Source organism: Bolinopsis microptera, chromosome 11 (assembly GCF_026151205.1).
Source record: "Bolinopsis microptera isolate Bmic1 chromosome 11, MBARI_Bmic_1.0, whole genome shotgun sequence".
NCBI classification, from domain to species: Eukaryota; Metazoa; Ctenophora; class Tentaculata; order Lobata; family Bolinopsidae; genus Bolinopsis; species Bolinopsis microptera.
This window is the reverse complement of record NC_087082.1, coordinates 190124-242074: the sequence shown is the minus strand read 5'-3', so window position 1 is coordinate 242074 and position 51951 is coordinate 190124. Positions and strand designations below refer to the sequence as shown.

At 35.0% G+C, this 51951-nt stretch overlaps 4 protein-coding genes across 4 annotated transcripts in view; all 4 read right to left on the bottom strand.

Annotated features, from left to right (window-relative positions):
- The window catches only part of LOC134822840 (uncharacterized), a 7260-nt gene extending 6989 nt beyond the window's left edge, over window positions 1-271 (bottom strand). Inside the window, exon 1 of the mRNA XM_063834108.1 lies at window positions 1-271. This exon is cut by the window's left edge and continues 105 nt beyond it. Coding sequence (XP_063690178.1) covers window positions 1-182 — 182 coding nt within the window. The 5' untranslated portion in view covers window positions 183-271.
- A 323-nt stretch (window positions 272-594) lies between these two features.
- Window positions 595-7448, bottom strand: LOC134822841 (probable oligoribonuclease). The gene is made up of 8 exons (XM_063834109.1): window positions 7336-7448; window positions 7063-7192; window positions 6389-6527; window positions 5483-5630; window positions 4156-4282; window positions 1722-1775; window positions 1487-1596; window positions 595-1325 (listed from the first exon to the last, which is right to left on the bottom strand). Exons 1-8 carry the CDS (start codon window positions 7418-7420, stop codon window positions 1153-1155), a joined length of 966 nt encoding a protein of 321 aa, XP_063690179.1. The 5' UTR covers window positions 7421-7448; the 3' UTR covers window positions 595-1152.
- Window positions 7449-11254: 3806 nt separating this feature from the next.
- On the bottom strand, window positions 11255-15040 carry LOC134823254 (uncharacterized). Its single transcript, XM_063834650.1, has 4 exons — window positions 14750-15040; window positions 13685-13926; window positions 13500-13572; window positions 11255-11745 (listed from the first exon to the last, which is right to left on the bottom strand). The coding sequence occupies exons 1-4, from the start codon at window positions 15037-15039 to the stop codon at window positions 11430-11432; spliced, it is 921 nt and encodes a 306-aa protein (XP_063690720.1). The 5' UTR covers window position 15040; the 3' UTR covers window positions 11255-11429.
- Window positions 15041-15639: 599 nt separating this feature from the next.
- Window positions 15640-49033, bottom strand: LOC134822558 (RNA-binding protein lark-like). Its single transcript, XM_063833669.1, has 7 exons — window positions 48735-49033; window positions 48025-48336; window positions 46618-46725; window positions 18524-18651; window positions 17507-17579; window positions 16596-16904; window positions 15640-16448 (listed from the first exon to the last, which is right to left on the bottom strand). The coding sequence occupies exons 1-7, from the start codon at window positions 49025-49027 to the stop codon at window positions 16106-16108; spliced, it is 1566 nt and encodes a 521-aa protein (XP_063689739.1). The 5' UTR covers window positions 49028-49033; the 3' UTR covers window positions 15640-16105.
- Window positions 49034-51951: the final 2918 nt, after the last annotated feature.

Sequence of the window (51951 nt, the reverse complement as noted above, 5' to 3'; positions counted from 1 at the left end):
GCAACCCAGATATCCTTGACATCGCCGTACGGTGCAAACACCTGCTCTAACTCCCACTTCTCCACCACTTTATCGCCGTAAAGTCCCCCCACAAAGAGACGGGGTGACTGGTTGAGTGCGGGGGTAGTGTATACACTACCCTCCTTCAGTGCGGGGGCGCCCTGGTTCAGTGTCTCGGACATACTTGGGAGCAAGGGCGTGTGACAAAACACTCAAAAGTAACATAGGTACTGTTTAAACTGTGATGTTCCTCACTTCAAACTCAAAGGTTCACCAACCAAAGCGCGATTTTCTAAAATTTGCGAAGCGATGCAGTAGTAGAGATATACCAGGTGTCGAAGCTCGCATCAAAATTTGCGCAAACGAGGCACAAAAATCTGCGCTAGTACAGCTCGATTTAAATTTTGTGCGAGTAGAATAAAATAGCCAGCAGCTCATAACAGTAAAATCAGTGATTCTTATTTTCAAATTGTTTTATTCATTTTATGTCTCAATTATTTAACCATTTGAACATTTTCAGTCGCAAATCCGGAGTTTGTGAACCTTGAAAAGCTTATCCATCATCTAAGACTGGCAAAAAATAACAACGATGAATAATTCAAATTATAAGACTATTTGTATTCCGAATCTTAAAGAATATTAAAAGAACAATTTAGAATAAAATCAATAGTATTATTAGATAAACATTTTAAAACCTTAAAGGTGGAACAAGAATCTAATAAACAATTGTTTGTATCATAGTGCACTATAAGGTGGAACTCTAATAATAAACAATTGTTTGTATCATAGTGCACTATAAGGGACTATAAACAACAGATCAAGTTCACTCATCAGTCAAAAATCCTGATTATAACTGTTACAAAATGACAAGTTAAAGCAAAAGAAGTCCGTGTCAGACAGTACGATTACGTTAACATGGATTGGTTACATCAGGTAACCATGGCTACATATGGTAATCATGGCTACATATGGTAATCATGGCTACATATGGTAACCATGGCTACATATGGTAATCATGGCTACATCAGGTAATCATGGCTACATCAGGTAACCATGGCTACATATGGTAATCATGGCTACATATGGTAACCATGGCTACATATGGTAACCATGGCTACATATGGTAACCATGGTTACATCTGGTAATCATGGCTACATCTGGTTACCAAAAAGAGTGATATTTTTACCATTAACGCTGACACTGACGGGCGGTTGTAGAACAGTCTTCTTCTGCTCTTCCTCGCCGGTTGCTTCTGATTCGCTCTTCGATCTGATCTTGCGAGCCTGGAGAGCTTCACAGCGGGTCATCAAAATCTCCAGAGCATCTAGGATGGAGGTAAGCCTTTCAGCTCTACTTTAACTATATTATTGAAGCTTTTTTATATTATTCGACAGTACCAAAGCACAAGGATGGCCACGAGAAGCGCCAGCGAGCTAAGAGCGAAGGGTTTACCTTTAGGTGACGGCATCTCTATATCTTCCTTACCTTTGGGTGGCGGCATTTCTATATCTTCCGTGTACTGAACTTTGGATTTGAACACCGTTTCCCGGTAGTGCTTTAATTCTTCGATACTTGATCTAATATCGTCAAGGGCTCTGAATGGGGTAACTTTAAAATTGTAACTTATTTGAATTTAATTTTCGGTCATTAGGAAAAACAAGTGAACAACATAGGACAAAATGAAAATTAACGAAGAGCGGTGTGACTTGTTAAAACATACCTGTGTGAGACAGGCTGGTTACTGTAATACTTCGCAAAGTTAGGATACCACCTCCTGAAACAAAACATAGTAAATGCCTTTATAAATAAACTAACGCAAATGGGTCGTAACAATCACCCAGTTTTTATAGTAAACGGATCACCATTTTCAGTGTTTGGTGAGAAAAGGGTGTTCATCTCAAGCAATTTAGTACTATGTTTACAATGCACTACTTAAGGGTACGTTAAGAAGATTCTAGATCAACCACATCTTCTCCGATCATTCCACTGAATCGACTGAGGAGTTTGGGGGGGGGGGGGGGGGGGGGGGGGGGGGGGGGGGGCGGAGTTAGTACTTTGTGTAGAAGTCTAGCAGGTCTCTTCACGCCGCGCAAATTCTTGTATTTTATATCACAGTGCTGGCAAGCATGACCGTGGCTTTTATACATGATATATATATATATATATAATTGTGGGTGGCGTCGTCTGCTGACAGTGCTCAATCGGCAGGCCGAGAGCTAGATACAAATTGAAACGACCGGTTGAGTCAGACAAATGTTTCAATCATGATACAAAACCATGATATCATCAGTGACAACCAAACAAACCATGATATCATCAGTTGTCTACTTTTCCAGTGACAGCTTTTTTCAGGTCGATTTCGACACTAATTGTAAATTTAATGAAAGGTTTACTTAAAAATATGATCCAAATAAAGCACAAGGGGCCGACAGTATCCATGGACAAATTTTAAAGAACTGTTCAGTGAGCCTGTCTAAGCCTCTTATAAAACAGGGTGTATTTCAGCAGATTGGAAGATGGCAAACGTTGTTCCAGTTCATAAAAAAGGCTCTAAAACTGAAGTTAACAACTATAGGCCAATTTCTCTGACAAGTATTATTATGAAAATTTACGAAAAAGTAATCCGGGATGAATTGCTCAATCGATGTGAAAATCTTATCAATCCACGTCAACATGGGTTAGTGAGTAGAAAATCCTGTACAACTCAGCTAGTAAATTTCTGTGACAGCTTAGCCCTATCTCTCAATGACAATGTTCGCACTGACATAATTTACTTTGATTTCCAAAAAGCTTTTGATTCTGTAAACCACGACATAATTCTGTTGAAGCTCAAAGAACAATATAACATTGATGCATCTCTACTGAGATTCTTCAAGTGCTACCTTGAAAACAGATACCAAAGGGTTTTCATTGGAAATAAAATGTCTACTCCCTGTCAGGTAAGATCAGGTGTTCCCCAGGGCTCAATTTAATTGAACGTTTTCGTAATATCTTTAAATTGACTATATCTAAATATCAAATTAATAAAATATGTTTAATAAATTGTGTTTATAATTTTGGTACATTGTTATTATATTTATATTTTAGGCTGTAACCTTATTAGTCCAATGGAATAAACCTAGCATGCCTTGGTTGCAGCATCGCTTCATTTATAGGTGCATATAGGGCCTGATGTAATTGCTAATACCAGTTTACTGGTCAACTGGTGTTTCGGTGTCCCTAATTTTGTTTACACTCGGTCACTTGTCAAGGCATGTAAGGTCATTCGGCGAATTTTCTTTGAAATAAAATGCATCTGTGTAACAATTTGAAAGTTTATTGATTTCAAAAAACAAAACTTTTGGACGGGGTTCACACTGCATCCGGGGTGCACACTGCTTCCGGGGTGCACACTGCATCCGGGGTGCACACTGCATCCGGGGTGCACACTGCATCCGGGGTGCACACTGCATCCGGGGTGCACACTGCATCCGGGGTGCACACTGCATCCGGGGTGCACACTGCACACGGGGTGCACACTGCATCCCCACGTGGGCGGTCATGAAGAGAAAGCTCGTTACGTGGTTAATAGTATTCTGTGAATGTCTATTTTATCGCATCATCCCAACCTAAGCTACAAATGAATTCAACATGTCGATTGTCGCTCCAAGAATTTTTGCACACTGTTACTACGCAACTTCTTTTAGGAGTACAGTTACAACACAACTATATGCCCCCCCCCCCCCCCCCCTTACAACACAACTCCTATTTCTCGACAAATTTGCACGTGCGCGTGAGTGGTTTACTCATATCAGATTGCCCTGGATGAATAGAATAAAACCAAATAGCAAAGAACCAACCAAAGGTAAGGCAACTAACCAAGCGATGTTGCGGACAGTGGACACGTCTATAAAGGTAAGGCAACTAACCAAGCGATGTTGCGGACAGTGGACACGTCTATAAAGGTAAGGCAACTAACCAAGCGATGTTGCGGACAGTGGACACGTCTATAAAGGTAAGGCAACTAACCAAGCGATGTTGCGGACAGTGGACACGTCTATAAAGGTAAGGCAACTAACCAAGCGATGTTGCGGACAGTGGACACGTCTATAAAGGTAAACTAACCAAGCGATGTTGCGGACAGTGGACACGTCTATAAAGGTAAGGCAACTAACCAAGCGATGTTGCGGACAGTGGACACGTCTATAATCCTGTAGTGAAGACATTCTAAGAATTTGGGCATTTCCTTTTCGATAAACTTGCGGTCAGTGTGGATAGAGTTACCGGCCAGCTCGCACCGACCTGAAAACGGTGTGTTACATTAATATTATTAGTAGGATTGACTCCACTATATCACTAGGAGAGCTAGTAGTGACTCCACTATGTCACTAGGAGAGCTAGTAGTGACTCCACTATATCACTAGGAGAGCTAGTAGTGACTCCACTATATCACTAGGAGAGCTAGTAGTGACTCCACTATATCACTAGGAGAGCTAGTAGTGACTCCACTATATCACTAGGAGAGCTAGTAGTGACTCCACTATATATCACTAGGAGAGCTAGTAGTGACTCCACTATATCACTAGGACAGCTAGTAGTGACTCCACTATATCACTAGGAGAGCTAGTAGTGACTCCACTATATCACTAGGAGAGCTAGTAGTGACTCCACTATATCACTAGGAGAGCTAGTAGTGACTCCACTATGTCACTAGGAGAGCTAGTAGTGACTCCACTATATCACTAGGAGAGCTAGTAGTGACTCCACTATATCACTAGGAGAGCTAGTAGTGACTCCACTATATCACTAGGAGAGCTAGTAGTGACTCCACTATATCAAATCTGACAATACCTTATTTTTACATTAATTGTTAAATTAATTTGGGCACTAAATTGGGGGGGGGGGGGGGGGGGGGGGGGGAGTCATGAGTATTTTTGAATATGAGAATTTGACCATTTTCGCCGGGAATACTCAACAATTATTTTTGAATCTGAGAAATTCGGGATGGATTTCTCATTTTCTCAAAAATTGTCCACTCAAAAATCATTTTTGAATCTGAAAAATTCAGCATGGATTTCTCATTTTTTTCAAAAATTGTCCACTCAAAAATAGTGATATACCAAATCATTCTTCATATCAGTGCAATGTGGTCCAAAAATACTCAAAATCAATTTTTGAGAATGAGTTTTCGCCTCTCCTGGAAACTTTTCTCAAAAATACTCAAAAATAATTTTAGAGAATGAGAATTTGGCATTTTCGTCGGGACTCTCAAAAATAGTCATGACCAAACCCCCCCCCCCCCCCCCCCCCCCCCCCCCCCCTTAACATCTCACCAAACAGTAACTACAGACCGTATATGGCCCCCCCCCCCCCCCCCCTTACAAACAGTAACTACAGACCGTATATGCCCCCCCCCCCCCCCCCCCCCCCCCCCCCCCCCCCCCTTAACATCATCACCAAACAGTAACTACAGACCGTATATGGCCTTTTTGGTAGACTTGCCTTTGGGACAGTACTGCAATATAAAGTCGATCATCTGCTGCTCGACCTGCGCACAAGACAGCTTGCTGTCACGACACTGTTGAGTGAGACCCGTCTTACCGTGCTGTATTGTGCACCACTCGCCCATTCCTTCTAATGCTTCTTCCGACTGAGGAGACACTTACTCATACAACTACTTCCAACAACGAAACATAATAAATTCGACTAGTGTCCAAATTTGAAATTTAAAAAAATATTGACGAAGGAACAAATTAGATGCAATCGGTTTAAAGATAATAATAGCCTACAAAAGGAAACAGAATAATAATAATAAATCTAAATTCAATATAACACCGCTTTTAAGATAAAACTTATACTCAGCAGTGTTTAAACTAGTCATCCAAGAAAATAACATGAATACTAAGTTAAGATGATATTAACGATGATGTTATTGGATTTTTGTTGTTGTTGTAAATTGTCTTTTCTAATAAAAATAATGATATTAGAGGTTCTAGAGGTGTATCATTTAAAATGGTTTAAAACCAGTCAAATATCCAATTTGGATGATTTAGAGTTTAATTCTTTCGAATCGACAGCTAATTGATTATTTTTTCAGTCGTATCGACTGTTTGCTCGTTTTCAGATAATATTATTTTTATTATGTTAATTGTAATGCTATTTTGTATATATATATGACGTATATTTAAAATCGGTTTAAAGATGCTTCTTAGGTCTTACATTTTAAGCAAAATTTCTTTTCTTGCAAAATCGTTCTAAAACTAATTTTTTTACAATTTTGCAAAAAATTTTCTTCGAAAAATGTCAAAATTTTCCATATCAAACGAGGAGAAAGTAGACATCGTCAAGCTTTTCTAATTTCTATGTCAACGGAAGCAGTTGGACGGCTGCCAGGAAGACCTCACCTACTTGGTGTATGACGAGATTTGGTCCTTCCGCAATGATATTGAGATTCCTATCCGTCACTATACAAGCCATCTCCATTATACGGTCCTTCTCAACGTCCAGACCAGTCATCTCTAGATCAACCCAAATAATGTTGCTGCTTCTGAAAATATAGAAATACTAGTGTAAACCGTGCCTTCACTATCGCAGTTGAATTGCAAAAGTATAAACGGTGCAATAGCATGAACTCGCCCAGTCGAAACCGGCCGCATTAAAGTCAATTTAATTCTGAGCGCCCAACACGTATCCAATAGTAATACTCTCGCGGCTCCTTGCTCCACTGCCAAATTACCTAATTATATACCAGAACTGTAATTAGGGGAGCTGTAAATGGGGAGAGAGAGAGAGAGAGAGATAGAGAGAGAGAGAGTGTGTGTGAGACATTTTAGTACCACATTTGGGGTTAGAAAAGCTTCGCTTATTGGCTTCGTCAGAGTTTTGTCTAACTATACCGAAAAGAACCAGTCCATAACTCTAACCGTTTTCTTGATTAAGCCGCTCGGGAATTACATGCGCACACACAGACGGACATTTTGGGATTATGAGTATACATGTATAGTAGTATACATGGCATAGATGTAGAACAGTCATGTAGGGATCATTCTCGATTAAAAATAATAAATCTCTTTCCAAATTACCTGATAACAACATTTTTGGGAAATGCAACTTCAAGAGCTTGCTCAACTAGACTTTCCCTGCCACACTTCCTCCTTTTGGCCGGCGGAGTCGGGACTGTCACAGGAAGTTCCACTTGATCTGTCACTTCACCTGGGCACACAGCATCAGCTAATCCTCCTTGACAGGTGAGTAATAGTACTAAAGTAGTAGAATAGTAAATAACGTTACGCCACTGTAACGGTGGTGCTAGTTTAATCACACTCTATAATCTAAAATCTATAATCTTTTCTCACCATCTTCTAGGTTTTCAGAAAGTACTGTACTATCAACTTTCGCCCCAGGGTTAGTCCCGTCCTCGTTATCGTTAATAGCTGTCATTCATTCAACTAACTAAGGTTTAATAATGACAGTTGATCGTTGCAATTAAACAAATTTCGGTAAGTGAAAGATTGGTGGACCAATGGTGGTAACATACTATTATGTAGAAAATATACCCCTCCCAGCTATACTATACTGGAGTAATATCTTAAATAATAATCTCAGAACGGGTTACACTAGTATTATATAATATTATATGTAGAAAAGGAGCTTTGTTTTGGCTTATAAAAAGAGCGCGCAACTGGCCAGAAATAAGGTCTACATTGCGCCAAAAAGGGAACTTTTGACAGATCGGAAATGCTAGTAATAGTTGCAGAAGACGTTTCCTCGAAATGTGTCTGCGATTTTGTATGCGATTTTGCGCGCCGCACATATGTTACAATATTTATCATTGTAGAATTTACGACGGAGGGCCTTCAGAAGTCAAAATAAACTGCTCGTATATTTATAGACACTATGATATGAATAACTAAGTAACACCTTCTCCGTAATGTCACCTACAGCCTACTAATTCATATCCATCGAACCAGAACACATCCCTGGGCCTGAAAATGTCAAAAATAGGTTTAAGTGTAACAGTTGGCATGACAACTAAAATCCAAACAATTCAAAACAGAACTGATTAAAAAGCAGCTCTGCATTTATATAGGTTGACCTGAGAACACTGGCAATGGCTGTCATGTGCAGACAAGTTGCCAGTCGATATTAATCAGCAATCAGCATACTAGTCTCCTGACTAAAATGTGCTAAAATTATGAAATATTTTGTCAGATCAGAATGTAAAGAATTTTATGTAGACTCAAAGAGTAAAAGATATTTCTGAATTAGTGGCCATTTTATTTACTACTTAGTTTGTTTGCAACACTACTACACTACTACACTACTACACTACTACACTACTACACTACTACACTACTACACTACTACATTATTAAACTACCACACTACTACACTACTACACTACTACACTACCACACTACTACACTACCACACTACTACACTACTACACTACCACACTACCACACTACCACACTACTACACTACTACACTACTACACTACCACACTACCACACTACTACACTACCACACTACTATACTACTACACTACCACACTACTACACTACTACACTACCACACTACTACACTACTACACTACTACACTACTACACTACTACACTACCACACTATTACACTATTACACTACCACACTACTACACTACTACACTACTATACTACTACACTACCACACTACTACACTACTACACTACCACACTACTACACTACTACACTACTACACTACTACACTACCACACTATTACACTATTACACTACTACACTATTACACTATTACACTATTAAACTACCACACTACCACACTACCACACTACTACACTACTACACTACTACACTACTACACTACTACACTACTACACTACTACACTACTACACTACTACACTACTACACTACTACACTACTACACTACTACACTACTACACTACCACACTATTACACTATTACACTACCACACTACTACACTACTACACTACTACACTACTACACTACTACACTACTACACTAATACACTACTACACTACTACACACTGTATATTATACACTGGTCAGGAAGAGTCCTCCTATTATTATTATTTCTCTTAGCTGAGATTAAAAAGACAATTATTCAAGGGCCATTCATGGAGAACGAATTGAAGGGTACTATACAGAGGTTAACAAGACAATTAGTCAAGGGGCAGTCTTGCAGAACGAATTGAAGGGTATAGAGGTTAAGGGGGCATGAAATTTTTCTCAAAATTGATTTTATAGTTGTTTCTGATAGAGGGGAGTGATATCTATCAGCTGCTTTTGGTCCCATGGAAAAATATTATTCCTAGCCGAAGTTATCGCCGGTCAAAGGTCAGCGCTCATGCGTAATTGTATTGCGCGAGTGATTTTCAATCGCGTCTTGAAAATCGAGTCTAAAAATCTATCTTCTCCTACATTTTTTGAGCAATCACCTTGAAACTTTCAGGATATTATGTTCTAAGGACCATTTCGAAGATTCTGTTCGATCATAATTTTAAGATAGACCTTAGAACTTTAGAAAATTTTGAAATTCGATTTTGAAAATCTTGGACCTCATTTTTTGACGATTTTTCCAGGTTCAAGATTTTCAAAATCCTAACTTCGGCTAGAGACAATATTTTTCCATGGGACCAGAAGCAGCTGATAGATATCACTCCTCTCTATCAGAAACAACTATAAAATCAATTTCGAGAGAAATTTCATAAAGACCCCCCTGCCCCCTTAACAAGACAATTAGTCAAGGAACAGTCTTGCAGAAGGAATTGGTTTTTTGGCAGTTTATCTTTAAATACGTATAATTGTAGTGTATGGTAGTGTACTCTGTGTTGATGTATAGTAGTGTATAGTAGTGTATGGTAGTGTATAGTAGTGTATGGTAGTGTACTCTGTGTTGATGTATAGTAGTGTATAGTAGTGTATGGTAGTGTATAGTAGTGTATGGTAGTGTACTCTGTGTTGATGTATAGTCGTGTATAGTAGTGTATAGTAGTGTACTCTGTGTTGATGTATAGTAGTGTATGGTAGTGTACTCTGTGTTGATGTATAACTCCAGTTGTTGGGCTGCACATAAGGCTGTCTTGGAGAAGTTGGATGTTGTACACAGGCGTCATTTAAGATCAATATTGAATTATAAGTACCCGGGGGTAATTTCTAATATCAATCTGTATAAAAGCTGCAACAGTGAACCACTGTCAGCTGTATATACATACTATACGTATATATATATATATAGTATATACACGTATAATTGTCAGTAAATGTGAGTTCCAGTGACCCTACACCGAGAGAGTCAGTATTAAGCTACCACACTACTACACCGAGAGAGTCAGTATTAAGAGCTGACAGTGGAAGGGATTCTGTCGAGCAGATTCTGCTAGACTACATGTGTTACCATGGCAACATGTAACATGTGTTACCATGGCAACATGAAACATGTGTTACCATGGCAACATGTAACATGTGTTACCATGGCAACATGTAACATGTGTTACCATGGCAACATGAAACATGTGTTACCATGGCAACATGTAACATGTGTTACCATGGCAACATGTAACATGTGTTACCATGGCAACATGTAACATGTGTTACCATGGCAACATGTAACATGTGTTACCATGGCAACATGTAACATGTGTTACCATGGCAACATGTAACATGTGTTACCATGGCAACATGTAACATGTGTTACCATGGCAACATGTAACATGTGTTACCATGGCAACATGTAACATGTGTTACCATGGCAACATGTAACATGTGTTACCATGGCAACATGTAACATGTGTTACCATGGCAACATGTAACATGTGTTACCATGGCAACATGTAACATGTGTTACCATGGCAACATGTAACATGTGTTACCATGGCAACATGTAACATGTGTTACCATGGCAACATGTAACATGTGTTACCATGGCAACATGTAACATGTGTTACCATGGCAACATGTAACATGTGTTACCATGGCAACATGTAACATGTGTTACCATGGCAACATGTAACATGTGTTACCATGGCAACATGTAACATGTGTTACCATGGCAACATGTTGTGCATGTGTATTCTTTCCCCGAACTTGAACTCCGCGGTAAAACGAGGTTATATTGTTTACATTATAATATTATATGAATAATAAATAATAATATAACTATGACTTTATATGGGAGACAAAATTCAGGCCTATAAATTGGTACGCTCGTATCTTCTAAATAAATAATTATAAAATTGAAATACAAGAATACAGTATCATTGCACAATTTTTATAAACTTCAAGTCTGGAAAAATAGAGAAACTAAATCCTTGATAAAAAGATGAAATCACAAATACATTTGATATGAAGAGAAGATGAAGAAGAAAGCGCACTGTGTCCCGGTCAACACCGGCTCAATAATAAAATTATCAGCTAAAACTCTCAAAACGTAATTTAGTAGTAAGTAGCTCCGTAGGGGTCATGTGCTGGATAGGGAGCCCCCCCTGCCCCCCCGCTGTAGGGAGCACGGGTCTCCGGCCGCCTTGGTCTGGGAGGTGGCGCAGCGTAATCTCGCGCATAGTAAGGGTCACGTGCGTAAGGTTCGGGCGGATAATATGGAGCAGGTGGCGGTGCCTCCCTTGCGTAATACGGGTCTCGTGCATACGGGCTGGCGTAATACGGGTCACGTGCATATGGGTCACGTGCATACGGGTCACGTGCAGGAGGTCTCCGTCGTCCGTAAGGGTTGTGTGCGGGGTACGGGGCCTGCCTGCAAGGTCCTAGCTTTATAATTCCATCATTTCCTTCATCAATAATCAAATACAGTGAAACTTACATCTCCAGAACAGGTGAAGTCCTTTAAATTTAAATGATTAGAGTCTACAATGTCGACTTAACATGTTGGGGGGGGGGGGGGGTGACAACCTCATAAATATATAAATTATAATGTACATAAATACCTATACCTATTTTGGAAGAGCAGAAGATTGTGAGCAACATTGATTTCTTTAAATTTTAGGATAAAATTTCATGACAAGATTTTTACTATTCAAAATTTTCGATTAAACAAATTTTTTCGGAAATATTTGTAATTATTGTTCAAATGGTCAGAAACTTCTATATAAGCAACCTTTTGATAGTCTGAACTGTTCATAATCTTTTGATCAAATTAAAAACCCTATACAACCCAAGTTTAAGGTACACAAAGGCAACAAATCAAATTTTTCCCAGCCCCAAACAATTGGTTTTAAAACTTGATATCAACCCCCTCATGCAGTAAAAACACTTTAAAACACTACGAATATAATTGAATATTATATGATGTTAAAAGTGGGAAAATACTGAAAAAACAACAAAACCTTTAAATAATCATAAATTTACATAAATACCTATACCTATTTTGAAATCGGAGGGAATAATAGGTGTTTACGAGGTTGCCCCCCCCCCCCCCTCTTCCCATGTTGTGTATAACAATAAAGATCTCCGTTAATTAACAGTACAGTTATTATTATGTTAATATAACTACAATTAATAGTTCTGGTGGCCCAGAAGTAACTACCCACACGCAACCCTTTAATAACTCACGAAATTCGTATCAGAATTGCTTAAAAATTTCAGAGAATATAGATATGGGTCAAACTTTCCTGAAAATTTCCTGAAAATTTCGTAAAGTTTCATCAATTACATCTTTTTCTTCATTGTCACCATGAACTCATGAAGTGAGAACGTTTTGAGTTAAGAACTCCACAATTTCCAGAAACACTTGGTTTGATAATTAAAGTGCTTTCTCAAACTTTCAAGTTGGTTGTTTACAACTAAGCCGAGTTATGACTTTATGACCCTTTTAAGATATTGCAGATACGTGATCTCGGCACTTAATCACATATCAGTGATTTTGTCACCCAATCAGTGATCTCATCGAGAGTTATTCACTAGGGCACTAGCGGGCAACAATAAGACTCATTAGGCGGTACCGAGCATGTTGGGGGATCACGATCTGATCACTTTAAGTGAATACTGATTGTGACTTGCCTTAAAATCAAAGAAATTTGCGTTATAGCGCTTCAGTTGCTGTCCTATGAGCAGTTTCCAACCAATCAGGGCATTGATTGAGTGAAGAAATCACATATTAAGTGCCGGGATCATGTATCCGTCAGATCTTAAAATGGTCATAACTCGGCTTAGTTGTAAACAACCACCTTGGAATTTTGAGAATTTAGCACTTTAATTATCAAACCAAGTGTATCTGGAAATTGTGGAGTTCTTAACTCGAATCTTTCTCACTTTATGGTGACAATCAAGAAAATGAGGGAGTGGCGTGCCACACCCTCTGTAATCGATGAAATTTTACGAAATTTTCAGGAAATCTAAGTTTGACCCATATCTATATTCTCTAAAATTTGTAAGTAATTCTGATACGAATAACGTGAGTTATTTAAGGGTTGCGTGTGGGTAGTTACTTCTGGGCCACCCTCTATAATATATTATATAATATACTATTATTGACTGTAACACCATACTAACCTGACTGGTGGAGCCGAATGATAACCATGGTTACCACCTCGTGGTACAGTTCTTTTATCCCTCATTTCATTAACTGAAAATTACTTATTACAATGAGAGTTGTTATTGGAGTTATATTGGAGACACGAGGGGTTATCTTAATTAATATAACTTTTTACTTTAATAAAACACAAAATTCCACTAACCCCTGTTCCTGCGCCCCTCCCTTCTCCCTTTAGTAATCTGAACCCTAACACTCCCACCGAACAGTTCTGTATCATTAGTCTCCTCTACTGCCTTGTTAGCCGCTCCTTCCGTGTCAAACTCTACAAAAGCAAAGCCCGGAGGATTATGTGCTATCCACACGTCCGTAACATTTCCAAACTTCTCATACACGCTGCGGACATCCTCCTTTTCTACTGCGTTCTTAATATTTCCAATAAACAGTCTGAGAAGTTACATAATGAGGTGAAGTGGAGTAACATTAAGAAGTGAGGTGGAGTAACATTATGAGGTGAGGTGGAGTAACATTATGAGGTGAGGTGGAGTAACATTATGAGGTGAGGTGGAGTAACATTAAGAAGTGAGGTGGAGTAACATTATGAGGTGAAGTGGAGTAACATTATGAGGTGAGGTGGAGTAACATTATGAGGTGAGGTGGAGTAACATTATGAGGTGAGGTGGAGTAACATTATGAGGTGAGGTGGAGTAACATTATGAGGTGAGGTGGAGTAACATTATGAGGTGAGGTGGAGTAACATTATGATGTGAGGTGGAGTAACATTATGAGGTGAGGTGGAGTAACATTATGAGGTGAGGTGGAGTAACATTATGAGGTGAGGTGGAGTAACATTATGAGGTGAGGTGGAGTAACATTATGAGGTGAGGTGGAGTAACATTATGAGGTGAGGTGGAGTAACATTATGAGGTGAGGTGGAGTAACATTATGAGGTGAGGTGGAGTAACATTATGAAGTGAGGTGGAGTAACATTATGTGGTGAGGTGGAGTAACATTATGAGGTGAGGTGGAGTAACATTATGAAGTTATGAGGTGAGGTGGAGTAACATTATGAGGCTCTCGCAAGTCGCAATACAATTACTCATAAGCACTAACCTATGACCGGCGATAATTTCGACTAGGAACAGTATTTTATATGGGATCAAAAGCATCTGATAGATTTCACCCCCCTCTTTAAGAAACAACTGAAAAGTCGATTTTGAGAAAATGTTCACATGAAGACCCCCTTCCCCCTTAATATGGTTTATCGAACCTTGGTTTGCCCGAATCTTGCACTTCGTGTTCCTTTTTCAAATCATCCTTTTTTTTGGTGAATTCGACTCTAATTTCACTTCCAAAACAATCTTTCTTGTGTTTAGTCTCTAGTGCAGCGGCAGCTGCTTCCACAGTTGCAAATTCTAAAAATGCGAATCCTGGAGGATCGTACGCTATCCACATGTCGGTTATTTCTCCAAATTCTTTAAATTCTTCCATGAGCTCCTCTTTCTCAACATTCCTCTTGAGCCCTCCAATGAAGAGACGAGGAGAGGGGCTGCCTGACATCTCTGCTAATGCAGGGTTTTTATAGGTTATATTATATTTTCTAGTGATTCCATATTGTATTGCGACAAGGGAAAATGCTCTTTTCAGGTAAAGGAAAGTAGATCCCGTCCCGTCCCGTACCGTTCCGTACCGTTCCGTACCGTCCCGTACCGTCCCGTCCGGGGGGAGGGGGGGGGGGGGGGGGGGCGGGGGGTACCAACGGACATTAATGTGCATTAATGTGCATTAATGGGCATTAATGTGCATTAATGGGCATTAATGGCAATGGCAGTCTGAGCAAAATTTTAAAATACTAAAATACTGCCATTAATGCCCATACTTTTTTCCCATTTTTGCCCATTTTTCTATTAAATGTGGGCATTAATGTGCATTAATGGGCATTAATGTGCATTAATGGGCATTAATGTGCATCAATGGGCATTAATGGGCATTAATGACAATGGCAGTCTGAGCAAAATTTTAAAATACTGCCATTAGTGTCCGTCGGTACCCCCGTCCCGTCCTGTCCTTTTTGGATTCTGAGACAAGCGGACATAGACTGATAGACGGACGTTTCACCCCCCCCCCCCCCCCCCCCCCTATATATATAACAAATAATTTGAGATCATGAATACGATGTTGTCACATTGAAACGTTGAATAATTCCTTTCCTGATAAGAGCCTTTTCCTTGTCGCACCAAACGGGATCAATAGAAATTTACCCAAGAAAACATAAATTTCAATATAAAAAATGTCTGATTCCACAATGACAAAAAATACATAGAAGTTATTATGATATCTAAAATAATATTAATTGTTAAAGATAAATCCGATAGACAGCTTACAGCTGAGCTGATGCAGTAAACAATTTAGAAAATTTAACCAACACATTTCTGAAGAAAATAGAGATTTTAACTACTACTATACTGAAAATATCGGCCATGTAAACGAATCAGTTACTAAGTCCAGAATTTTTGATCCGCAGTAACAAATTTATGATGTCAGGTCCTAACACTGACTAAGTCAAGGAGTCGGTACCTTATAAAATTAGAAATTTTGAAGGCAAAAACGGCGATAAATTGAATTGTCAGTAATATTCTTCAGAGTACGGAATCTGAGTAGAAGAAGCGGTAGGTGGAAGAGGGCCGCGCGCCCGAACGCCCCTTCCCCGTCTCCTTACAGGTACAGGGTGCTCTGTTGACCGCATGTTTAGTGGATCCGGCCGATAATATGGTTGGTCGTAATAATAAGGGTCCTGAGGTGCCGCAGCTGGCTCTGCCGCATAATATGGGTCCGCGTATTCCTGCCCAGCGGCGTAGTACGGATCGTCGTAATACGGATCCTGGTGGTAAGTGTACCGGCGTACGGGTCGATGCGGAGCCGCAGGTCGCGCAGCTCTGCCGCGTAACGATCGGAATGGTGGCGGCCTCCTGTGAGGTAAGGTCCAGTAAAATATTTCGCAATTTCATCCATCAGGCAAAAATCGTAATGCATCTGTAAATTTATTGTGGTAAGGTGATCGATTTTGATTTTCACCGTAGAAAATATTTAAGATAACAGCAACAAAATGCTCTTACCTGGCAGCAACAGGCCCCGTACGCGCATAGGGGTGAGATTGTGCAGAGTGGTAGGGTCTCTTGGGGGGATACTCGTCCTCTCCTTTTCTCTTAGAATTAGTGAGGTCTACTTTCAGTTTCCCTCCAAACACCTCCCTATCATGCACCCCCTTTATTGCTTTCTGAGCAGACTCCATGTCTTTAAACTGTACAAAAGCAAACCCAGGAGGATTGTACGCCACCCAGATGTCTACTATTTCACCGTAGGGTTCGAATATCGGCTTCAGATCTGTTTTCTCGATTTCTTCTTTGATATTTCCCACAAATAGCCTGAGTATTAAAATATTCTAGAGTTCAATGTAATAGTGGGGGCAGGGGCCAGGGGGTGACATGTAATAGTAGGCTAGGGGTGACATGTAATAGTAGGGGGTGACATGTAATAGTAGGGGGTGACATGTAATTGTAGGGGGTGACATGTAATAGTAGGGGGTGACACACATTCTCAAATAGAATATATATGATATTTAATTCACATAATTTACATTTTGTTGCCTTAAAGCATCGTGTCCAGATAAACATTATAATATATAAAAATTATACATGACTATGTTTTCACGTGTGTTTTCACGACAATGCAAGTATCCTTTCGCAGCAGCAATGTGCGCCACCATGGTTTGAGACCACTGACCGTGGTTTGGGACCGTGGTTTGGGATCATGGTTTGGGACCGTGGTTTGGGACCGTGGTTTGAGACCGTGGTTTGAGACCGCCGCCACGGTATTTTGTGAAATTGAACCACCGTTTTAAAACTGATTATGACGTATGCAATAAATTAGTCCATTAGAGACACTTATGAGGAGGTTTCAATCAATTTTAGGCATTTTAACCACCGCCTCTAGAATTGTACATGACGCACAGTAATGAATCACAGACCTGGGTTCAGTTGAAGGACGTCCAGATCTTCCTCCTCTAGAACCACGTCTGGAGTCGTCTCGTCCACCAGACTCTGGATTCAGAAGTGATAAGCACAGCGTTACCATGACTACATTGAGTACATAAGCACTGCAACCATGGTAACTAACCATGCAATGGTGAACAGCTTACGTTTGTCCCTTGCACGCTTGCTGACTGCTTACAAAGTTACAATAGATATTATAATTATAATTCGAAAGATTATCTATGTCTGTCTGTCTGTCTGTCTGTCTGTCTGTCTGTCTGTCTGTCTGTCTGTCTGTCTGTCTGTCTGTCTGTCTGTCTGTCTGTCTGTCTGTCTGTCTGTCTGTCTGTCTGTCTGTCTGTCTGTACGACCGTCCACGTGCAAATTTGACGAGAAATAGGAAGCTGCATAGTAACCATGGTAACGGTGTTCAAAAGCTCACGTGCATGTGCAAAGATTTGCGAGCGATATTTTTATCGATTTTGTTGTGGTAATTACGTTGTGTTTGGTGCAAGCAACATTTCAATCGGCTGCATCTTCGGTTGTGACGGATAAAAACAGACTACCAAAGAATACTATTACCTTCCTCCCTGTGACCACGGGCTTTCTAGTCAGTATATAATATAAACACAGCAAGCAAAGGTGTATATTTCAGATAGACACCGCGGAGCGATTTCTTTCTCATAGACAAGTTGAGAGGGGGGGGGGGGGGGGGCAAGTTACCTGGTTACCTCCGGTTATCCGGTTATCTGGTTATCTGGTTACCTGGTTACCTGGTTATCTGGTTATCTGGTTATCTGGTTACCTGGTTATCTGGTTATCTGGTTACCCGGTTACCTAGTTATCTGGTTATCTGGTTATCTGGTTATCTGGTTATCTGGTTATCTGGTTATCTGGTTACCCGGTTACCTGGTTATCTGGTTATCTGGTTACCTCCGGTTATCTGGTTACCTGGTTACCTGGTTACCTGGTTACCTGGTTAACTGGTTACCCGGTTACCTGGTTAAACTCACTTTGTTCAGGTTTCTTTCTGGCTGTTATCTCGACCTTGAGAGAATCACTGAAATCTTGGGTTGTCCCGTTTATCTCTTCCACCGCTTTTTTAGCAGCCACTTCTTCCTCGTACTCCAAGAAACAATACCTGGGTGTGACGTGTAAAAGTATATTATCAGTAGTATAATAAATTAGTATAGCTGTAGCACGTTCTTAATAATATAATCAGTACTAGTATAATATTAGTATAGCTTTACTCTGTAGTCTGTATGATGTACTAGTATAATATTAGTATAGCTTTACTCTGTAGTCTGTATGATGTATTAGTATAGCTTTACTCTGTAGTCTGTATGATGTACTAGTATAGCTTTACTCTGTAGTCTGTATGATGTACTAGTATAGCTTTACTCTGTAGTCTGTATGATGTACTAGTATAGCTTTACTCTGTAGTCTGTATGATGTACTAGTATAGCTTTACTCTGTAGTCTGTATGATGTACTAGTATAGCTTTACTCTGTAGTCTGTATGATGTACTAGTATAGCTTTACTCTGTAGTCTGTATGATGTACTAGTATAGCTTTACTCTGTAGTCTGTATGATGTACTAGTTATAATATTAGTTTAGCTTTACTCTGTAGTCTGTATGATGTACTAGTATAATATTAGTATAGCTTTACTCTGTAGTCTGTATGATGTACTAGTATAATATTAGTATAGCTTTACTCTGTAGTCTGTATGATGTATTAGTATAGCTTTACTCTGTAGTCTGTATGATGTACTAGTATAGCTTTACTCTGTAGTCTGTATGATGTACTAGTATAGCTTTACTCTGTAGTCTGTATGATGTACTAGTATAATATTAGTTTAGCTTTACTCTGTAGTCTGTATGATGTACTAGTATAGCTTTACTCTGTAGTCTGTATGATGTACTAGTATAGCTTTACTCTGTAGTCTGTATGATGTACTAGTATAGCTTTACTCTGTAGTCTGTATGATGTACTAGTATAGCTTTACTCTGTAGTCTGTATGATGTACTAGTATAATATTAGTATAGCTTTACTCTGTAGTCTGTATGATGTACTAGTATAATATTAGTATAGCTTTACTCTGTAGTCTGTATGATGTACTAGTATAATATTAGTATAGCTTTACTCTGTAGTCTGTATGATGTACTAGTATAATATTAGTTTAGCTTTACTCTGTAGTCTGTATGATGTACTAGTTATAATATTAGTATAGCTTTACTCTGTAGTCTGTATGATGTATTAGTTATAATATTAGTATAGCTTTACTCTGTAGTCTGTATGATGTACTAGTATAATATTAGTATAGCTTTACTCTGTAGTCTGTATGATGTACTAGTATAATATTAGTTTAGCTTTACTCTGTAGTCTGTATGATGTACTAGTATAATATTAGTTTAGCTTTACTCTGTAGTCTGTATGATGTACTAGTATAATATTAGTTTAGCTTTACTCTGTAGTCTGTATGATGTACTAGTATAATATTAGTTTAGCTTTACTCTGTAGTCTGTATGATGTACTAGTATAATATTAGTTTAGCTTTACTCTGTAGTCTGTATGATGTATTAGTTATAATATTAGTTTAGCTTTACTCTGTAGTCTGTATGATGTACTAGTATAATATTAGTATAGCTTTACTCTGTAGTCTGTATGATGTACTAGTATAATATTAGTATAGCTTTACTCTGTAGTCTGTATGATGTACTAGTATAATATTAGTTTAGCTTTACTCTGTAGTCTGTATGATGTACTAGTATAATATTAGTTTAGCTTTACTCTGTAGTCTGTATGATGTACTAGTATAATATTAGTATAGCTTTACTCTGTAGTCTGTATGATGTACTAGTTATAATATTAGTTTAGCTTTACTCTGTAGTCTGTATGATGTACTAGTATAGCTTTACTCTGTAGTCTGTATGATGTACTAGTATAGCTTTACTCTGTAGTCTGTATGATGTACTAGTATAGCTTTACTCTGTAGTCTGTATGATGTACTAGTATAGCTTTACTCTGTAGTCTGTATGATGTACTAGTATAGCTTTACTCTGTAGTCTGTATGATGTACTAGTATAGCTTTACTCTGTAGTCTGTATGATGTACTAGTATAGCTTTACTCTGTAGTCTGTATGATGTACTAGTATAGCTTTACTCTGTAGTCTGTATGATGTACTAGTATAGCTTTACTCTGTAGTCTGTATGATGTACTAGTATAGCTTTACTCTGTAGTCTGTATGATGTACTAGTATAGCTTTACTCTGTAGTCTGTATGATGTACTAGTTATAATATTAGTTTAGCTTTACTCTGTAGTCTGTATGATGTACTAGTATAATATTAGTATAGCTTTACTCTGTAGTCTGTATGATGTACTAGTATAATATTAGTATAGCTTTACTCTGTAGTCTGTATGATGTACTAGTATAGCTTTACTCTGTAGTCTGTATGATGTATTAGTTATAATATTAGTATAGCTTTACTCTGTAGTCTGTATGATGTACTAGTATAATATTAGTATAGCTTTACTCTGTAGTCTGTATGATGTACTAGTATAATATTAGTTTAGCTTTACTCTGTAGTCTGTATGATGTACTAGTATAATATTAGTATAGCTTTACTCTGTAGTCTGTATGATGTACTAGTATAATATTAGTATAGCTTTACTCTGTAGTCTGTATGATGTACTAGTATAATATTAGTTTAGCTTTACTCTGTAGTCTGTATGATGTACTAGTATAATATTAGTATAGCTTTACTCTGTAGTCTGTATGATGTACTAGTATAATATTAGTATAGCTTTACTCTGTAGTCTGTATGATGTACTAGTATAATATTAGTATAGCTTTACTCTGTAGTCTGTATGATGTACTAGTATAATATTAGTATAGCTTTACTCTGTAGTCTGTATGATGTACTAGTATAATATTAGTATAGCTTTACTCTGTAGTCTGTATGATGTACTAGTATAATATTAGTATAGCTTTACTCTGTAGTCTGTATGATGTACTAGTATAATATTAGTATAGCTTTACTCTGTAGTCTGTATGATGTACTAGTATAATATTAGTTTAGCTTTACTCTGTAGTCTGTATGATGTACTAGTATAATATTAGTATAGCTTTACTCTGTAGTCTGTATGATGTACTAGTATAATATTAGTATAGCTTTACTCTGTAGTCTGTATGATGTACTAGTATAATATTAGTATAGCTTTACTCTGTAGTCTGTATGATGTACTAGTATAATATTAGTATAGCTTTACTCTGTAGTCTGTATGATGTACTAGTATAATATTAGTTTAGCTTTACTCTGTAGTCTGTATGATGTACTAGTATAATATTAGTATAGCTTTACTCTGTAGTCTGTATGATGTACTAGTATAATATTAGTATAGCTTTACTCTGTAGTCTGTATGATGTACTAGTATAATATTAGTATAGCTTTACTCTGTAGTCTGTATGATGTACTAGTATAATATTAGTTTAGCTTTACTCTGTAGTCTGTATGATGTACTAGTATAATATTAGTATAGCTTTACTCTGTAGTCTGTATGATGTACTAGTATAATATTAGTATAGCTTTACTCTGTAGTCTGTATGATGTACTAGTATAATATTAGTATAGCTTTACTCTGTAGTCTGTATGATGTACTAGTATAATATTAGTATAGCTTTACTCTGTAGTCTGTATGATGTACTAGTATAATATTAGTATAGCTTTACTCTGTAGTCTGTATGATGTACTAGTATAATATTAGTATAGCTTTACTCTGTAGTCTGTATGATGTACTAGTATAATATTAGTATAGCTTTACTCTGTAGTCTGTATGATGTACTAGTATAATATTAGTTTAGCTTTACTCTGTAGTCTGTATGATGTACTAGTATAATATTAGTTTAGCTTTACTCTGTAGTCTGTATGATGTACTAGTATAATATTAGTATAGCTTTACTCTGTAGTCTGTATGATGTACTAGTATAATATTAGTTTAGCTTTACTCTGTAGTCTGTATGATGTACTAGTATAATATTAGTATAGCTTTACTCTGTAGTCTGTATGATGTACTAGTATAATATTAGTATAGCTTTACTCTGTAGTCTGTATGATGATGTATGCTGATGTATAGTAATATTAGTATAGCTTTACTCTGTAGTCTGTATGATGTATTAGTATAATATTAGTATAGCTTTACTCTGTAGTCTGTATGATGTACTAGTATAATATTAGTATAGCTTTACTCTGTAGTCTGTATGATGTACTAGTATAATATTAGTATAGCTTTACTCTGTAGTCTGTATGATGTACTAGTATAATATTAGTTTAGCTTTACTCTGTAGTCTGTATGATGTATTAGTTATAATATTAGTTTAGCTTTACTCTGTAGTCTGTATGATGTACTAGTTATAATATTAGTTTAGCTTTACTCTGTAGTCTGTATGATGTACTAGTATAATATTAGTTTAGCTTTACTCTGTAGTCTGTATGATGTACTAGTATAATATTAGTTTAGCTTTACTCTGTAGTCTGTATGATGTATTAGTTATAATATTAGTATAGCTTTACTCTGTAGTCTGTATGATGTACTAGTTATAATATTAGTATAGCTTTACTCTGTAGTCTGTATGATGTACTAGTATAATATTAGTATAGCTTTACTCTGTAGTCTGTATGATGTACTAGTATAATATTAGTATAGCTTTACTCTGTAGTCTGTATGATGTACTAGTATAATATTAGTATAGCTTTACTCTGTAGTCTGTATGATGTACTAGTTATAATATTAGTATAGCTTTACTCTGTAGTCTGTATGATGTACTAGTATAATATTAGTATAGCTTTACTCTGTAGTCTGTATGATGTACTAGTTATAATATTAGTATAGCTTTACTCTGTAGTCTGTATGATGTACTAGTATAATATTAGTTTAGCTTTACTCTGTAGTCTGTATGATGTACTAGTATAATATTAGTATAGCTTTACTCTGTAGTCTGTATGATGTACTAGTTATAATATTAGTATAGCTTTACTCTGTAGTCTGTATGATGTACTAGTATAATATTAGTATAGCTTTACTCTGTAGTCTGTATGATGTACTAGTTATAATATTAGTATAGCTTTACTCTGTAGTCTGTATGATGTACTAGTTATAATATTAGTATAGCTTTACTCTGTAGTCTGTATGATGTACTAGTATAATATTAGTATAGCTTTACTCTGTAGTCTGTATGATGTACTAGTTATAATATTAGTATAGCTTTACTCTGTAGTCTGTATGATGTACTAGTATAATATTAGTATAGCTTTACTCTGTAGTCTGTATGATGTACTAGTATAATATTAGTATAGCTTTACTCTGTAGTCTGTATGATGTACTAGTATAATATTAGTATAGCTTTACTCTGTAGTCTGTATGATGTACTAGTATAATATTAGTATAGCTTTACTCTGTAGTCTGTATGATGTACTAGTATAATATTAGTATAGCTTTACTCTGTAGTCTGTATGATGTACTAGTATAATATTAGTTTAGCTTTACTCTGTAGTCTGTATGATGTACTAGTATAATATTAGTTTAGCTTTACTCTGTAGTCTGTATGATGTACTAGTATAATATTAGTATAGCTTTACTCTGTAGTCTGTATGATGTACTAGTATAATATTAGTTTAGCTTTACTCTGTAGTCTGTATGATGTACTAGTATAATATTAGTTTAGCTTTACTCTGTAGTCTGTATGATGTACTAGTATAATATTAGTATAGCTTTACTCTGTAGTCTGTATGATGTACTAGTATAATATTAGTATAGCTTTACTCTGTAGTCTGTATGATGTACTAGTATAATATTAGTTTAGCTTTACTCTGTAGTCTGTATGATGTACTAGTATAATATTAGTATAGCTTTACTCTGTAGTCTGTATGATGTACTAGTATAATATTAGTATAGCTTTACTCTGTAGTCTGTATGATGTACTAGTATAATATTAGTATAGCTTTACTCTGTAGTCTGTATGATGTACTAGTTATAATATTAGTTTAGCTTTACTCTGTAGTCTGTATGATGTACTAGTATAATATTAGTATAGCTTTACTCTGTAGTCTGTATGATGTACTAGTATAATATTAGTTTAGCTTTACTCTGTAGTCTGTATGATGTACTAGTATAATATTAGTATAGCTTTACTCTGTAGTCTGTATGATGTACTAGTATAATATTAGTATAGCTTTACTCTGTAGTCTGTATGATGTACTAGTATAATATTAGTATAGCTTTACTCTGTAGTCTGTATGATGTACTAGTATAATATTAGTATAGCTTTACTCTGTAGTCTGTATGATGTACTAGTATAATATTAGTATAGCTTTACTCTGTAGTCTGTATGATGTACTAGTTATAATATTAGTATAGCTTTACTCTGTAGTCTGTATGATGTACTAGTATAATATTAGTATAGCTTTACTCTGTAGTCTGTATGATGTACTAGTATAATATTAGTTTAGCTTTACTCTGTAGTCTGTATGATGTACTAGTATAATATTAGTTTAGCTTTACTCTGTAGTCTGTATGATGTACTAGTATAATATTAGTATAGCTTTACTCTGTAGTCTGTATGATGTACTAGTATAATATTAGTATAGCTTTACTCTGTAGTCTGTATGATGTACTAGTATAATATTAGTATAGCTTTACTCTGTAGTCTGTATGATGTACTAGTATAATATTAGTTTAGCTTTACTCTGTAGTCTGTATGATGTACTAGTTATAATATTAGTTTAGCTTTACTCTGTAGTCTGTATGATGTACTAGTATAATATTAGTTTAGCTTTACTCTGTAGTCTGTATGATGTACTAGTTATAATATTAGTATAGCTTTACTCTGTAGTCTGTATGATGTACTAGTATAGCTTTACTCTGTAGTCTGTATGATGTACTAGTATAGCTTTACTCTGTAGTCTGTATGATGTACTAGTATAATATTAGTTTAGCTTTGCTCTGTAGTCTGTATGATGTACTAGTATAATATTAGTATAGCTTTACTCTGTAGTCTGTATGATGTACTAGTATAATATTAGTTTAGCTTTACTCTGTAGTCTGTATGATGTACTAGTATAATATTAGTTTAGCTTTACTCTGTAGTCTGTATGATGTACTAGTTATAATATTAGTATAGCTTTACTCTGTAGTCTGTATGATGTACTAGTATAATATTAGTATAGCTTTACTCTGTAGTCTGTATGATGTACTAGTTATAATATTAGTATAGCTTTACTCTGTAGTCTGTATGATGTACTAGTATAATATTAGTATAGCTTTACTCTGTAGTCTGTATGATGTACTAGTATAATATTAGTTTAGCTTTACTCTGTAGTCTGTATGATGTACTAGTATAATATTAGTATAGCTTTACTCTGTAGTCTGTATGATGTACTAGTTATAATATTAGTTTAGCTTTACTCTGTAGTCTGTATGATGTACTAGTATAATATTAGTTTAGCTTTACTCTGTAGTCTGTATGATGTACTAGTATAATATTAGTATAGCTTTACTCTGTAGTCTGTATGATGTACTAGTTATAATATTAGTATAGCTTTACTCTGTAGTCTGTATGATGTACTAGTATAATATTAGTATAGCTTTACTCTGTAGTCTGTATGATGTACTAGTATAATATTAGTATAGCTTTACTCTGTAGTCTGTATGATGTACTAGTATAATATTAGTATAGCTTTACTCTGTAGTCTGTATGATGTACTAGTTATAATATTAGTTTAGCTTTACTCTGTAGTCTGTATGATGTACTAGTATAATATTAGTTTAGCTTTACTCTGTAGTCTGTATGATGTACTAGTATAATATTAGTTTAGCTTTACTCTGTAGTCTGTATGATGTATTAGTTATAATATTAGTATAGCTTTACTCTGTAGTCTGTATGATGTACTAGTATAATATTAGTATAGCTTTACTCTGTAGTCTGTATGATGTATTAGTATAATATTAGTATAGCTTTACTCTGTAGTCTGTATGATGTACTAGTATAATATTAGTATAGCTTTACTCTGTAGTCTGTATGATGTACTAGTATAATATTAGTTTAGCTTTACTCTGTAGTCTGTATGATGTACTAGTATAATATTAGTATAGCTTTACTCTGTAGTCTGTATGATGTACTAGTATAATATTAGTATAGCTTTACTCTGTAGTCTGTATGATGTACTAGTATAATATTAGTATAGCTTTACTCTGTAGTCTGTATGATGTACTAGTTATAATATTAGTTTAGCTTTACTCTGTAGTCTGTATGATGTACTAGTATAATATTAGTATAGCTTTACTCTGTAGTCTGTATGATGTACTAGTATAGCTTTACTCTGTAGTCTGTATGATGTACTAGTTTAGCTTTACTCTGTAGTCTGTATGATGTACTAGTATAATATTAGTATAGCTTTACTCTGTAGTCTGTATGATGTACTAGTATAATATTAGTATAGCTTTACTCTGTAGTCTGTATGATGTACTAGTATAATATTAGTTTAGCTTTACTCTGTAGTCTGTATGATGTACTAGTATAATATTAGTATAGCTTTACTCTGTAGTCTGTATGATGTACTAGTATAATATTAGTATAGCTTTACTCTGTAGTCTGTATGTATTTTTTTTTTTTTTTTTTGCAATTTTTAATACGTTTGTTTAAATTCGCTAATGGATTAAAACTGATAAGAAGACCGACTGTGCGACGCGAATTATTCCTTGCTGACTGACCATGGATACCACTACAAACACTCCAACTTCTTCTCAACGGACTCTCGGGCTGCCAGGTAGCGGCACGCCCACCGCTACCGCAGACTCTAAGGGCTACCTGGCAGACCCCCTTTACACAGGTACGGTAGATAGGGGCACTCAAACTACCATGAAGTCATTTAGTCCACAACTCTGCCTTGACCTTGTTGATCAGCTCTCGGAAGATCAAATGACACTTGAACTCGAAAGAACTTGTAATGAGAAGTTCATCAAAGCTCGAGGCAAAATACGTAAAAGTAACGCGCTTACTGAACATTTTAAACAAGTAGTCATAGAAGACAGTACCGACTTAACACACGATCTCAACAAATTAACCTCTAATTTTGCGAGGCACGTGTCGGAAGCAAACAAACAACTGGAGCAGCTGAAGGAGAACGTAGTCCGTGCCCAGACGCTCGTTAAAGACCTACAACAGCCAGCAGCTCCTGCAGCCCGTGACGTCCCCCTCCTGCCGACTCCTGCCATCCTACCTACACCATCCTCAACAACTCGCAGTACTAGTAACCTGGAGCCTGAAGGTATCATGCCTTATACACTTTATGCAGAAAATTTATTTAAACAGTTTCAAGCTGCGCATTTGGACAACAACACAACATATGACCGCAATTTTGGAAATAGGAAAGTTGCCCACTATGGGAACATGCCTTATGAGTATGCTGGAGGCCGCCATGTGGCACGTGAAATCAGCACCAACACTTATCTGGCGAATATTGTTGATCATTTGAACTCCCTATTCCCTGACCAGGCCAAACCGTTCAACAGTTTCCTCGTGACCAAATATGATAACCATATCTCACACATCCCGCCACACAGTGATAACGAGCCATCAATAGACCCAGAAAGCACCATTCTAACCATCACGCTGGGTGCCCCTCGCCCCGTAGTGTTCAGAATAAAACCACCTGGTAGCTATAAGCGGTTCTCCCTGACCCCAGAACATGGGTCAATGTACACGATGACTCGGGCTAGCCAGGATGTGTTTGACCACAGTGTACCCCGGGTCAAGGAACAAGATTTCTCTGGCACTAGAATTAGCATTACCTGCAGGGTCCTCCGCCATGCATCAGCACCATACCAGAGGGGTAATTCTAGTCATGCTCGGCCTAAAAGGGTGTTGATTCTTTCAGATTCGAAGAATAAGTCGTTTGATTGTTCCACATTGCATGAGCCAGTTGTTGCCTTCAGAGAGGATCTCTTTCATCTGCGGGATCTACACCAGCACTGCAGATCCATTGAGCAGGCTGATGTTGTTCTCCTCTCTGCGGGAATCAACGACCTCAGAAAACACCGCGTTCACCCCTCGACTCTACACAACTTTGTTGAACGCTCAGTGAATCAATATAAAAACACTAAGTTCATTTTTGATTCAATTTCACCTCTCAACATGAGCGCCGACAGATTCAACAACATGAACAAATCTATCGACCAGCTGAACATGACATTGTTCGAACTTTCAGTTCATACTTCTAACTTCAAACTGTTTGATAACTTGAAATTTGGCACCTCACACCTGGCACGAGATGGCCTTCACTTTAATTTGTCTGGTCAATCCGTGCTATCTGAGTGTTGGGTTCACTGCATTCTACTTTCTCTAGGACTAAAGAGAGGATATCTGCCCCTGCGGCGCCAGTATAGAAATTTATTATGTCAGTTTTCTTTTCGTGTTAAGTGATTAATCTTTATGATAGAATTGCTGCACTACTTAACAATTTCACTCAAGAACAGAACAGGACCGACTAAACAAGCATGTAGCTGACAGAACAAACTGCGGAAATGGTCACCTTATAAATCCACCATAATAACCTGTAAACTAAATTCGGACAAATTTCAGCCTAAGTTATACCTAAATAATATCACGTATAATTTTAATTCATCATGAGCCTCAATATTAGTCCAGCATCTATGTCCATCACTCTTCGAATGAGCTGATTGGCTGATCACATCTTATCTAATCTAAGACGAGTTATCTCCGTTTCTCAGAATATTGCTTATTTTCTCAATTTAAATAGATGAAAATGAATTCTACAGTTACGTGATTATATCACATAACTGATTATGATAGTATAACTAATCACGGACGGGCGTTGATCACGCAAACAAACTGGACACGGACAATAATACAAGTACAAATTACACACCGTAAAGGGAATTATTGCTCCACAGTCGGTCGATTTATTGTTAGATTTCACATGATTGAGTTAGAAACATATAGAAAACGTATTGGCTACTTTAATAATAGCCACTCAAACAAGAAGAGAACAAAGAATTCAGTAATACACTCCACACCGTTCAAAACTCATTCAAACCACATCACATATGTCTTGCTTTTATGTACTATTATTTCGTCCTTGTTATGTTACTCTGTTTTACCACCTGTATTTTGGAAAACCCACCTACAAACAAAGCTAAACTGATACAGCTTATTAAATCTCCACTCCTACTAAATATTAACAGTCTTGGTAATTTACTTTGCAATTTCTACCTTGTTATCTTTGGTATTGCAATTAGACGTACAATGAGTAGCTTATCTATTAGAGGTAAAACACTACATACGTTGTTTGTTAAATACAATTCCAAACGAGGCTTAATCCCATATCTACAAAATATAACTGCATCACTTTACCTTTGGATACTACTCATAAACTTTCTCCTTATCTTTATTTGTAACCCTAGCATGAAAAATCCAGGACCCCCGGGAAACTGCTCAGTTTTTTATTGTAACGTTCAGGGCTTGATCCCTTTTGGTGAACTTGGAGATGCAAATCCCACTCTCCACTCTACAAAAATTCACGAACTAAACCATTTTATTTATATCAATAAACCAGATATTGTAGTTTATAATGAAACATGGTTAAAGGACAATATCCATGATAGTGAAATCATCTCGACAGCTGATTACAAAGTATTTAGACTTGACCGTTCTAGCTTTACTCATCCCCCGGACCCCCAGAATAGTCGGAAATTCAGAGTAAATGGGGGTGGTGTCCTTATTGCCATAAAACATTGTCTTGACATAGAATCTAAAATCATTCCTGTCAAATGTAGAGCCGAGATTTTGAGTATTGAGCTTTCTGACAAGTTAGGAAGAAAATCCATATTAAGCTCGTTCTACAGAGTTGGCACACTTGGCAATGATAACCATGATAGAGTCAAGCAATACCTACATAACATCCGTAGGCGTAGAAGAGTACAGAGCATTACCTTGGTTGGTGATTTGAATATGCCCCAGGTCAGATGGGATGAGGGCTCCTCCTCTGTTCCTATTGAACAAGCATTCATTGATACGTTTAATGATTTATCTTTACAGCAGCTGGTAACAGACCCTACACATTACAGGGGAAATGTTCTAGATGTAGTTTTGACGGATAAGCCAGAAATTATATCAGAATTAATTGTTGACAGTAAACATGGTATTTGTGGGTCGGATCACTATGCGATAAGATTTGACATAAGACTTAACGCTAGAAAGAAAAAGTCTACCAAACGAAAAATTTATAGCTTCAAAGGGCCAATTGGACCAATTTAAATAATGCACTGAATTCTGAAAACTGGGAACATCTACTTAGTGGTAAACCAGTCGAAGAGGCCTGGTCAGTTTTCAATACTATTTTCACTTCTCATTGTAATTCACATATTCCTAAGATATCTGTCTCCGATGAATTTCAAACCCCCATGGTTTGACTCAGATGTCTTTGATTTATGTAGAAAAAAGGAGCGACTACATGACGAATGGAAACAGTCTTCTAATCCAAAAAAATATTTAAAATTTTCCAAAGCTAGGAGGGATTTTAAAAATCTCGTTGATGCAAAATTGGACGCAAACTTTGAAGATGATGATAACAGAAATCTCATTAACAAAAAGTTCTGGTCTTTTGTGAAATCTAAATCAAACTCTAATCGCATTCCTGAAACAGTCAGCTACAATGGTTGCCTACGGTCCGATCCGCAAGGACAGTGTGAGTTATTCAATAAATATTTTAACGAACAGTTTACAGAGGGTAGTGATTATGATATAGATATCGACTTTTCCAGTGACCGTGATTTTCAGGTCAATTTCGACACTTGTAAAATCAAAGGTTTACTTGAAAATATTGATCCAAGTAAAGCGCAAGGGGCCGACAATATCCATGGAAGAATTTAAAGTACTGTTCAGTGAGCCTGTCTAAGCCTCTTGCTATCCTTTTTGAAGCTTCTTATAAAACTGGATGTATTCCAGCAGATTGGAAAATGGCAAACGTTGTTCCAGTTCATAAAAAAGGCTCTAAAATTGAAGTTAACAACTATAGGCCAATTTCTCTGACAAGCATTATTATGAAAGTTTACGAAAAAGTAATCCGGGATGAATTGCTCAATCGATGTGAACATCTTATTGATCAACGTCAACATGGTTTTATGAGTAGGAAATCATGTACAACTCAGCTAGTAAATTTCTGTGACAGCTTAGCCCTATCTCTCAATGACAATGTTCGCACTGACATAATATACTTTGATTTCCAAAAAGCTTTTGATTCTGTCAACCACGACATAATTCTGTTGAAGCTCAAAGAACAATACAACATTGATGCATCTCTACTGAGATTCTTCAAGTGCTACCTTGAAAACAGATACCAAAGGGTTGTCATTGGAAATAAAATGTCTGCTCCCTGTCAGGTTAGATCAGGTGTCCCCCAGGGCTCAATTTTAGGGCCTACTTTATTTATACTTTTTCTTAATGACATTACAGAGGATTTGTCACCGGAAACAAATATAACCATGTATGCTGATGATACAAAAATATGGCGTAGAATCACGTCCCAGGATGACCATTGGCTGCTCCAGCGGGATATTAACAGTCTTCAAAATTGGGCTCATCATAATAAGATGGTGTTTCACCCTTCAAAAAGTCACGTTCTTTCTATTACCCGAGCATATTCTATGAATCGTAGTGTTAATTTTGTGTACTCAATGAATGAACGGCTATCGAATACACAGACATTGAAAAAGATCTTGGAGTACATATCAATAGTAAGTTAGATTGGTCACATCACTGTGATATGATATACTCTAAGGCTAGTCAGAGGTTAGGCCTTCTAAAAAGAACATGTTACTTCACCAAGAACACTAAAAAACGTCGGGCCTTCTACCTATCTCAGGTTAGAAGTCATTTCGAACACTGCACAATTGTCTGGCGGCCTCATTCAGAAACCTCGGTGGAGAGAAACTTGAATCGATACAAAAAAGAGGTATCAAGTGGATCCTTAATGATATTTACTTGAGCCTAAGGGACAAAAAAAGGTATTTCATAGCGTGTAAGGAACTAAATATCCTTCCACTCTCGGTAAGGTTTGATTACAAGGATATATTATATTTTCATAATATTTTTTATGACATGTCAGTTGTGACATTTCCACCTTACTTACGACGTTTCATGGGAAGTAGGTTAAGGCGATCACATCTAGACGATCTCAGTATGATTAGTGACATTTCTCCTCAAGTTCACAAAACCTTACGTCAAAGCCAGACCAGATGTTCAGGCATATCTAAGTCTTACTTTTACAGAGCACACATTCTTTGGAATAAACTCCCTTATGAATTAAGGGAAATCTCAAGGCCATCCGTGTTTAAAACCCATTTAATTAAGTACCTCTGGACAGTTCTAAACGACCATATAACATCCTCTGACAGTTAAACAACTTACCTTAATGTAACTATATTGTCTAAATATAAATGATATGAAGTATAATTAATAAAATATGTTAAATAAAGTGTGTTTATAATTATGATTTATGGTACATTGTTATTTATTATATTTATATTTTAGGCTGTAACCTTATTAGTTCAATGGAATAAACCTAGCATGCCTTGGTTGCAGCATCGCTTCACTTATAGGTGCATTTAAGGGCCCGATGTAATTGCTATGATCAGTTTACTGGTCAACTGGTGTTTCGGTGTCCCTTATTTTGTTTTACACTCGGTCACTTGTCAAGGCATGTAAGGTCATTCGGCGATATTTTCTTTGAAATAAAATGATGTATTTGTGTAACAATTTGAAAGTTTATTGATAAAAAAAATGTACTAGTATAATATTAGTATAGCTTTACTCTGTAGTCTGTATGATGTACTAGTATAATATTAGTTTAGCTTTACTCTGTAGTCTGTATGATGTACTAGTTAATATAGTATAGCTTTACTCTGTAGTCTGTATGATGTACTAGTATAATATTAGTATAGCTTTACTCTGTAGTCTGTATGATGTACTAGTATAATATTAGTTTAGCTTTACTCTGTAGTCTGTATGATGTACTAGTATAATATTAGTATAGCTTTACTCTGTAGTCTGTATGATGTACTTGTATAATATTAGTATAGCTTACTCTGTAGTCTGTATGATGTACTAGTATTATAATAGTTCAGCTTTACTCTTTAGTCTGTAGTGTATGATAATATTAGTATAGTTTTTCTGTGTCTGTTGTGATGATAATTTAGTATGCTTTTTCCTTTTGTTGTATGTGTAAGTTTAATTTAGTATAGCTTTACTCTGTGTTGTTGATGTTAGTATATATTGTTTAGCTTTTTCTCTGTGTCTGTATGATGTATGTTAATATTTGTTTAGCTTTACTCTGTAGTCTGTTTTTGTACAGTTAATATTGGGTTTGCTTACTCTGTAGTCTGTATGATGATAGTATAATATTGTTAGCTTTATCTGTGTTGTATTTTATAGATAATATTAGTAAGCTTTACTCTGTAGTTGTATGTGTACTAGAAAATTTTTTGTATGCTTTTCCTGTGTCTGATGATGTTGTTAAAATTGTATAGCTTACTTGTAGTCTGAAAGATTACTGTTAATTTTTAGTTTAGTTTTCCTGTATTGTATGGTATTATAATTGTATAGTTTACTCTGTAGTTTTTGATGTACAGTTAAATATTAGTATAGCTTTACTCTGTAGTCTGTATGATGTACTAGTATAATATTAGTATAGCTTTACTCTGTAGTCTGTATGATGTACTAGTATAATATTAGTTTAGCTTTACTCTGTAGTCTGTATGATGTACTAGTATAATATTAGTATAGCTTTACTCTGTAGTCTGTATGATGTACTAGTATAATATTAGTATAGCTTTACTCTGTAGTCTGTATGATGTACTAGTATAATATTAGTATAGCTTTACTCTGTAGTCTGTATGATGTACTAGTATAATATTAGTATAGCTTTACTCTGTAGTCTGTATGATGTACTAGTATAATATTAGTATAGCTTTACTCTGTAGTCTGTATGATGTACTAGTATAATATTAGTATAGCTTTACTCTGTAGTCTGTATGATGTACTAGTATAATATTAGTATAGCTTTACTCTGTAGTCTGTAAGATGTACTAGTATAATATTAGTTTAGCTTTACTCTGTAGTCTGTATGATGTACTAGTATAATATTAGTTTAGCTTTACTCTGTAGTCTGTATGATGTACTAGTTATAATATTAGTATAGCTTTACTCTGTAGTCTGTATGATGTACTAGTTATAATATTAGTTTAGCTTTACTCTGTAGTCTGTATGATGTACTAGTATAAATTAGTATAGCTTTACTCTGTAGTCTGTATGATGTACTAGTATAATATTAGTATAGCTTTACTCTGTAGTCTGTATGATGTATGATGTATGATGTATGATGTACTAGTATAATATTAGTATAGCTTTACTCTGTAGTCTGTATGATGTATTAGTATAATATTAGTATAGCTTTACTCTGTAGTCTGTATGATGTACTAGTATAATATTAGTATAGCTTTACTCTGTAGTCTGTATGATGTACTAGTATAATATTAGTATAGCTTTACTCTGTATGATGTATGATGTACTAGTATAATATTAGTTTAGCTTTACTCTGTAGTCTGTATGATGTATTAGTTATAATATTAGTTTAGCTTTACTCTGTAGTCTGTATGATGTACTAGTTATAATATTAGTTTAGCTTTACTCTGTAGTCTGTATGATGTACTAGTATAATATTAGTTTAGCTTTACTCTGTAGTCTGTATGATGTACTAGTATAATATTAGTTTAGCTTTACTCTGTAGTCTGTATGATGTATTAGTTATAATATTAGTATAGCTTTACTCTGTAGTCTGTATGATGTACTAGTTATAATATTAGTATAGCTTTACTCTGTAGTCTGTATGATGTACTAGTATAATATTAGTATAGCTTTACTCTGTAGTCTGTATGATGTACTAGTTATAATATTAGTATAGCTTTACTCTGTAGTCTGTATGATGTACTAGTATAATATTAGTATAGCTTTACTCTGTAGTCTGTATGATGTACTAGATAATATTAGTATAGCTTTACTCTGTAGTCTGTATGATGTACTAGTATAATATTAGTATAGCTTTACTCTGTAGTCTGTATGATGTATTAGTTATAATATTAGTATAGCTTTACTCTGTAGTCTGTATGATGTCTATTAGTATCGCTTACTATAGTATATGTAAATATTAGTATAGCTTTACTCTGTAGTCTGTATGATGTACTAGTATAATATTAGTATAGCTTTACTCTGTAGTCAGTATGATGTACTAGTATAATATTAGTTTAGCTTTACTCTGTAGTCTGTATGATGTACTAGTATAATATTAGTATAGCTTTACTCTGTAGTCTGTATGATGTACTAGTATAATATTAGTTTAGCTTTACTCTGTAGTCTGTATGATGTACTAGTATAATAATAGTATAGCTTTACTCTGTAGTCTGTATGATGTACTAGTATAATATTAGTATAGCTTTACTCTGTAGTCTGTATGATGTACTAGTATAATATAGTATAGCTTTACTCTGTAGTCTGTATGATGTACTAGTATAATACTAGTATAGCTTTACTCTGTAGTCTGTATGATGTACTAGTATAATATTAGTATAGCTTTACTCTGTAGTCTGTATGATGTACTAGTATAATATTAGTATAGCTTTACTCTGTAGTCTGTATGATGTACTAGTATAAATATTTGTATAGCTTTACTCTGTAGTCTGTATGATGTACTAGTATAATATTAGTATAGCTTTACTCTGTAGTCTGTATGATGTACTAGTATAATATTAGTATAGCTTTACTCTGTAGTCTGTATGATGGACTAGTATAAATTAGTATAGCTTTACTCTGTAGTCTGTATGATGTACTAGTATAATATTAGTATAAGCTTTACTCTGTAGTCTGTATGATGTATAGTATAATATTAGTTTAGCTTTACTCTGTAGTCTGTATGATGTACTAGTATAATATTAGTATAGCTTTACTCAGTAGTCTGTATGATGTACTAGTATAATATTAGTATAGCTTTACTCTGTAGTCTGTATGAATGTACTAGTATAATATTAGTATAGCTTTACTCTGTAGTCTGTATGATGTACTAGTATAATATTAGTTTAGCTTTACTCTGTAGTCTGTCTGATGTACTAGTATAATATTGTATAGCTTTACTCTGTAGTCTGTATGATGTACTAGTATAATATTAGTATCGCTTTACTCTGTAGTCTGTATGATGTACTAGTATTAATATTAGTATAGCTTTACTCTGTAGTCTGTATGATGTACTAGTATAATATTAGTTTAGCTTTACTCTGTAGTCTGTATGATGTACTAGTATAATATTAGTATAGCTTTACTCTGTAGTCTGTATGATGTACTAGTATAATATTTGTATAGCTTTACTCTGTAGTCTGTATGATGTACTAGTATAATATTAGTATAGCTTTACTCTGTAGTCTGTATGATGTACTAGTATAATATTAGTATAGCTTTTACTCTGTAGTCTGTATGATGTATTAGTTATAATATTAGTATCGCTCTTACTCTGTATGATGTATGATGTACTAGTTATAATATTAGTTTAGCTTTATCTGTAGTCTGTATGATGTACTAGTATAATATTAGTATAGCTTTACTCTGTAGTCTGTATGATGTACTAGTCATAATATTAGTTTAGCTTTACTCTGTATGATGTACTAGTATAGCTTTACTCTGTAGTCTGTATGATGTATTAGTATAATATTAGTATAGCTTTACTCTGTAGTCTGTATGATGTACTAGTATAATATTAGTTTAGCTTTACTCTGTATGATGTATGATGTACTAGTTATAATATTAGTTTAGCTTTACTCTGTAGTCTGTATGATGTACTAGTATAATACTAGTATAGCTTTACTCTGTAGTCTGTATGATGTACTAGTATAATATTAGTTTAGCTTTACTCTGTAGTCTGTATGATGTACTAGTATAATATTAGTTTAGCTTTACTCTGTATCAGTCTGTATGATGTACTAGATATAATATTAGTATAGCTTTACTCTGTAGTCTGTATGACTGTACTAGTTATAAATTAGTTTAGCTTTACTCTGTAGTCTGTATGATGTACTAGTATAATATTAGTATAGCTTTACTCTGTAGTCTGTATGATGTACTAGTATATATTAGTATAGCTTTACTCTGTAGTCTGTATGATGTATGATGTACTAGTTATAATATTAGTATAGCTTTACTCTGTAGTCTGTATGATGTACTAGTATAATATTAGTATAGCTTTACTCTGTAGTCTGTATGATGTATTAGTTAATATTAGTATAGCTTTACTCTGTAGTTCGTAATGATGTACCTAGTATAATATTAGTATAGCTCTTTCTCTGTAGTCTGTATGATGTACTAGTATAATATTAGTTATAGCTTTACTCTGTATGATGTATGATGTACTAGTATAAATTAGTTTAGCTTTACTCTGTAGTCTGTATGATGTATTAGTTATAATATTAGTTTAGCTTTACTCTGTAGTCTGTATGATGTACTAGTTATAATATTAGTTTAGCTTTACTCTGTAGTCTGTATGATGTACTAGTATAATATTAGTTAGCTTCTACTCTGTAGTCTGTATGATGTACTAGTATAATATTAGTTTAGCTTTACTCTGTAGTCTGTATGATGTATTAGTTATAATATTAGTATAGCTTTACTCTGTAAGTCTGTATGATGTACTAGTAATATTAGTATAGCTTTACTCTGTAGTCTGTATGATGTACTAGTATAGCTTTACTCTGTAGTCTGTATGATGTACTAGTATAGCCCTTTACTCTGTAGTCTGTATGATGTACTTCGTATAATATTAGTATAGCTTTACTCTGTAGTCTGTATGACTGTACTAGTTATTAATATTCGTATAGCTTTACTCTGTAGTCTGTATGATGTACTAGTATAATATTAGTATAGCTTTACTCCTGTAGTCTGTATGATGTATTAGTTATAATATTAGTATAGCTTTACTCTGTAGTCTGTATGATGTACCTAGTATAATATTAGTATAGCTTTACTCTGTAGTCTGTATGATGTATAGTTATAATATTAGTTTTGCTTTTTTCGTAGTCTGTATGATTTTACTAGTTTAATTTGTTTAGTTACCTTTTTGTCTGTATGATGTATGTATAATTTGTATAGCTTTACTCTGTAGTCTGTTGATGTACTGATAAAATTTTGTATAGCTTTACTTGTATCTGTAGATGTACTAGTATAATATTAGTTTAGTTTCTTGTGTCGTATGATGTATTAGTATAATATTAGTTGCTTTATTGTAGTCTGTATGATGTACTAGTTATAATATTAGTTTAGTTTTCTCGTAGTCTGTATGATTATAGTTTTAATATTAGTTTTGCTTTCTCTGTGTCTGATGATGTATAGTTTTAAAATTAGTTAGTTTTCTTGTAGTTGTTGATGTATAGTATTATTTGTATAGTTTACTCGTAGTCTGTTGATGTACTAGTTTATTTGATAGCTTACTCTGTGTTGATGTGTATAGTTTAGTTTACTCTGTAGTCGTAGTGTACTAGTAAATATTAGTATAGCTTTACTCTGTAGTCTGTATGATGTACTAGTATAATATTAGTTTAGCTTTTACTCTGTAGTCTGTATGATGTATTAGTATAATATTAGTATAGCTTTACTCTGTAGTCTGTATGATGTACTAGTATAATATTAGTATAGCTTTACTCTGTAGTCTGTATGATGTACTAGTTAGCTTTACTCTGTAGTCTGTATGATGTACTAGTATAGCTTTACTCTGTAGTCTGTATGATGTACTAGTATAATATTAGTATAGCTTTACTCTGTAGTCTGTATGATGTACTAGTTATAATATTAGTATAGCTTTACTCTGTAGTCTGTATGATGTACTAGTATAATATTAGTATAGCTTTACTCTGTAGTCTGTATGATGTATTAGTTATAATATTAGTATAGCTTTACTCTGTAGTCTGTATGATGTACTAGTATAATATTAGTATAGCTTTACTCTGTAGTCTGTATGATGTACTAGTTATAATATTAGTTTAGCTTTACTCTGTAGTCTGTATGATGTACTAGTTATAATATTAGTTTAGCTTTACTCTGTAGTCTGTATGATGTACTAGTATAATATTAGTATAGCTTTACTCTGTAGTCGGTATGATGTACTAGTATAATATTAGTATAGCTTACTCTGTAGTCTGTATGATGTACTAGTATAATATTAGTTTAGCTTACTCTGTAGTCTGTATGATGTATTAGGTATAATATTAGTATAGCTTTACTCTGTAGTCTGTATGATGTACTAGTTATAATATTAGTTTAGCTTTACTCTGTAGTCTGTATGATGTACTAGTTATAATATTAGTTTAGCTTTACTCTGTAGTCTGTATGATGTACTAGTTATAATATTAGTTTAGCTTTACTCTGTAGTCTGTATGATGTATAGTATAATATTAGTATAGCTTTACTCTGTAGTCTGTATGATGTACTAGTATAATATTAGTATAGCTTTACTCTGTAGTCTGTATGATGTACTAGTTTAGCTTTACTCTGTAGTCTGTATGATGTACTAGTATAATATTAGTTTAGCTTTACTCTGTAGTCTGTATGATGTACTAGTATAATATTAGTATAGCTTTACTCTGTAGTCTGTATGATGTACTAGTATAATATTAGTTTAGCTTTACTCTGTAGTCTGTATGAGTACTAGTATAATATTAGTATAGCTTTTCCTCTGTAGTCTGTATGATGTATTAGTTATAATATTAGTATAGCTTTACTCTGTAGTCTGTATGATGTACTAGTATAATATTAGTATAGCTTTACTCTGTAGTCTGTATGATGTACTAGTATAATATTAGTATAGCTTTACTCTGTAGTCTGTATGATGTACTAGTTATAATATTAGTATAGCTTTACTCTGTATGATGTATGATGTACTAGTATAATATTAGTTTAGCTTTACTCTGTAGTCTGTATGATGTACTAGTATAATATTAGTATAGCTTTACTCTGTAGTCTGTATGATGTACTAGTATAATATTAGTTAGCTTTACTCTGTAGTCTGTATGATGTACTAGTATAATATTAGTATAGCTTTACTCTGTAGTCTGTATGATGTACTAGTATAATATTAGTTTAGCTTTACTCTGTAGTCTGTATGATGTACTAGTATAATATTAGTATAGCTTTACTCTGTAGTCTGTATGATGTACTAGTATAATATTAGTATAGCTTTACTCTGTAGTCTGTATGATGTACTAGTATAAATTTAGTATAGCTTTACTCTGTAGTCTGTATGATGTACTAGTATAATATTAGTATAGCTTTACTCTGTAGTCTGTATGACTGTATTAGTATAATATTAGTATAGCTTTACTCTGTAGTCTGTATGATGTACTAGTATAATATTAGTATAGCTTTACTCTGTAGTCTGTATGATGTACTTGTATATATTAGTATAGCTTTACTCTGTAGTCTGTATGATGTACTAGTATAATATTAGTTTAGCTTTACTCTGTAGTCTGTATGATGTACTAGTATAATATTAGTTTAGCTTTACTCTGTAGTCTGTATGATGTACTAGTATAATATTAGTTTAGCTTTACTCTGTAGTCTGTATGATGTATTAGTTATAATATTAGTTTAGCTTTACTCTGTAGTCTGTATGATGTACTAGTATAATATTAGTTTAGCTTTACTCTGTAGTCTGTATGAATGTACTAGTATAGCTTTACTCTGTAGTCTGTATGATGTACCTAGTATAGCTTTTACTCTGTACTGTATGATGTACTAGTATAGCTTTACTCTGTAGTCTGTATGATGTACTAGTTATAATATTAGTATAGCTATACCTCTGTAGTCTGTATGATGTACTAGTATAATTTAGATTTGCTTTACTCTGTAGTCTGTATGATGTAATAGTATAATATTAGTTTAGCTTTACTCTGTAGTCTGTATGAGTATTAGTCTATAATAATAGTATAAGCTTTCTCTGTAGTCTGTATGATTGTACTTGTATAATATTAGTAGAGCTTTACTCTGTAGTCTGTATGATGTATAAGTTATAATATTAGTATAGCTTTACTCTGTAGTCTGTATGATGTATTAGTTATAATATTAGTATAGCTTTACTCTGTAGTCTGTATGATGTACTAGTATAATATTAGTATAGCTTTACTCTGTAGTCTGTATGATGTACTAGTTATAATATTAGTATAGCTTTACTCTGTAGTCTGTATGATGTATTAGTTATAATATTAGTTTAGCTTTACTCTGTAGTCTGTATGACTGTACTAGTATAATATTAGTATAGCTTTACACTGTAGTCTGTATGATGTATTAGTTATAAAATTTGTATGCTTTTTTTGTAGTTGTAGATGTATAGTTAAAATTAGTATAGCTTTACTCTGTAGTCTGTATGTGTACTGTTTAAAAATTTGTAAGCTTTTTCTCTGTATTGTATGATGTATTGTTTTAATATTAGTTGCTTTACCTGTAGTCTGTATATGTACTGTATTTTAGTTTTAGCTTTATTGTAGTTGTATGGTCTGTTATATATTTTGTATAGCTTTTTCTCTGTTTATGTTGATGTCTAGTTAATATTAGTTTAGTTTCTTGTGTCTGTATGATGTATTTAATATTGTATAGCTTTATTGTGTCTGTTGATGTATTAGTTATAAAATTTTGTATGCTTTATTGTGTTGTTGAGTATAGTATATATTGTTTAGCTTTTTGTGTCTGTATGATGTACTGTATTTATTGTTAGCTTTACTCTGTAGTTGTATGTGTATAGTATAAAATTGTTTTTGCTTTCTCGTGTCTGTTGTTTTACTAGTATAGTTTACTCTGTAGTCTGTATGATGTAATAGTATAATATTAGTATAGCTTTACTCTGTAGTCTGTATGATGTACTAGTATAAATTAGTATAGCTTTACTCTGTAGTCTGTATGATGTACTAGTATAATATTAGTATAGCTTTACTCTGTAGTCTGTATGATGTACTTGTATAATATTAGTTTAGCTTTACTCTGTAGTCTGTATGATGTACTAGTATAATATTAGTATAAGCTTTACTCTGTAGTCTTATGATGTACTAGTATAATATTAGTATAGCTTTACTCTGTAGTCTGTATGATGTACTAGTATAATATTAGTTTAGCTTTACTCTGTAGTCTGTATGATGTACTAGTATAGCTTTACTCTGTAGTCTGTATGATGTACTAGTATAGCTTTACTCTGTAGTCTGTATGATGTATTAGTATAATATTAGTTTAGCTTTACTCTGTAGTCTGTATGATGTATTAGTATAATATTAGTATAGCTTTACTCTGTAGTCTGTATGATGTACTAGTATAATATTAGTATAGCTTTACTCTGTAGTCTGTATGATGTATTAGTTATAATATTAGTATAGCTTTACTCTGTAGTCTGTATGATGTAATAGTATAATATTAGTTTAGCTTTACTCTGTAGTCTGTATGATGTACTAGTATAATATTAGTATAGCTTTACTCTGTAGTCTGTATGATGTACTAGTATAATATTAGTATAGCTTTACTCTGTAGTCTGTATGTTGTACTAGTATAATATTAGTATAGCTTTACTCTGTAGTCTGTATGATGTACTAGTATAATACTAGTATAGCTTTTCTCTGTAGTCTGTATGATGTACTAGTATAATATTAGTATAGCTTTACTCTGTAGTCTGTATGATGACTAGTATAATATTAGTATAGCTTTCTCTGTAGTCTGTATGATGTACTAGTAATATTAGTATAGCTTATACTCTGTAGTCTGTATGATGTACTAGTTATAATATTAGTATAGCTTTACTCTGTAGTCTGTATGATGTACTAGTATAATATTAGTATAGCTTTACTCTGTAGTCTGTATGATGTACTAGTATAATATTAGTTTAGCTTTACTCTGTAGTCTGTATGATGTACCTAGTATAATATTAGTATAGCTTTACTCTGTAGTCTGTATGATGTACTAGTATAATATTAGTATAGCTTTACTCTGTAGTCTGTATGATGTACTAGTATAGCTTTACTCTGTAGTCTGTATGATGTACTAGTATAGCTTTACTCTGTAGTCTGTATGATGTACTAGTATAGCTTTACTCTGTAGTCTGTATGATGTACTAGTATAGCTTTACTCTGTAGTCTGTATGATGTACTAGTATAGCTTTACTCTGTAGTCTGTATGATGTACTAGTATAATATTAGTATAGCTTTACTCTGTAGTCTGTATGATGTACTAGTATAGCTTTACTCTGTAGTCTGTATGATGTACTAGTATAGCTTTACTCTGTAGTCTGTATGATGTACTAGTATAGCTTTACTCTGTAGTCTGTATGATGTACTAGTATAGCTTTACTCTGTAGTCTGTATGATGTATTAGTATAGCTTTACTCTGTAGTCTGTATGATGTACTAGTATAGCTTTACTCTGTAGTCTGTATGATGTACTAGTATAGCTTTACTCTGTAGTCTGTATGATGTACTAGTATAGCTTTACTCTGTAGTCTGTATGATGTACTAGTATAGCTTTACTCTGTAGTCTGTATGATGTACTAGTATAATATTAGTATAGCTTTACTCTGTAGTCTGTATGATGTACTAGTATAGCTTTACTCTGTAGTCTGTATGATGTACTAGTATAGCTTTACTCTGTAGTCTGTATGATGTACTAGTATAGCTTTACTCTGTAGTCTGTATGATGTACTAGTTTAGCTTTACTCTGTAGTCTGTATGATGTACTAGTATAGCTTTACTCTGTAGTCTGTATGATGTACTAGTATAGCTTTACTCTGTAGTCTGTATGATGTACTAGTATAGCTTTACTCTGTAGTCTGTATGATGTATTAGTATAGCTTTACTCTGTAGTCTGTATGATGTACTAGTATAGCTTTACTCTGTAGTCTGTATGATGTACTAGTATAGCTTTACTCTGTAGTCTGTATGATGTACTAGTATAGCTTTACTCTGTAGTCTGTATGATGTACTAGTATAGCTTTACTCTGTAGTCTGTATGATGTATTAGTATAGCTTTACTCTGTAGTCTGTATGATGTACTAGTATAGCTTTACTCTGTAGTCTGTATGATGTATTAGTATAGCTTTACTCTGTAGTCTGTATGATGTACTAGTATAGCTTTACTCTGTAGTCTGTATGATGTACTAGTATAGCTTTACTCTGTAGTCTGTATGATGTATTAGTATAGCTTTACTCTGTAGTCTGTATGTATGTAGGTAATGATGTACCTGATCAATCAGTTTTGTTGCAGCAATCTGTTATAAATGAATAAATAAGAGTATTTTTACCCAATTAACACTTCCTTACATTTCAATTGTGATTGGATGTTATGGGCTTTTGGCCGAAAAACCCTAACAATGGCAAAAATGGGGTTTTTAAAAACCCCTTCTAGGAGTCAAAATCTTCCTCGTCTCCAATATCAGACACCTGATTTGGCCAAAATAGAAATATTATGATCACCAAACATCCAGCTTTTGAGATGTGATGTATTCTTGTGTAAATTTTTATTGATCCCGTTTGATGCGACAAGGAAAAATGCTCTTATCAGGGAAGGAATTTACTCAACGTTTCAATGTTACAACATCTTATTCATGATCTCAAATTATTTGTTACATAGTAGTGTTGAAAGTATTTTGAGATGTGGTCTTAAAATTTTGCACACCGATAGAAAATCACAAGAACAACTCACAACTACCTGCAGAAGTGTCTACCTCGAAAAAAAAGATTTGAAAAATATGAGAATTGTAACTAATTGATAAAATAAGGAATTACGTTTTCAAATATAGAGTCATTGACACTCATCACTGCGTTTTTGGGACACCCTATATAATTGATATATTATTATATTATATATACTTAATAAAGCAATTATCACTTTTGTATCCTTGTATCCTATATATTATACATTATATATATTATGTTGGAAGAGACAAGGAAAAATGAAACAGGAAGTTAGGAATGTAGGCAAATTTTCAACGTCAACGCCATCTTCAGCCTTCAGGCTAAAATTGGTACAAATGTTAGTAATAGTATACAATTATAGTTCTGGTTCTATATATACTTAAACTGGTTCTATACTTTAACTGGTTAAAATGCTAAATTAAAATTACACACACTGAATACAGGTTACATCAAATGGTATTACATTATCTCTACTATAATTCAGAAAATTCTTTTTGTACAATGTTTGTACGTACACTGTACGACCGCCCACGTGCAAATTACGTAAAAAGCAAAAGTTTGCAGAGTAACCATAGTAACGAGGATTGTTACACGCATGTGCAATGATTGTTTTAACGTAATTTTGATCGGTTTTGTGGTAAATACGTTGTGTTCGGTGCGAGCTACATTTTATTTGGCTGTATCTTCGGTGGCGATGAATACTTTTTGACACGATTAAAACTGACTCCCAAAGAATACTATTAGGTTCCTCCCTGTGGCCTGTGACCACGGGTTTTCTAGTATTACATAAAATGGTGATGTACACACGTTTTACACTCTGTTCAAGTACATAATATCTACCGAACATGAGGGTCGTGTGCTATTTGTTTAAATTTGTATCTGAATATGTTGTAAAAGAAATCCCTTAAGTTTCTTGCACTCTGAGTTCCCTCAAGTTTCTCGCAGCCTGAAGATGGCGTTGACGCCGAAAATTTGCCTACATTCCTAACTTCTTGTTTCATTTGTCCTTGTCTCTTCCAACCGGATATTATCCAACTATCAGTATTTCAATCATGAAACTAATAAACAGCGAACCACTCCATCATTTGATATTCAATGAACGTGTTCATATATATAACTATGGGGGCTGCTTGCTATATATATATATATATAGCAAGCAGCCCCACGAAAACCTCGCCGAACCTCCATGCGGTGTGAGGAGGTGCACGGGTTTAACCTATGCAAAGGAAGGGACTGGACATCTTTACAGCAACAGTAAGGCTCTTATATTAGCCTATACTAACCCTTTGAAAGTATAAGGCACCCATATTTCTTTGATTTTTCCGAAGTCCTCGAACACTGTATTCATCTCATCTTTGGTCACTTCCCGGTTGAGGTTTCCAAGGAAAAGCCTGGAAAAAGTCTAACTGAAAATCTGATAAGCTTTATCCATATTAAAATAATATGACATAATAATATTATAATACTATAATATGGTCTTATTTCCTTTATCGGCACTACAGCGTTCAACTTGATGTCAAGGAGCAAAGTAAATAGCAAATGAAACAAAGTTCAAATGGCAAGTTCCACTTCAAGTTTCAGTTTAATTAAACTAAAGCAATCGTAGGAACTTAAATTAGATCTAAAATATTCTCTTAAGACAGTTTGCTCCTTCATAAACTCAGCAACAGTGGATTATTAGGAATTTCAGCAAAACCACTATGTTTGCATTTGAGAGCAGACTCGTCGAAAAAGAAAGAGATGTATTGTGGGTATAAAAAGAGATGTACCATGATTTAATCCACCTTTAACCTCAAATGTGGAAACTAATATTGGGAAGAAGTTCTTCAACATCCTAGACAAGTATTTCCCAAAGCACCACCACCTCCACAAGGTCATCAACAGAAACACGGTAAAATTAAGCTACTGTTGTATGCACAACGTTGGCCGGCTACAACCAAAAGGTTCTCAAATTATAACAAGGTGACTCCACTGACCAAGATTCCGCAACTTGCAACTGTAGAAACAAGACGAATTGTCCATTCATGCAGTGCCGGGAAAATGTCAGATCAGATCAATTGATCCAGGCCAATGTAATACCGGAAGACGGAGCCTCATATTCACACATAGGCCTGACTGAAAACGTTTTCAAAAAGCGCAGCGTTGGTGAAATCATTGCCAAAGCTTCAAGAACGAGGCCTACGAACATAGTTATTCAAACTCATATGGAGACTCAAGAGAGGCAATATAAAATACACCATTGACTGGCAAATATTAACAAAATACCAATCATAAAAGCTTGGTGCGAGAACGTGCAACTTGTGCCTGACAGAAAAGCTCATCATCATCAAAAATTTGAACTCCATCAACCGAGCTTGTCTCAAAATGCAGGCACTCAAGGAAATTCCTAATAATGCACAGTTGCTATGCTGTTAAAGTTTATGAAGGAGCAAACTGTCTTAAGATAATATTTTTAGATCTAATCTAAGTTCCTGACGATTGCTTTAGTTTAATTGCTATATAGTTTAATTGCTATAGTATGAAACTTGAAGTTGAACTTGTCATTTGAACTTTGTTTCATTAGTTCTATATTATATATTATAATATTATATACTATTATAATAATATGTGCTGTTGTTGTTGTTGTTGTTTGATTATGATTTATGATGCATCTAGATATTATTATTATAATTCAGAGAATTCCTTATTACCTAGTTAAAGGATTGTCACTTTGCTCGGCTTTGTCTGCTGACGGTAGTTCTCCAGGTTTCTGTTTCAAATATTTTTTGTGCACCGGCAGATGGTTCCCTTTGTGCGCCGTTATCTCCACCTCCAGGAACCCCCCGAATATCTCTGTACCGTTTGTTTCCTCCACTGCACGCGACGCCTCTCCTTCGTGCTCAAACTCTACAAACGCAAACCCCTCCTTGTTAACGGATATGTCCACTATATTTCCAAATTCTTCAAATGCTCCGTTTAGTTGGCCAACGTTTATCTTGTCGACAATATTTCCGATGTAAATCCTGATGCAACATTGATTACAACAGTAACAATCAAACGATGTTGTGCCAGGCTCATCAATATCATATCTTACTCAGGCATGGCTCCACCGTGTAGGTGCAGGTGGGTGCGCACCAAAAGATTTGAAAATGTTTACACCAAAATTATCAAATTTTGTATAAACTATTGTAATATACATTATTCTGACTTCTACTGAGACTGTTTTGAGAGATATTGAAATACGTCTAGGAGAGTAAAATTCCAAAATTTTCCAGGGGGCTTCACATACCCCCATCCCCCCCCCGCCACGCTGAACCAACCCAAAGATTTTCAGCTGGAGCCATGCCTTATCCAACTGGGAAACAACGGCTCTAACAATTATTACTGAAGTGCACGCTAGCTAAACGGAATGTCACCTTACCTGGACCCCTTGACCTTGTCCTTCATTTCTTGATCCCACTCCAGCTTGCCCTGATACCCACTCTTCTTAGACGTCTGAACTGTAATCTTACAACCCAGACATATGGTCTGGTTCATTGCTACCATGGCTTTCTGTGCCTGCTCGTCCTTCTCAAACTCAATGAAAGCATAGCCGGGAGGGTTGAACGCCACCCACACGTCGGTTATAGGACCAAACTCCGAGAACACCTCACATAGTTCAGCTTTTTCAATAGGTCTGTCGAAACCGCCCACCCACAGCCGATTCGAGGCCATATTTACCTAACTGTGAAAGATAAGCATACATTAATGCGTGGTTACAACACACACAACGCCGGCACGCACAGGAAGTGCGTCCAGAGTGCGTTGTAAGAGGGATTGTTATTTTAATATAACCTTTAAAGCGTGAGGTATATACACTGACAGCAGTAATTCCTTTTAAATTTGACGGTTGAAGTTAGCGTTCTATTTTCAAGTAGACCCTCAATCCAAACTTTGAAAGAACTAAAGTACATCAAATTAGACGACAATACACAACGGCTCATTAATAATTAAAGAAGTCTAAAGTAGTTTATAGTATTATACTTTAAATTAAAATAACTATATTCCTCTATTAGAGAAACAGAATTGATAGTCTCTGTGTAAATTTAAATAGACTTAAAAACGTCTTTATGTCCGTTCTGCCTACACAGAGACTATCAATTCTGTATAAATCATTGAAAATACTTGACTACAAAATACAAAGATCAATCACTGATAATGACCACTCATTCAAGGAATATATCAAATAAAATAATAACTGTGCTAATTTTTTCCATTCACAACCTTTTGTAAAACAGCAATAGTGAAAGGTTACGAATGGTCGTTTTTGCAGAAAAAGAGGGATTTTGGAGAACGAGGTAGGTGGGTTTAAATATTTCGTCAGTCCTTACTTCCATCCGTTACCATGACAACTAGACAACTAGATTATTATATATTATATTATTAGACAACTAGACGCGTGCAGCGCAAAAGGGTTGCTTGCGGAGATGTGATGAGGTTAATGAATGCGTCATCTTAGAGCTCTTAGAAGCGAAGGTATTATTGTATTATAATGTTAAATGTATAATTTGCTCATTATGTGGGATCAGGTTAGTGTACATTTAGTACATTTAGTACATTTAGGGGACATACACCAAAACCGTTTATGGTTGGACCCGCCATATGACTAGATATTAGGAAAATATGGGCACATTAATTTTTTTTTCTAAATAATCGCACATTCGAAAAATTCGCCACTTTAAAAAGCTTTGTTTTTAATTTGGTCAAGTCTGTCGTTGTAATAACAATTTTTTTGTCATTTTTTAAAAGTATTGAGCTAATTTTTTTATTGAACCTATATATATTATATAATACTGTATTAACACTACGATTTTTTCCTATAAGATTCAGTAAAAATTATATAAGCAATTTAATATTGAATCAAATTTTGATGATAGAAATCCTCGAATGAGTAGTTACAGTATGCCAACTGGCAAAGATGTTAGTCTCAAATTTATAAAACATGGCTTATGGCTATGTAACAAGACCCACGTATATAATGATTGTGTACTGACTGATTTATCAGTAGTTCACTGATGTATCATAGTTCAACTCAGATTTATCAGTAGCTCACTGATTTATCAGTAGCTCACTGATTTATCAGTAGCTCACTGATTTATCAGTAGCTCACTGATTTATCAGTAGCTCACTGATTTATCAGTAGCTCACTGATTTATCAGTAGCTCACTGATTTATCTGTAGCTCACTGATTTATCAGTAGCTCACTGATTTATCAGTAGCTCACTGATTTATCAGTAGCTCACTGATTTATCAGTAGCTCACTGATTTATCAGTAGCTCACTGATTTATCAGTAGCTCACTGATTTATCAGTAGCTCACTGATTTATCAGTAGCTCACTGATTTATCAGTAGCTCACTGATTTATCAGTAGCTCACTGATTTATCAGTAGCTCACTGATTTATCAGTAGCTCACTGATTTATCAGTAGCTCACTGATTTATCAGTAGCTCACTGATTTATCAGTAGCTCACTGATTTATCAGTAGCTCACTGATTTATCAGTAGCTCACTGATTTATCAGTAGCTCACTGATTTATCAGTAGCTCACTGATTTATCAGTAGCTCACTGATTTATCAGTAGCTCACTGATTTATCAGTAGCTCACTGATTTATCAGTAGCTCACTGATTTATCAGTAGCTCACTGATTTATCAGTAGCTCACTGATTTATCAGTAGCTCACTGATTTATCAGTAGCTCACTGATTTATCAGTAGCTCACTGATTTATCAGTAGCTCACTGATTTATCAGTAGCTCACTGATTTATCAGTAGCTCACTGATTTATCAGTAGCTCACTGATTTATCAGTAGCTCACTGATTTATCAGTAGCTCACTGATTTATCAGTAGCTCACTGATTTATCAGTAGCTCACTGATTTATCAGTAGCTCACTGATTTATCAGTAGCTCACTGATTTATCAGTAGCTCACTGATTTATCAGTAGCTCACTGATTTATCAGTAGCTCACTGATTTATCAGTAGCTCACTGATTTATCAGTAGCTCACTGATTTATCAGTAGCTCACTGATTTATCAGTAGCTCACTGATTTATCAGTAGCTCACTGATTTATCAGTAGCTCACTGATTTATCAGTAGCTCACTGATTTATCAGTAGCTCACTGATTTATCAGTAGCTCACTGATTTATCAGTAGCTCACTGATTTATCAGTAGCCCACTGATTTATCAGTAGCTCACTGATTTATCAGTAGCTCACTGATTTATCAGTAGATCACTGATTTATCAGTAGTTCACTGATTTATCAGTAGCTCACTGATTTATCAGTAGCTCACTGATTTATCAGTAGCCCACTGATTTATCAGTAGCTCACTGATTTATCAGTAGCTCACTGATTTATCAGTAGATCACTGATTTATCAGTAGTTCACTGATTTATCAGTAGCTCACTGATTTATCAGTAGCTCACTGATTTATCAGTAGCCCACTGATTTATCAGTAGCCCACTGATTTATCAGTAGATCACTGATTTATCAGTAGCTCACTGATTTATCAGTAGCTCACTGATTTATCAGTAGCTCACTGATTTATCAGTAGCTCACTGATTTATCAGTAGCTCACTGATTTATCAGTAGCTCACTGATTTA

Bases quoted from the DNA above. Each gene is read 5' to 3' on its own strand.
- LOC134822841 (XM_063834109.1), bottom strand. From the start codon at position 7,420: ATGACAGCTATTAACGATAACGAGGACGGGACTAACCCTGGGGCGAAA. The intron at 6,528-7,062 runs GTAATTTGGAAA...CTATATTTTCAG, and splicing joins CCCAAAAATGTTGTTATCAG to AAGCAGCAACATTATTTGGG. The intron at 1,326-1,486 runs GTAAGGAAGATA...CCTCCATCCTAG, and splicing joins AGAAATGCCGCCACCCAAAG to ATGCTCTGGAGATTTTGATG.
- LOC134823254 (XM_063834650.1), bottom strand. From the start codon at position 15,039: ATGTCAGGCAGCCCCTCTCCTCGTCTCTTCATTGGAGGGCTCAAGAGG. The intron at 13,573-13,684 runs GTTAGTGGAATT...AGTAATTTTCAG, and splicing joins GGAGGGGCGCAGGAACAGGG to TTAATGAAATGAGGGATAAA. The intron at 11,746-13,499 runs GTTAGTATGGTG...AGGACCTTGCAG, and splicing joins CATTCGGCTCCACCAGTCAG to GCAGGCCCCGTACCCCGCAC.
- LOC134822558 (XM_063833669.1), bottom strand. From the start codon at position 49,027: ATGGCCTCGAATCGGCTGTGGGTGGGCGGTTTCGACAGACCTATTGAA. The intron at 46,726-48,024 runs GTAATAAGGAAT...GACTTTTTCCAG, and splicing joins AGTGACAATCCTTTAACTAG to GCTTTTCCTTGGAAACCTCA. The intron at 17,580-18,523 runs GTGAGTTTAACC...TTCTGAATCCAG, and splicing joins CAGAAAGAAACCTGAACAAA to AGTCTGGTGGACGAGACGAC.